The sequence below is a fragment of the Mastigoproctus giganteus genome, chromosome 8 (assembly GCF_048544385.1).
Source record: "Mastigoproctus giganteus isolate SK-2022 chromosome 8, ASM4854438v1, whole genome shotgun sequence".
NCBI classification, from domain to species: domain Eukaryota; kingdom Metazoa; phylum Arthropoda; class Arachnida; order Uropygi; family Thelyphonidae; genus Mastigoproctus; species Mastigoproctus giganteus.
Window position 1 is genome coordinate 23649645 of NC_143582.1, and position 72089 is coordinate 23721733.

Consider the following 72089-nt stretch of genomic DNA (forward strand, 5'->3'; position numbering starts at 1 on the left):
TTTTTGGCTGATGCTGTATAAGCTTGCTTTATTGCATCATTTGCCACTCTGTTAATGCCAATATGTGGCTTTCATCATGGCAGAATTTAAGTTGTTTTCATCAGTCCTTAGTTAATGCAGGCCATGAAATACTGTATATCTTAAACTGCTATAATTCCCTTTCTTCAAACTGAAATCCCTGCCCATACTATTAAATACCAAGGCCTCGCTTGTCATCATTCACCTTAGCACTCCATGATTATTCCTTGCTAAGGGTTCCTGTGATACCATCTAGAGTGCTGGTGATGATCAGATCCACAATATTTTTTACCTTAGTACATTATCATAACATTCTGGTGTGAATAACAATCATCTAGTTTAAGAAATGTCTCCCCATATTGGTAAGTTTCTCTCCCAGTTACTCTAGTCACTGCAGATTGGAATTTCCCTTAACACTTATGCTGCCACCTAAATGTAAGACAAGTCATTTAATGTGCTGTAGTTTTTGGAACGTTGAAAGAAAATCAACATTCCAAATTTCCCAGCATTCTGAAAAGTTGTACATAATGGCTAAATATTAAGTTTGGAATTCATTGCTAAAAGTGAACATTTATTTTTGTGCTGAGCAGTAAATCAGAACAAATCTTAATTTTATAACAAGTTTATTCATGTATGAAAACTAACATCAACACCAGCAAAAAACAAATAAAACTTTCCACTAAGTCTGTAAACAATCACCCATCTTTACTGTAAAGCATTCAATCAGTGTGCCAATACTGAGTAGTTAATTTCATGTGCTTTTACAGCACTCATTGGTTGACCGCTTCAAAATCACTGCTTATATGTGTTACAGTATGCCACTTGTACATTTTGAACACATTTGTGGCAGCGAACATGTTAACAAGGCACTCACAGTTTCTCACCTTTATGAAGAAGTGCATGTGATTATTACAGTCCTATTGTCACGCTCTACCACATTTCATTTCTTCTTGTCTTCTGTGCCGTTACTAAGGTTAATATGGTGAAATAAAGTAATTAGTAAATAACTGGTAAAAGCATATTTAGCTCCATAATGGGAATACATTTAATCTGAATGGGATACTCAAAAGATACACAACTTTGGAATCCATATACAGACTAACATTGTGGTTTTCACTTAAGTTTTTGGGACCTTGCTTTCCAGATTTTGGCAAACCGCTTTGACTAACTACCATTTTAACTTTGATTATACTTTGCAAATTGTGAGTCAGATGCTTGATCATTTGCTGAATCTGACCTTGTTTGGTAAATGTTTGTTATGCACCTACAGGAAACTTTGCCAAAGCTGTTCATCATTGGTCTTGAAACCTCTGTCAGTCGATCCCTTTCCTGGCCTTCCTTTTCAGTTAATCATTCACATGGCAGATAACTAAATGTTATTTGCCATGTGAATTTTTTTTTTTGCATCAAAAACCAAAATCTGCAGGTGACCACATGACCATTCCTACCAGTAGAAAGCGCAGATTCACAGCTGGCAAATTTAACATGGTCAAATCATCTCCATGTATGGGGTGAAAGGGGTTTTAGAGGTTTTTATGTAGTTAAATTTTGTTCCTTTATGAAGGTATCGTCACCTTGAGTCAGAATTAGAACACAGTCTCTCAACTTCCTACTGCAAGGCAAATCTGGCATTTTACCATTGCCGTTTTCAGGTAGATTAAGTTAATTTGTACAATACATAATCAGAGAACCTCTACATTTTTATTCAGTGTACATCTGCCTGCCTTTTTTTTTTTTTTTTAATAAAAACCCCAAACATAAAAGGTATTAGAACCTGTAGTACTTAGTACTGTGCATGGGTTGAAGGTTGAGAAGATGGAAGAAGATAACTTGTTGATGTTAGACTTTATTTTCTGTAGATTGTAATTTTTGGGAAATACATGCAAAGGGAAGTTGTGGCACATGTTTGGACCAGTTTTAAAGATGGGGGGGGGGGGATTATAGAAGCCAATTCAGAAGAACTACCGATGGAAGTATCTATAGAAAAGGCATGCAGCAGAAACCTCATTTTTATGAGACAGAAAGTGAAGAGAATTTGTAAGAGATGGGTCATTAATTAACCTAACCACTTTCTTTTGAATGGAGTCCAGAAGCCTGAGAGAGGTTATGGGGCACTGCCCAGATGTGCCAGTTGCTTTTATTGGGTTTTAAGCACAGCAGTGATTTAGACCACATTGTATATTATGTCCATACAAGCATGTGTTTTCACAGGCCAATTTACAACTGCAGCCCAGACTGAAGAGAGCTTATTTATGCATTGACCAGTTAGTATATATAAATTATAAGACAGTATTAAAAACATTTAATGTAAAGTTTAGTTCAATTACTTTAATCTGATTTAGTTAAGTTTAGTTAAATTTAATTTAATCATCAAACATTTAACGTAGCTAATGATCAGTACCAAGCAGCACTCCTCCAGGATGACTTGAACAGGCTGCAAGAATGGTCAGAAAATTGGCAGCTGTGTTTTAATGCAGTAAAATGCAAGGCCTTACACTTTGTGGAATAGTAACCCCAAAATAAATTACACACTTGGTGGGGCTGAATTAAAAACAGTAGAGGAAAAAATGGACCTGGGAGTTGTAATACGGGCAGATATAAAGTTTTCTGAGCAGTATAAACAGACAGTCAGGAAAGCCCATGGTGTCCTATCAACGATTTATCAAACATTATCCTGTAGAGATATGGGGGGTCATAGTTGCACTGTATAAGGTAAATTGTAAGGCCACATTTGGAATACTGTGTTCAAGTATGGAGACCTCATCTGAAAAAGGTGTCTCCGTAGCCAGGTGGGCAGGAGCAGCAGTGCATAGCACACGCTTCTTGATTAGACTGGGGTTCGAGCCCGTGACCACCAAATACGGAGGATGCGGAAAGGTCAGGGAACGACCACCGCATATCCCGTAGCAATATGGCCTTAGTTGCTAATGCTCCTAAAAACAAACAAACATCATATCATCTGAAAAAAACACACTAAGCTTCTCGAAAGGGTCCAGTGACAGACAACTCAAATGATGAGATCAGCAAAAGGACAACTGTATGAGGAAAGACTCCTCGTGATTATGTGGGCTACAGTGCTTGGCAACGGGGCACCTCAGAGGTGACCTAATTGAAGTTTATAAGGCTCCAAGAGGAGTTAGTAAAATGAAAAAAGATGGAATTTTCACTGTTATAGAGAAGTCCAAAATTTGTAGGCATAAATTCAAATTACAGGGGAAGAGGTTTATTCTAGATTGTAGGAAGTTTTCTTTTAGTCAGTGAGTTGTTGATCACTGGAACAGGTTGCCTTCACAGTTAGTTGAAGCTGACAGTTTTAATAAATTCAGAGATCAACTGGATGGTTACCTATGTGAGGAGGGAAGCAAATAATTTTTGTTTTCCTTTTCTACTCAATTTTTTTTTTTTTTTTTTTCTGCCAGTGCAGCAAAAGCCTCTGGCTTTCTTGGCTGTATGACTATTACTGTTACTATTACATATTTTGTACAAAAATATCTTGCAAAATGATATAATCTTTCTTTTCCCATAGACCATGGGCATTCAATCTTTTTTGTCCAGGGGCCGAAGCAAATAAACTGTCAAAGGTTGAAAGCCACATTGATTGGATATTATGATGTGGTTACAAAGGAGCTGGATGCAAAAAATAATTTTAATATCATATACTTGAATTTTAGGAAAGCTTTTGATACTGTTGCGCATGGAAGACTTGTACAAATTGGAGCACAATGGTTTTAAGGGTAAGTTGCTACAATGGATAAATCTACATCCTTTCTAAAATGAGGCCTCCAGATCTATACTGCATGCAGATCTGGAGGCCTCATTTTAGAAAGGATGTAGATTTGCTTGAACGTGTACAGAGAAAGGCAACAAGATTGGTGAGGGGAATGAAGAGATCCTCTTGCCAAGAGAGGCTTAGGTTCTGCAAATTGCAGCGGCTGGAGACTAGGCACCTGCGAGGTGATCTGATTGAGGTGTATAAGTCCTTGAATGGGTTGAGCATGCTGAATTCTGATGGGATTCTTCCACTTGTTCAGATTACGAACTTAAGGGGGCATAGATTGAAATTGAGGAAGGACAGATGTAGAATAGATGAGTGGAAATTTGCCTTTAGCCAGCGGGTGGTTAATTGCTGGAACAAACTTCCATCTGTTGTGGAAGTTGATAGGTTAAATAAATTTAAGGAGGAACTGGACAAACATTTAGAGGGGATTGTTTTGTTTTTTTTTTTGACTGATGCTGCATTTTTTAAAATAGAATGTAATTGTCATTATCTACATTTGTATGTATTTTTTTTTTTTAACATTTAATAATTAAATACAAAAACCCACTAACTACTGTATTATATAATACTAATAATATTCGTATTATTTGGTTGTAATAATATTGCAAAATTCTGAGGAAGATACATAAAACATGCAAAAGCAATATAGAAAAATTGAATAAGTGTTGTTAAAAAGGTACTTTCAAAAGTCAGTGTGAAACTGACTTTTGTAATAGGCTAGTTTTAAACTCCAGGGAAGCATACCACTTGAAGGTTGCCTACATGGCCACAGGCTGCACAATGAGAAGGAGTGGACTACATGTGGCCCATGGACTAGACAATCCCTACCACAGATCCTTAACCTTTGCTATTTGCAGAGTTACAGTTTGTGGGCACCTTTGGGTAATATTATGACCCATGAATGTTGAGGGCTCGCTATATATTGTGTTGCATATTCTCGGTAGATGAATTAATAATAATTTACAGCTACATAATTACATGATTTGCTGGTTAATACTCTACTGGAATTTCCTTACAAATACACCCAAGGGGCTCACATCTGGTGAGTAGGGTCTTGAGCTGGATATCATCATTCTTCTCTTTTTTGGTGATTCCTTCCCCCCCCTCTCGCTCTCAGGGTAACTCAGAAATTTTTTCTTTTTTTGGCTGGTGCAGCATAAGCTTCAGGGTTCCTTGCACCATGTGACTAATAATAATAATATTTACAGTTCATTGCTTGTAGGCATTACAAGCAATGAACTGTAAATGGAGAAATCTTTCAAATAGAAATATTTGAAGCTCTGGGCTATACCCATCCTCAATCTAAAGTAACTTTTCCAATAAATGCTTCCCAGAAATTATTCCATTCTGTTTATAGCAAGATTACTCCTTTTTACTATTTATTTGTTGTGTATGATTTTCTTAGATCATAAAGAATTTTCTGCATTTTCAATCATAAAGATTATTTCAGTTAAATGCTGGTTGGTTTTGTTACTTATAAATCGTTATTTCATGATAGGCTTTAATTATACATTGCATTTTTCTGTTTCTTGGTTTTTTGTCTTGTCTCTTTTGTTGGTAAGAATACATTTTCCTCGTTCATTTTATTGCTTCCTTATATACTTCACTCGTGTCCCCCCCCAAGTTGCCATGCCTTTCAGTATGCACATTAACATTACTGTTTGATACATTGACTGGATATATATCCACTCTGGGCTATACCCATCCTCAATCTCAGTAGCTTTTTGAATAAATGCTTCTCAGAGAAATGCTTCCATTCTATTTTATGATTGACTTTAATTATACATTGCATTTTTCTGTTTCTTTTTTGCCTTCCAATTTGATATTGCCCTCTTTTGCAGTTCTTCTCTACTGGAATGAATCTGTTAGTAACTTCCGAGATAAATCCCTTAAAAAAACTTCCATTAATGCACTTGTATCCCACAGCGCATATCTCTTTCAAGTAAGAGTCTAAGAAATACCATTTTGCTATAGTCCTCTCCTCTCAAAATTGAAGCCTTTACCCTTTCTTTTGATCACCAGAATTTCTTTGGACATGTTATCACATTATGGCAACTATCTGATATTGGTTCATGTACTCTTATATCCTTTATGCTGTACTGCAAATCCTAGGTAAGATTAAAATCAAGGATGTTTGAACTCTCTCTGACATGCTCTAAGTCTTTTAGCTTCCAAGAAGTATGATAACACCTCCATTATATCATCTTTACCACCAGTGCAAGGAAGCCTGAGGCTTATGCTGCATTAGCCAAAACAAATTCTGAGTTATCCTGGGGTAGGGAGGACAGAGAGAGAGAGAGAGAGACAGACAGTCAGTCAGTCAGTCAGAAGTAGAAGGAAATCATTAAAAAGGAGAAGAATGGTGATATCCAGCTCAGGACCCTGGTTGTGCCAAGCCCATACTCACCAGATGTGAGCTGAGGTTGTATTGTTTGTTGTGCATTCTGTGCCATGTGATTAAATACAACTGACAGGCATATTCTATCTTTCTTGATTTGGGGTGAAATTGTTCACTTTTACTTGTATAAAATAGCATATGATAAATTTTTCAAGATAAATATGTACAATGGAAGAAGACCTTTTTAAAATTCTTCACCAAATATAAGAAGAGATGGAGTAGAACACTGATAATGTTGGTTCTGATGTAGTAAAAACTTACTTGATAGTAATCTTTCTTATAGTGATATTACTCAAAATGAAAAAAAAATTATTATTTATACTTTTCGGTATTAATATTTAAAAAAAGCATGACATTACAATGTCTTGCCTTCAATTCAGAAATATTGAAAAGTGTATAAAGTATGTTGTGCACATACTGACTTAAAATTCTCAGATCTGCTTTGAGGATCTTGTAGGTAGCACATTGGTTATGATCACTTTCCTTCTACACTATGGGGAAAAGGCCTCAGTTCAAGGCACCTCCGTAGCCAGGTGGGCAGGAGCAGCAGTGCATAGCACACACTTCTTGATCAGACCGGGGTTCGAGCCCGTGACCACCAAATACGGAGGATGCGGAAAGGTCAGCGAATGACCACCGCATATCCCGGAGCAATATGGCATTAGTTGCTAATGCTGCTAAAAACCAAATAACAAACAACAAACAAGCCTCAGTTCAAATCCCACTGAGACTGCAGGTATTCTTATTGGGTTTTTTTTTTTTTTCACACTGTGGCTGAGTCTCAGGTGAGATTTGTGATTGGTATAATGTAAGTGTAAAATAGCAAGCTTATCTCTGTGCAAGAGCAAATTTACCTCTGTAAGATGTGGGATCTCCCAAGGATCAGTCCTTGGACCAGTTGTTTCTAATTTTCATAAACGGACGAATGGATAGAGGGAATGATGTGAAAATTTTCAGAGGATTGGAAGAGACATTAATGATCAGTGCCAAGCAGTACTCCTTCAGATAACAGGAATGGTCAGAAAAGTGGCAGCTATGTTTTAATGCAGAAAAATGCAAGGAATTCAACCCCAAAATAACTTATACACTTAGTGGGGTTCAATTAAAAATAGTAGGAGAAGAAAGGGATCAGGGGGTTATGATATGGAAGTTCTTCAAGCAGTTTAGGCAGGTGACCAGGAAAACCTATTGATGATTTATTGAACAATAGCCTCTACAGATAGGGGGTTGTGATCTCACTGTATAGAGCAATTGTAAGACCATATTTTGAGATAGTGTCCAATTGCAGAGACCTCATCTAAAAAAAAAAAGGCGGACTTTTTGAAAGGGTCTAAAGATGAGCAACTCTCATGGTGAGATTGGAAAAAGAACAACCATATGAGGAAAGATTTTGTGGGCTACAGAGTTTGGCAACCAGGTACCTTATAGGGACCTGAATGAAGATGGCATTTTCACTGTTCTAAAGAATTCCAGAACTAGGGGCCGTAAATTCAAATTACATGGGAAGAGGTTAAGGCTAGATTGTAGAAAGTTTTCCTTTAGCTAGCGAGTTGTTGATTACCAGAGGGATTTACCTCTGTATGTATTTGAAGCAGATAATTTGTAGAAATTCAAAGGACAACCAGATAGTTACCTACATGAGGAGGGAAGTGCATAATTTGTCTTATTTTCTTATCTACCTTTACATTTTTTTTTTTTTTTTTTTTTTTTTTTTTTTTTAAGGTGGTGTAGCACAAGTGTGGCTTCCTTTTACTACATGGCTAATAATACGATTTCAGAGTTCCTTCAGAACTGGTTTTTCATTCAGAAAAACAGGCAAACTGATCATAAGTGTGCAATTTATGCACAAAATATAGTGGAACCTCACAGCCTTAGTTTGTTTTAAAAATAAAAACACCCTACCTACAGATAACCCTTCTCCTAGAGTTCTGTTCTATTTTCACGGGCTTTCCAGTGCTAGCCACACAAACTGGAAATAGGCTGACCTATAAGCTATGTTAAAAACATAATTTTTTGAAAATGGCATGTGTATGATGGAAAAAATAGTCCAAACCAATTAACTGAAAAAAAAAAAAACACATGCTTATTCCAATGAAAGGTAATTTGCACAATAATTGTAAAAATTGAAATTTCAACACTCCACTGAATTCTTCAAATTCAAAGGCAGTTTAGAAAAGCAATGAAAAATCACTATTTTGCCTGCTGGATCTTCCTCTCTCTCTCAAATTGGAAGAATCAGTTCTACAGTTTATTTTATTCTTGAATACTGGAATAGCAACAACAGCTTTTGAGGCCTGCTCCGACTGAACCCTTGTTTTAGCCTCATAGGCATAAAATTATATTTTGTTTCTACGCCAATTTAAGAATTATTTTCAGTTTCTCCACCCAGGCTGGTTGCTGTATAATATTCAGGTATTATATTCTTTAACTACAAGTTTATTTATTTATTCATGTTATTTTTTGTTTTAAGATTTTTTTTCACAAAAGGCATGAAAAATATTTTCATTCCAGCATTGTCTTTCGGATACCAGGAGAGTAAAGGTGACCGTCTTTCTTCTAGGTAATTTCCATTCCCACAGACAGGGGAGTTCCTAGGGAATATGGTGCCTGGGTGCAAATTGAAATAAAATTTTCTTCATATGTGCTTGTAAGTTTCAGGTTTTCAGGGGCCCCATGAACGTTGGCTCCTGGATGCATTGCACTCCTGGCACCCTCGGGATGGCTTGTTCCTGCCCACAGAGCACTAAACAGCCGACAAAAATGCAAATGTCCACATTGCATCTACCAGATGCCACACGAGCATCTGTGTATCATTATTGTATTCCATATAATACCTCTATTGTATAGTGTGTCTCTGATACTGTACTTTTTTCTTTCTTTTTTGATGATTACTCCAGATAACAGCAGTCCCAGGATTACAAAGCTGGGATCACACAGTAAATAATGTACTGCTTCTCATGATAACAAGCTCGCTGGTAACTCATCAGAAAGTGAGTTATTGTAGAATGTACACTGCAAGAAATAAAAAGTAGGGCAGACTTTTCTTTGCATGGCTGATTTTGTGAAATCATCATGTAGTATCATGTTAGTCGATTGGTAATGCAACTTCATTCTGGCAGCTTCCTTGGTGGGATCAACAATTTGCCTTTTCTCTTTTTCTTTCGTCACTTTCTGAAGCTTCCGAAGCTCGAGATTCTGGTCAATTCAGTAGTTAATTTGACAATTTCACAAACTCACTTCTCGGGATAGAGTACTACTAATTTGCTCAACTTTCATTAAAATTTTCTTCATTTGACCACGTTACTGTTTTCCTTCAATAATAACAAGGCACAATTCTGTAATTTCTCTCTAAACTAAAAATAACCTCTGATAAAAAACGTGGTGCCCTTGGTAACATTATAATCTAGTTTGACTGTATACTGATCCCTCATAGCCTTAATTACCTTTCCACTTAGCTCACACCAAACAACCAGCATTTTTGAGGGCACTATTTTTCATTGCATATTTGTGTGTAAAAATAATTTATTGCAACATGTTTAATTATATTCATTTAATAGAAAGAAAACTCTGGACAAGGTATTAACAATAACCATTTTATTACTAGATTGCTTTTGTCACGTGTAAACTAAGAATAGTTTAAATCATGGCAGAAATGTGACAACAATTAGTTCTTGGGCTAGATGCAAATGTCAGTGGTCGGCAGACATTTATTTTCTCATACCATGGAACTATACTGTCCTAAAGAAACTAGAAATTTCAAAGAGACACAACAATAAATGGAAATATGTATGAAAAATTAACATGCAAAAGTGACAAAAACACAGTTCAACTTATAAGCAATGAAAAACACCTCTTTTTTTTTTTTTTTTTTGTCCTTTTTTTATTTATATGAAAATTAAAAAGCCACTTGTGTAAAGTTTAGATTTTAGGCATTAATATAAATACCGAGTATTTAACTGTATATTTTAGCAAGTTCAGTTTTGCTCTCTGTTTTTTAGCCACGTGAGTTGCCTAAATATTCTCGCAAGTTTAAAGTCTGAAATGTAAAGGAAACTTTCACGATATTTATAAACATCGTCAGATCTGATAATAGTTAATAAGCGAAAGTAATTTAATCGATAACAAATCCAAATTTCACTTATATTCAATTGCTAATATACAATAAAAACCCTTATTTGAAGTTATTTTAATGGTTTAAACTATTTTAATCGTTAAAATATATATCAATTGTGCATTTTTAATAAAATTACTCTTCTAGTTTGTACTTTTTAGCCAGACGGTGTTGTGCTTATACTTCTTAAGTCTAACTGAATTTCACTTTTAATCCTTATTAAAAATCTTTAAGCACTTTATTAAAGTGCATAAATAACTTCACAGTTGCCAAATAATATGCTTATTTTAGTAAGCATTAAAAGCTACCTTATAAGAACTTATTCTGTGATACTCGTAAGAGTAAATACAATATAATAATAGTTTATTAGATAACAAATTTGGTATTTGTTTGTTAATGTAAAGAAATGAAAAAAAAGAGTACACCATTTTTGGAATTGCTTGTAATAAATATTAACTATTGGTTAATAAACTTAGTATCAAAACAATACTTGTCTTTATTTAATAACTACTAAGCTTATATGAAGATAACGAAATTATCAGCACGTATGAATAAAAGAAATTAATATGGGAGTTCAACTTATGTACTTATAGGAAAGGTGTAATGAATGCCAGGTCAGAGGCCTGCGATTTTATTTTTAAAAATCAATGCAATTACTGTAACCAACAGTAACTTGGCCTTGGGTATTGAGTTTCCCAGAGATTGTCTCCAGCGTTTTCATCCCGCAAACAGATAAACTTACTAAATGGAGTTTATTGACAGTACTGCTCAGGTCCAGTGCTAGGGGTATTGCAAGTGAGACACTTGCCACAGGCACCGGTTAAAAATAAGCACTGCTAGATGCACTACTGCACATGTATGCATGTTAAGATATGATATGAATTCGGCACCGATACACGGTTTTACCTCGGGTACCAGAAACGTTAGTGCCAGCCCTGGTACTGCTGATGAAAAACCTTGATGGGTGGATGAAACCATGTGCCTCCAAAGATTAACTCAGTTGATCTCAACTGAGTTAATCTTAAAATGATCTCAACAGAATCTTGGATTAGATGTTCTTCTCCTAATAGCGATTTTATTTATTTTTAATGACTCCCACTTAAACTCCAGTCTTAATTTCTTTTATTTATATACATACTTTCATTTTGTGTAATATAAAAGTACCTAGTTTTGATACCAAACTTGCTAACTAGTAATTAATATTTATTTTAAAACTATTTCTCAAAAACAATCTTGCACATAAATGTTAAAATATTTTTAAATATTCTTTGTTTTCACTGCCGACAAAATCAATAGTGATTTTCTTTCCTCGAGTTCGTTCTTTCCATTTCTGGTACGAAATTTTGTACAATTGACTACTGTTGCGAAATCACAAATGTTTCTACTACTGTTTAAAACAGTTATGGAAATGGCCTGCATGAAGAAACAAATGAATAACTGGGCAGAGTTTTTGCTTTTAGTAAGGTCTCCAAACTGATGATTCTGATGGTCCGACGCCAGATGATGTGTTCAATCTTAAAACATCGAGACTGCTGTTAGATGATTGTACAAGGCTTGAATGAGAGGTTCCGCTGATGTGAGTATCTGAATGCAGCAGTCGAGAACTGAGATTTGAAATGTCATGGGGAATGGTTTCGTTGTTCATGATGGGAAGTAGATGATCACTGCATTGTTGCTGTTGTTGCTGGGATGCTAACGTAGCATCGACAGCAGATCTTAATTCACTGCCCAGAAGGTTGAGGGATGATGAAAGTGAAGACTGAGACACACTAGTGTAAAGTTGCGGGTAGAGAATAGATGGTGGAACAATGGGTGGTCCAAGATACATTCCTGGTCCAGAAGTACTTCCAGTATTATTACTGTAATATCCGTGAGAGCCAAGCAGTCCGTATCCTGCATGACTTGCTGATAAGGAAGATACACCTCCAGAAAGTAAAGACATGGTAGTTCTAGGAGGTTGCAGTATTCCAGTAATATTGGACATTTTGTTATCACTCAAATGATCTGTTAAGTGATGGTTAGAAGTGGTGACACCAGGAAGTCGACACACAGATGCATTTTCTGATTTTGTTTGTCCAAGGCTATCCAGCAGTGATCTTAATGCTAATGACGATGGTCCATGTTCACTGGCTGCATGAAGGGATCCAGATGCTACACCATGATCAGCTAGGATTAGAAAAAAAAAAGAAAATAAACTGGCTGAAATACTAAGAGAGTTAAATGTAGTTTTTACTGAGCAAACTATTTTTTAATCATTTATACACCTATATCTGCATTAAATTTTAACTAAAAATAAGCAGTTTATGCTAGTTTCTAAAATTAATTTTTTTATTTTTGATTATTTTTTTTTTGTACAGAATACTCCTGTTTTAAAATCGGGAACTCATTTTCTGATTTTAAAATAGCAGCAAGAGGAGGATAAACACCCTAAGACTAACCACAGCATATTAGGCATATCAATCGCTGCTACTTGCAACAATCAATCAGAAGGGTACCTCCTTGTATATATTAACCTAATTTTTTTTAGAAGGGAACATATTCTGATTACATTAGTTGTAAAAATGTATTAGTTCTCTGTGGCTTAGTCAGCATGATATATTGCCATCCGCCATTTATATGGAGAGGTTTGAGTTTGATTCCTGTCAACTGGAGAAATTTCTAAAGTCCTTTTCAATCAAGGCTGCAGTTAGGCGATGATAGACAGAATGAGTAGGGCTTTCTCTTGTGCGTTATTCTGGAATTTATAGCCCATGCAACATGCTAATAAGCTTGTGAACATTACTTTCATGCACAAATACATATACAGGGTGTTTCAATTAAAAGGCATTGGGATCTACCTTGCTCATTTTTAGGTTTTAGACCATTTGTTGTCTTGGCCTTTTTCATCCTATTTGAGCTGAAATATTTCAATCAGGTTTTATAATTGGACTAAGTATTATCATTCAGATTTTACAATTTCTAAATTTAAATTACCTAATCCATTTCTTTTTTCTTAATGGGAAAATTCTCCTTCATCAGTTTAGTCTAAAAACATCATTGGTGTACTTCTGAAATGAATGCAAGACAAGTTTATTTGAAGCAGGGAGAGAAACAATGGCTGCATGGAATGTTCACTCTCCAGTATGCATGTTTAGCTGCGCGGCTATGCGATTGCAGTTGTGCTGCATCTACTCTCACTACAGCCATTGCATTATTATTTTATTTATTAATTTTTCTTTACATAAAATCAGTTTTCGTGCATTTCAGAAGTACACCAATGATACTTGAGAAAAAAGCAATCAATTACGCAAAATTTAAATTTACTAATTGTAAAATCCAAACTAATATTTGGTCTTTAGTCCAATTGTAACAACAGAGTCCAAAATTTCAGCTCAAATATCATAAAAAAAGGTCCAACGATGAATAGATAAACCTAAAAATAAGTGAGATAGACCCCGGTGCCTTTTAATTGAAATCCCTTGTATATGAATATGAGTGACATTAAAGCAAAAATCTGAAATTTGAACTTGAACTTTTTAGAAATAAATAATTAACTAAATAGGAATAAAGCCTTTACATTTTGGATATACTAATTTTAAAAACATTTCCTTTAATCACAACATAGAAGAAATTTTCCACACAGGTTGGATTGCATTGTACACAGTTATTTTAATATATTTTGTAATGACCAATGAATGCATAACCAAATACATTTTGAAATAAAAAAAAAACTACAACTGTATTATAGAAGCTGAAAACAAAAAAAAGCCTTTCATCAGAGAATTTCTCATTTGGTTGGTGCACTATGGCCATAGTTGCCAATGTGCCTAATAAATCCCGAAACAAGCAATCTCATTTGGTTTCTTATAATTTACAGCTGAAAACAAATTTTAGTATTATAGTAAAAATACAAACAAAAACAAGAATAATCATTCTATTTTAATTTTTAAAATTTGTAAACTATTACACTCGTATGGTGTGCCCCATACAATCATTAAAAACAACTACATTATCCTGAAGTCGACCTAAAGTTACCAAATCGGTAGGCGCCTCCGTAGCCAGGTGGGAAGGAGCAGCAGTGCGTAGCACACGCTTCTTGATTAGACCGGGGTTCGAGCCCGTCACCACCAAATACGGAGGATGCGGAAAGGTCAGGGAATGACCACCGCATATCCTGGAGCAGTATGGCCTTAGTTGCTAATGCTCCTAAAAACCAAACAACAAACAAACAAACCAAATTGGTCATGAAAAACTTGAAGGCACTGCTGTGACTGGTTTTCGAGCTATTTGGCACTACCACCAGGCCAGCTCATGAATAAAGCAGCCATTTCTAAAGCGAGCATAAGCCCAGGAGGGGCAGAAGTATCCCGAGAAAGTTAAAGACAGGAAAAACAATGCCGAGTAGCATTATTTTCTCAAACTAAAATCTAAATATTTCCTTGCAAATTTATTTCTTGTCCAGTTTCTTTTGTGATAACCCCACAGTGGCTTACTTGAATTGGCTAGACATGATTTTCCTTTAACAAACTAACTTGTTCCATTTCCTATATAATTTTGTTCTTGCTCGATTGCTCCTACATACATCCTCGATCACAGACTACACAATTTTTTCTGCTGAAGAAGTTAAATGGTTAAGTCTATAGTTACTTATTTTGCCCTTAGGCCCATCTTTTTAAACTGGAGAGACAATAGTACATTGCCGATTTTTAGGGACTTCCCTACTTGCAATTATAAGGAATAAAGGTTTGACAACCAATCTTGCTGCTTCTTTTGGTATCACTGAATAAATCTCATCAACTCCTCATCTGATGCAACTTTCTCTTCATTTACTAAGTTTGCCAGTTCTTACTCATCCACTTTGATTTAGGTCAAAAGTGCTCTCTTTAAGGTGTATAAAAGGAGCCGCTAAGACTTATATTTTAGATTTACCAATTTTATAATTCAAATATACCAAAGACCACCACAATTCTGCTCACAAAAATTTTAACCATTCCTTTTACTCTTTGTTATAGCTTTTTCTTTAGTATCAGCATCTCCATATCAGTTATATTCCACTGTGGTAACTTCCTGCGAATGATTTCTCTACTTGAGAACTTTTATTATCAGACGAATCCTTAATAAAAACAAGATCATAATATTTCTATGATAGTACACTATCGAACATCCACAGAGAATATTTTATAATGCACTGTTAACCCTCTCCAGACCATAAACAAAATAAGTAGTTCCTTTCTTTCTCTCAAATCTTTTGTTTTAGTTATTTTATACTTCTGCAGTTGTGGACCTAACATATCTTTCACATTTTTCTGCCCCACATTAGGGAGATTAAAAATTAAAGGGAAGGACAAAAAAACAATTGCACGTGAACATGATTTTTGATGATCAGGGATGGAAAAAACATACAATGCTACAACAAAGGAAGTTGTTAGGTTATGTGGAGCCCATATATTTTCTGTTTGGAGAAAGAACTGAGGATTGTTTCTATTGACACAACAAGCCTCTATAAAAACATATCCTCAGGGGCTGACATCTGGCGAGTATGGGCTTGGCACACCCAGGGTCCTGAGCTGGATATCATCATTCTTCTCTTTCTTGGTGATTCCCTTCTACTTTTCTCTCTCTCTCTTTGGGTTAGTCAGAAATTTTTTTTTTTTTGGCTGGTGCAGCATAAGCCTCAGGCTTCCTTGTACCATATGGCTAATAATAATATTTCATAAAATATAATCCAAATGGTGAAGTATATCTGCTTACTATTACAAGGAATTTATCTGAAAATTATACCTTTATGGACCAGCAATGAAATAGTTTTCAGATAACAGTTGTTTTGGATGGCACAGTTGGTAGGATCGCCATCCTCCCCAAACTGAGTGGAAAAGATTATAGTTCGAATCCTGTCGATGACGTGGGGAATTTTTGTGGGTGTTTTTCACAACATAGCTTAGTTAGCCAGTCTCAGCCGAGGGTAGCATGGTTTTTCCTCCTGGAAACTCAGGTTTGTCATCCAGCAAACTGAAAATCAACCACAGAACACATACAATTTATAGACATTATATATGGGTCAATATGGCCTTAGTCGCTGATGTTGCTAAAACCCTACAACAACAACAATGGCTGTTTCTATCCAATATTTTATAATTATCTGGCGATCTCAACAAAATCACAAAATTTCAGCCTTCCTCAGGTACAAGAACTTTTCAGCTTTTGTTTTGAAAACAAAATTTTTTGTTTAAAAATATTTTTTTTAAATAACAGAGTATATAGAAGGCATGGTGTTTGTCAGGATTAGAATTTATATGCTTAACTATGTTTATCGATGACAGTTTGCAATGGCATTATTTCTTGATATTGAACGAAAATGGAATCTTGTTTGTCAATAGTCACTCTACTACATCACTGGTTAAAGATTAAGAGGACTTTTATGAGTTATTTCAAGAACACAGATAAGTTAGTTGGCCTCTAGTAAGATTATGTAGATTTTCTACTGAACTTTGGGGGTTTCTACCCCAAAATTTGAGTTTTTTATACTGCAAGATCATTTTTTTTTTTTTTTTTTTGGGACAGGAACTCATTTACAAGGGTATAATTGGTCTGGTCATGGCATAAGGTCTTTCCATTTCACTGCAACCAGCCTTTCAAAACATGCTAAGCCCCAATGGTATAGTGTCTGTAACTAATTTCCTCCTATACTGTTTAGGAGTGGCCTTATGGCATGGTTAGCTTAGGCAGTCTTGGGTGGCAGATACATGTTTTTTCCTCCAAGAACCAGTTTTGTCATTCCACAGCCAAAATCGACCAGTGATGGAATTAAAACACACCAAAACTGAATGATTCCAGGTGAGAGTCATTCCTAATTGGCACCATAGCTGAGAGTTACCCTTAAACAACACTTTGCTATGTTGATATCACAGGAAGTAGTTCAACTCACTCACCCTTAAATCTAATCCCAAAAGCAACCACAAAATACAAGCAATTTACAGAAATAACACATCATAGTTTTAGTTTCCTTGGTGGTTATTCTGCAGTGAAAACTGAGCGAAACTTCTGATAAAGACTGAATGTCTGTGTTATATCCATTTGATTATGGAGCGTGTTACAAGAAAAATTTTTGTAGTGTCAATAAAACTAAATTAGTGCATTAGCATCATTTCTATATGGAGCAAACTAACTGAATTGTGCAGTGGTATCATGACTGGTAAAATGACTACCAATCAGAGTATACAATAAAATTGTATACCTTAAAATAACTACCTGTACTAACATAAATATGTGTTTCATTAAACATCTCATTGGTACATGGGCCCTCATGTTTTGCACAGTTGGTAGGATCGCCATACTCCCCACAACAGGTGGAAAAGGCCTGAGTTCAAATCCCGTCAAAGATGGGAAGAATTGTTATGGGTCTTTTTGACAATGTGGCTAAGTTAGTCAGTCTCAGATAAGGGTAGCATGGTATTTTCCCCCGAAAACTTGGGTTTTTCAGTCAGCAAACAAAATATACCTCAGAGCAAACGCAATTTACAGACAATTTACACAGAGCAACATGGCCTTAGTCATTGATGCTCCTAAAACCCAACAACACAACATTGGTACATGCTGAAATACTGCTGTTTTTTTAGCAACTGACCAACGAGAGGGTTCATCAACCATGGCCACAGTAACCTGTAGCTAAGCGTGCCAGTCATAACTGACAGCCTTCCACACTGTGCAGAAAAGGCCTAAACTCAAATCCTGCCGAGATGGAAGGAATTTTTATTGGCTTTGACACAATATGATGAATTCAGTCAGCCATTAGAAAGGGTTGCATGGTGGTTTAGGTTAGCCTAATGCCAAAGCAATTAAGGCTATACTGCATCAGTTTGTGTAGGGGCTCACATCTGATGCGTATGGGCTTGGCACACCCAGGGTCCTGAGCTGTATGTCATCATTCTTCTCTCTCTCTCTCTCTCTCTCTTGGAGTAACTCAGAAATTTTTTTGGCTGGTGCAGCATAAGCCTCAGGCTTCCTTACACCATATATAATAATAATAATAATAAAAATCTGTTGTTGTTGAGTTTTTAGGCATAGCAGCTTAAGCCATCTCGTGCCATATACTGTATATTATATCTGTAAATTGTGTGTCCTATGGTTGATTTCTTGTTTGCTAGACAAAAAACTTGAGTTTCTAGGAGAAAAAAACCATGCTACCCTTGCCTGACACTGACTAACTCAGTAACAAAGAAAAAGACCTATAAAAATTCCATGTATCATTAATGGGATTGAGCTCAGGTCTTTTCCACCCAGTGTGGGGAAGACGGTGATTATACCAACTGTGCTACCCACAAGGGCATGTGTAATTGCATGCATTCTTTGGTCATTGTTTGCTGGATGAAAAACCTGACATTCTAGGAGAGAAAAAAAGCATACAGCCCTCACTTACAACCTACTAATCTAATTCAGCAAGGTGAGAAATGCCCATAAAAATTCCTCTTGTCATTGACACAATATGAACTCAAGCCTTTTAAACCCAGTGTGGATGGGCAGCCCAAAAACATGAAATATGTGCAGTTTACAGGCATTAAGATGTAGATGCCTTGTAGCCTTTGTTAATGCAGTGCAAATTCAAAACAATCTAGCCCTCTACAATTTTAAATTCGATTGATATGGCGGCCGAGGTGTTCTCATCTTTTTTAAAGATGAGAACACCTTGACTGCCATATCGATTCCTTTCAGTGATGTTTGTGGGGTGATACTGTGTGCCAACCTTTTGCCAGATCAGCTGATGTCCAGAATTGCTGCTGAAACTGAACCTACTGTCATCAGTAAAGAGTACTTTACCCCATTGCACTGCTGTCCAGTCCTTGTGTTCGATGCACCACTGTAAACAGTGTCTCCGATGGGCAGGTTTTAAAAGGACACAGCGTACTGGCTGTCGGACAAATAGTTCACCTTTGTGGAGTTGCCTGGCCACAGTAAACTGCGATATCCTGTGTTCCTATGCAGCTGGTTTGCAATGGATCCCACTGTCTGATGTTGGTCCCTCTTGGCCTGTAGGAGTATATAGCAGTCATCACTGGGTGTTATTTTTCATGGACGACCACCACTGGTCCTTCGAACAGCTGTACTTGTCATTCTGAAGGCCGACCACGCATATGAGATGATGCTATGGGTGATACCGAACTCTGCAGCCACACTCCTCACACTTTGACCTTCCTCGAGCTTCCCAATTATTCAACTTCAGGATAAAGTCATCCAGATGTTGCCATTTCATTGTCTGTAACACTGTATGAAACCAATTGAACATCTGTAACAATCGTGCTCACCATTCGGTAATTTGCACATATACTGCTGAACTGCTGCTTTTATCTGTTTATGTGAGCTCTCTCATCACGATTCAAATTTTTACATGTGTACCAGCGTTCTGCTGAATGGCTACAATTATGCAAATCGCCACAGGCTGTTTCTTTTGATTTTGTGGTCGTAACCTTTAGAAATAGTGTTGGTCCTTAAGTTTTGCACACCAGTGTAATATATATATATATAAAGATTACATGCAAAATAAATTATTCCCAAGAAGACTAGGAAAGAAAAATTAAATTTTTACATTTATAACAGATATATTTTTTACCTTTTGCAAATACATAAATTTATTAGTAGAACATACCAATACATTAATCCCCCTAGTGGTGTAGAATTTTAAATTTCACTTATCATGTCTAATAATTTTCATTTTTACAAACCAAGTTCAAGTCAACATAAACTTTAGAGAGGTTAATGCTTCTACTGCACAAAAATTTCAATTCTGAATGTTAAAAATCAGTAGAGGCACAAAAACATTTCCTTACTATTTCAGTACAGAGTGATGGCTCCATCTGGTGGCAACTATAATAAGGATATTAGTACTAAAAATATTAATTGATTAATAATATAAAAATGATGCATGATCTGGTTTTAATAATATTCATTATTAATTTTAAATATAATAAATTTTAAAATTTATTATATTTAAATAACTTAAAATTAATTTAAATATAATCACGAATCCTCCAAAGTGTCCCACTGCCTATGATTATATTAAATACATCTCTTAACAAAACAAAAACGTATTATAATTTATGGTCTTACCTGTTGGGATGGAGGATGAATTGATGCTTGTTTCATGAGCAGATATTGTGGCACTGTTCAGGGATCCTTCTAGTGCGTGACTGACACCAGGTGAGAAACTTGAACTTTGAAAATTTGCTGTGCTTGTTGGAAGATAGGGTGAGAAGTGACTATTATAGGGTGCCCAAGCTGGGTCTGGTGGGGATAAACCGAAAGCCTGAGTCAGATCTGAAATTGAGAAGAAAAAAATGCTTTAAAAAAATGTAAAATAATGTACAAATTATTGTAAGTTCAAAACTGCCAATAGGACATCATATGTATTTATGGTGATACCTAAAAGCTTTTAAAATCAGTAATTTCTGGGCTAACATTTCCTCAGTGAAATATTTTTGCATTTGACGCATGCGCGATTACTACAGCACGTATTAAATTAGGCCTAACTAGTACTTCGCAGTTTCTAAAAGTCATATAACGAAATTACAATTTTAATGTACAAAGTTAGTCGTAAAATGTGAAGAGTAAACGCAAAAGGGTAAAAAACGAACGAAAACTAACAGAAAAACGCAAAAGATTTCAGTGTGTTATCCACGTTGGCATTGCACTAGTTAAAAGTTGCTTTTATCGTTCAAGTCTCGACCAGTTATCCAACTCTGATAATTAGAGCTGTGCACAGTCCTCGGAAACAGCACTATTAAACGACAATGACCATAAGTGCGTCCGTCCCTCCTTCCCTGCACCACTAATAACTGCGTGTGCCGCTAATACCACCACGGTCACTGTACCCTGTACTTAGCAACGCTAACAAGCACTTAGCACGCAGCAGCGGATACTAGAGAGAGAGAGAGAGAGAGAGAGAGAGAGAGAAGAGGAGGCCTTAGAACATGGTGGCCTAGTCACCAGCGCAACACCCGCCCACTACATCGACAGGCTTTCCGATTGCATGACGGATGTCATTCGCGAGGTCACGCCACTTCAGCGAGGCCGGATCCCTAATTGATTCTGGCTGATGGGAGAGGAACATGCAACAACTACATTTCACTCGCCAGCTCTGGCGAAATGCAACAACCAAGAGAGAATTACTGAGGCACACACACACACACACACATGTGTCGCACTGGCCACACGTCCTATCGTTGGTGAAGAGAGAGAGTGTGTGATCGCCACAGAAGGAACGTAGTCATGGGGAAGTCAGGGCAGGGAATATCGGAGATTAAGTTGTCCAGCAGGCTATGATTATCCCTAAGTGACCGCTCTAAACTGATGCACGTATATCTGCGAGTACTGTTGTCAGCGGATTAATTTGGGTGGGTATCGATAAGAAAAGAAAGGGGGGAGGGGATTGGTGAACAGTGTAAGCAAAGGTTCCCAAAATTTTATTCAAGATTAACTATTGTTAGTACATTATACTTCGCTGTACGGTCTTAATACGCGCTGTAACACCACGCTATGGTCCCTTCAGAAAACGAAACTAATACTAACTTGAAGCTTTTGATTAAAACACTTAACTCCATGATAAAATAAAAGAACAACTTTCCCTCGTTTAGACTTTGAAGAGAAAGGACACTCCTTTCCACAGACTTGATAATGAATTCGAAAAGAGTCTATGCAGTTTGTTATCATATCTGCACAGCTGTGTATTCGTGAGCCGATTTGCATATCATGAGGGCTGAAAAACCGCGAATAATTTATCGGGACAACCCAATTTCTTCCCCTTGAAATCAGTTACTACAGCCTCACGTCAAATGTGCAAGATTACCTATTTGGTTAGAAGGTAGGGTGGTAAACAGTTGGGTTCAGGATATGCTGTTTCAGAATGATCACTTATACATATGGCTTGAAGGATGGCAACTGAAATTTAGTCCTCTTAAATGCATTAGGAGAAATAAATCTATGGGTGACGTACAAACTCAGAGACACGAAATTAATGGTTCAGGAAAGAAAATAAAACAGTGTAAGCAGGGCCACCAAGGCTCGCATGTGCTATTAATGTTCTATAGGAGCTTGGCTAGCAGGGAGAAAGATGCTATTATTTCCCATTATAGAACGATGGTGAAACCACATTTGGAATATTGTATTCAGGTCTGAAAGCCTCACCTAAAAAAAAAGAACATGGAATTTCTAGCAAGGATCCAAAGTTTGTTGTAAGGTTTTAGGCGCATCAGGACTTAGGCCATATTACACGTTATATAATATGTCCATAAATTGCGTGTGTTTGTTGTCGATTGCTGTTTTCTGGGCGAAATACCCGAGTTTCCAGGAGGGAAACCATGTTGCTCTCCCCTGAGACCGACTAACTCAGTCACGTTGTAAAAAAGGCGTATAAAAATTCCTCGCGTCATTGACGGAATTCGAACTGAAATCTTTTCCACTAGGTGCAGGGGAGGACAGCGAGTATCCCAACTGTGCTACCCAAGAGTGCAGCTGATGCTCCCTTGCATTATTTTGCCTGACTAATACTTGTCATGATTTTGCTATTAAAGGAGTTTATTGTTTTGTTCAATTTTACATTTCAGTAGAATTTTCAGATAACGATTTTGACACAAGAATTAAGACGTTTATTAAAAATCTCAGAATTAAATTTGGTAATGCATTTTCACTTGTATCTTAAGTATAAAGTTTTTGAATTTACGAGATATTCTGTTTGGGTATGCATAAAAGATATTTTTGTGAATAAGTTAGCGGACTTTTGAAATTCATCATGCAAATTGGAAAAAGAAAGGTGGTCGAAAAATAAATACTCTCCAAACGAAATTTTTACTATCAGTGTGTTTAGAAGTTCGAATAAGTACTCCTAATAGCAAAATCTGACAAATGTAATCTATATAATACAAGCTTTTTTTCTTTTTTTTGGTAGTTGATGGCGCATCGGCTTCTGTGGCCATAATACACCTCCCAAGGTTTTTGCAGTACTTTGATCCAAGCCCGAGGCGGGATTCGAACCCGCGATCTTTGGGTTGCTATGCAGGCACTTTACCCACCTGGCTAGCCCGGTCGGCAATACAAGCTATAAATTTTCAGTTTCTCAAAAATTTTAATTAGCTTTTCGTGATTTTAACGGGTTATAACAACAATTTTAACAATAATTAATAATAATATTGTCTTCAAAACGAATTTGCATAACATATGTATATATTCTTGGGGGGAAGGGGGACACTAATGGTACGGGGGTGCTGAAAATAGGCTTCTCCCAGGGCACCGCTTTATCTGAAGCCAGCATTGGTTTCCAGAGGCAACAAAATTTGGGGAAGAAGGGTTACATAACCAATATTGGGAACCTTTTCAAGTTTAAATGAGGAAGCACAATTTCTTTCTTGCATCCAGTAGCTTAAATGTTGACAGCCTTGGATGTAAGGACTGCTACCGTCCGCGAAAGCAGTCCCAGCATGGGTCGGGTCTAACCTTGTGGAATATAATCCATACCTCGCAATTCACCTTAAGGGAGCCTACCTTGCACCCGAATCCGTTCCTGGTTAAGCTATCATTTTGGTGAAAAAAGTAATAAAAACAACGGGAAAAAATGGTAATAATAAATTGTGGAAATTCTACATAGGTGCGACTATTATAGTAAAAACTGTCCATAATGATGTCCTGCAGCTAACGTTGGTGGTATTGATTCTCGTGGCCTTGTATTGAAACCCAGGTTCGAGTTTAATGCGATCCTTTCACTTTTTCATGCAGGAACATAAAGCCTACCTACTATAACCATAAGGTTTGATGTCTAGAGAGACAGATAATCCCATAAGTCAAAATAACATAATTTAAAATTGATAGAAAAGGCAGAAATTTTGGATATCGAACTTCAATTTGTTTCTCTTTATTTATGACTTTTCCTCTTTCTTCGTGTGGATTTGAATAATTTTAATTATTTAATAAAATTTTTTTTTTCTGTTCAAATAAAATTTATGAAAAAGTCATACGCTAAAGATGGCGTTTTATAAAGCGGTAAATTATTTTTTAAATGGCTTCGCAATGTGTGAAATACTAGTATGTCTTGCCGATTTATTTAATAAGTTTAGGCTTTATAGAAAAATAAATGTGTAATCAATTCAGAAGCAAACTGTACAAAGTACATCAATTATTTTAAATATGTATCAAAATGCGTTGCATAAATAAACAGAGCTACCGCTAGGTGCGCTGCTTTCTTGGATGATGAAAATGCCATTTTCATCATCGTTTATTATTATTATAAAATAATAATAATAATAAACGGTGCAAGGAAGCCTGAGGCTTATACGGCACCATCCAAAAAAAAAAAAAAATTCTGAATTACCCTGAGAGAGAGAGTCAGAAGTAGAAGGGAATCACCAAGAAAAAGAAAAATGATGATATCTAACTCAGGACCCTGGGTGTGCCAAGCCTATACTCACCAGATGTGAGCCCAGTATTCAGTGTATTTTATTTTAGTGAGTGAAAACAGACTCTACCAAAAGATATAGCAAAGGAAAAAATCTTTTAATTCGAGCAGGACTCTACCAAACGATATAGCGAAGGAAAAAATTTTCCTATTTTTAATTGGAGCAGGAACACCAAAAGATATAGCAAAAAAACAAAAAGATTCCTATTTTTTTTAAGTTCCAGGATGACTCTACCAAAAGATATCACAAAGAAAAGCCTTCCTATTTTTTTTCCACCCTCCCTTGTAATTTCACGTTTGCATTATATTTTCAGAGCACGCATAACTGCTGGCGACATAACGTGACAAGTGCTAGAATAATGCTCTTGCCAACCTAACTTAGTATTCTACATCAGTATAGCGTTTAAATGATTAAAAACCTTGCTTTTGGTGTAGATTCTCAAAAGAGCCATGTACGGATATGCGTTGTGAAACCACGCAGTAAAAGGTGTTCATTAATAAGCTATATATCTCTACCATGTATTCTACACTTGTAGAGGGCTGTCTGATAACGAGTCATAAATCAAACAAAATGATTCATTATTAAAAGTTGTGCATTTATTCAGTGCCCAAGTGGCCTTTGGGACACTAATCCTCGTTATAAGCCTATAATTACTAGAGGGGTTTAGAGTTTAGATAAATTGTAATAGCTTAGGATTCCAAACATAAATGATATTTGTTTTAACACAGTGAAATATTTATAGTAATGGCCAAAATAGTTGAAACACCAATAAATCAGTTCAATAAATCGCAAACAATTCTCCTATAAGCATTATAGAAACATAACTCCATAGGCTATATTCCAGCTTAGTTTCCCTGTTGTATATTTGTGTACAGGGAGGGAAATCCAACTCTTCTTTCTATTAGCGAAAGATGGACACTTTAAAGCCACGTCAACAAACAAAGCAGCAATTTTTCTTTATAACGAGGGTCACTTCCAGACAAGGTCATTATTTGTATGCAATGGCACTACAGTCTCAGTTCAGAACCAAATAGGAGGAAAGTGCTGGACAAGTGTAAATACTGAAGTGTTCGATGTGTACTATGGAGTGGAAGGGCGTTTTCTGGACGATGTGCTAGTTTTGTGGGATGAAAAACCAGAAATAATCCATAGCTATTTCAATGTCGTAGTTTAAATAAATGTCCAACCCCCTGGCAGTATCCCGATTCGTCCATGAGCAGTTTATTCTGTTTATAGCAATATAGAACACTTTATTTCTAATCATGTAAGGTTTCCCGTAGTTTTCTTTTTATACTGCTTTATTATTATTATTCTCTCTCTCTCTCTCTCTCTCTCTCTCTCTCTGTGAATAGAATAGAATTAGTGAGTCAACAGAAGCCACTTTGTCTGTCGTCGAGGTCGCAAGCTTGTTACTAATCAGCAGTTGTCGTGACTGGATTACTGATGTTCTTGTCATATGTTTCTCTGTGTGGTCATTTTAATGGTACAGGTTCATTTACCACTTATTACTGATCAAGTTTTAACAATAAGTTACAATTGTCTGAGGTCAGTGAGGATAACCGCTAATTTTTCGCAATCAAGTTTTAATTCTCATGGAAATCTTATAGAAATTTAAATAAAATTTGAAGGGTTTTCAACTAATCAAAGACGAACTGGGATGAATAGACTTAAAAAAAAAAAAAAAAAAGTTAACAGAAAAAAATCATGGTTATAAACAGGCAGTATATTAAAGGAAACTGGGATGAAAAACCAGGAATAATTATGGCATTATGTATTATTATTGTTAGCCATATGGTGCAAATAAGCCTGAGGCTTATGTGCACCAGCCCAAAAAATTCCCGAGTTACCCTGTGATAGAAAGGAATCACCAAGAAAGAGAAGAATGATGATATCCAGCTCAGGACCCTGGGTTTGCCAAGCCCATACTCACCAGATGTCAGTAGTAACAATTCCTTTTATTATAGCGATTGTAAAATTATTCTAGTCGGTAAAGTCGTTTAAAATAATAAGGGAATTCCCAGATTGGTGTAATGAATCTCAAATTAGGCATAGCCTATTAGCTTTGGCTGTCTAAAGTCCATCTCATCTAACTTCACCTTGGAAGTTGTAACCACATCACTACGTCAGTATGGCGTTGTATCCATCTGCCAAGTGATTTCCCCATTCAAGAAAACCCCTGCAAGAAAAGTGACACGACTCAAAGAAATACACATCTTTTTGATTAAGACCACTTTAAGTACTAAATGTGATATTATTTAAATCAGGAAAAGTGTCATTAAATGTAGTTCGACAGGGAGGTCGCAAGTGTCACTTTTCTTGCGGGTGTGCTTAATTTAAAATAACATTTTCGTGGTACTGTATCTCGATTTAAAATGTAAATGGTCTAAATGGCGTATTTCGATATTTAATTAAACAGTTTTTATTGTTTTAACTAAACTTCTACCATTTGAGGAAGAAGGGCGTGGCTTAACTCAATAGTCCAATCCAGCAGAAAACTTTAGTTTAAAAGCATTAGTAAAGTGATTACAAAAATAATGAAGTATTTTGCTAGATACGTGTTTTCATCATTAAGTCTGTATTTATAGTTAGTAAATAATCAAAATTATTTGTTGGTATATTTGGTTAATTCATGACTGTGTGTACACTGAAAGAGATAGACATGGGATAACCGGTTCCTGGGCAACGCGATGCTATCACCCCTCTCGCTAGTGGACGAACCCACCGATTTGCAAGTATATACTGTAGGTACACTGCATTCACGTAGACGGTAATTCGATGTCAGTATGGACAAACGTCGTGAGTTAACTGACTTTGAAAGAGGGATGTTAGTGGGTGCCTAACGCATGGGTCACTCTATCGCGGAGGTGGTACAGAAATTGCGCTATCCCCGTTCGATGGTATCAAGAGTGTATCGGGAATACGCCATTTCCGAAATAACATCTCATTGTGGACAGAGCTGTGGTAGGAGAAAGGTGGTGGATGAACGTGGCCTTCAACGTCTGCCTCGCATTGTTTCGGCCCACCGGAGAGCGACAGTGCACAAATCACCGCCGAGTTCAACGAGGGATGTGCCAGAAACGTCTCCACCAAGACCATCAGGCGATCATTAGCCGTTATAGGTTACGAGACCCACCAGTGTCCCTTTGCTAACACTACAACACAGGACTCTACGCCTCAACTGGGCAAAAGAACATTGGCACTATACCTTAGATGACTTGAGACGGGTCCGATGAGTCCCGTTTCCAGTTATTTCGAACGGATGGGAGGGTGCGTATTTGGAGGAAACCGCGCGAAGCTATGTGCCCGTCATGTCAACAAGAATCTGTTCAAGCAGGTGGATGGTCAGTAATGGTCTGGGGCGTGCTCAACTGGCACAAGTTGGGATCTCTGGTACGTCCAGACGCATCTCTGAATGGTCCAGGTTACGTGTCCATCCTTGCAGACCATCAGTATCCCTTCGTGGTCATCGTGCACCCACAGGGCAATGAATTCCCAGCAGGATAGTGCGCAACCCCACAGAACCGTGGTGACTAGAACATGGTTAGAAGAGCATTCCGCACATTTTACTAACATGGAATGACCTCCCCGTTCACCAGACATGAACCCTGTGGAGCATCTTTGGGATGCTATGGAAAGGTCCGTTCAAGCTTTGGATCCTCCACCCAAGGATCCAAATGGATCCAAGGATCCAATTATGGACAACAGTGCAACAAGCATGGATGGAAATACCTGTGGAATGCTTTGGTGAACTAGTAGACTCAATGCCTCGCCGTGTGACTGCCCTTATCCGGGCGTAAGGTGAGCCTACCAGTTACTAGATAGGTACCACATGATTTATGTCCACTCACTGTATGTTGTAAAATACGCGTATGTGTTATTAAAATATTACCTTATTTCAAAAATAATTATACATTTTTCTGGTAAATTTAAAATTCTACTAATACACTTAAAAGTATTAATTTTTTTAAAGTTCTTATAAAGTTCATTATAATTTACAAAGTACACCTCTCGATAATAAAGATAAATAAATAAAGTGAAATAACGTGGAACTGTTTTCATTGGACAACTTTAATAGGAAGAGTTACGTCACGCATGTGCTAAGACGTCATCAGTTCCTGTTCGACATATTTGGCAGTTTCTTCATTTTAAGGATTTTCTTTACAGCAAGGATAACGCTGTCCATGGTGATTTAACCAGATAATGCATTTTGGGAGATTTAAGCCATGTACTTCGTCGACAAACAGAAGAAGCGCATCACAGCAAGTGTTCACATGTACATTCATTAATCAGAGCTAACGGTGAAAAATTATTTCTCTCTCAACAACACAAAAAGAAGACTTCGTTGGTAACATTCAAGGAGAGAATCCAAAATACCTGCACACCACTCAGAGCTCTCCATCTAGTAGATATTTACAGTCCTTATCTTTGCATTTCACTCAAGTCCCAAGTCTAGTTTCGTAATCAAGCCAGTTAGCGAAAGCGGCACGACTTTACCACTGAGTATTGGATCCGAGTGAGTTGGAAACACGGGGTTAAGTGTGTCGATGACAAATCAAAGACCAGCTGAACACTACACTGTGTTTCTGCTACCACAACGGTACTTTGTAATACTTAGGTGAGGGCTGAGTTTCCTCTCCGAGGTCTCCACGTGGGGGGAATTCACATGCACCAACTATCAAGAAAAATGACGCAATAATAGATCACGTCCACAGGACCAAGGAATCATTATCGAAGGAAGGCCGTCGCTCTCATTTGGATGGTAATTAAGTAGAGTGATGAATGGAGAGAAGAAAATGACTCTCGCTTCACGCGATAAACGAAGGAAACTGTCAGAGGCCTCTCGCTCTTTCATCTTCATGAGCATCGTCCATCACCTATTGGGAGATAGGGCCAACTAGCTTGTCGGACGTTCTCGACTTCGGTGGTGATTAACTTTTTATACTGCATCCCCGAAAGTGGGCGGGTTAAAAGTCGAAGACTTGAGCAACATCGGAATATATATACCTTTGCCGAGAGCATTTTAAACAGCGAGAAGAAAGCGTGTTATGACGAAAGGAATGCAATAGAATTATTTAAATTGGTACATCTCGCGTCCTTTGTGTGGGATTAAACGTCATTTGGGTTGTCAATGTAAGGAAAGTGGGTGTCGGTACAGAGAGATGAAGTTTATGGCGTTACATCGGGGATCTGAGAGTAATAATGATTCTTTTCCCGTTATTGTTCACTTTTGTTTTAAACATATAAAATATTCTATAATGTTTTTGTAACTTTAATTATTTAAAAAACTTAAAAAAATGGCTATTTAAGGAATTTGGAAAATACGTACTTCCCTAGAGATTAAATTATGAATTTAACTAATTATCACTAATTATAAAATTTATAATATTTTTGTAACTTTAATTAGTATTATTAATTTTTGAAAAGTTTTGTTTTTTTTAGTAATTTTCTTTTAAAATTGCAGTTATTCATAAAACACCTAAATTGTTCACATACTCTGTTACCATTCCTTCCCCCCCCCCATGGTAAAACCAAAATGGCTATTTAAGGAATACGGATAATAAATATGTACCATCTGGTACTTCACGAGAGAGAGAGAATTTAACTAATTATTACTCCTAAATCCTGTAATAATAATTCTTTCACGATTTTATAACATCAAATATTTTATAATGTTTTTGCAACATTAATTCGTATTTTAATTTTAGAAAAATATAGTTTCTTAAATTTCAATTATTCAAAAAACACCTCTGAATTGTTCACGTAATGTGTTACCATTCCCACAGGTAAAACCAAAATGGCTATTTAAAATATGGAAAATAAATATGTACTATCTGGTATTTCCCGAGAAAGAATGTGAAATTATGAATTTAACTAATTATTACTCCTAAGAAACAGGGTCGAAGTTTTTAACTTCAAAGTTAAAAAATAATTAATTAATTAATTAAATTAGTCAATAATTTATATTTAATGTTCAAAGTTGGATTTTTTCTTTGCTTTGAAAGTAATGCAATATCAAGGCAACTAGTTGTGAAGGCAAAGTTTGAGCTGCTGTGAGTAAATTTTTGTACTTATTTAAATGGAGTAATTTTACTTTACTGCTTCTAAGCTAAAGGTAAATTAAAAAAATAAAAATAAGGGTAGCTGAAAGAATTCTTTTTTAAATAGTCATCATTTCTTTTAATATAATTTTGCTGTAAACGGCTACTCTTCCACTTCTAAAATCCTTGCAAATACACTTCCGTCACCATAGTGAAGAAAGTTAATAGAAAAACCATTATGCTTAATGGACAAAGAGCAGTAAACTTTTTAAACTTTAATTACGAAAAAGTTTGCTGCGCATTGTGCTACGGTGTGTGCATCTTCTGCTAGTAAAAAAAAGCCGGCGAAGTGTGATCATCATACCTTGACCTTGTTTGTTTTCCTTTGTCTTCATTAAAAAAAAGGAAGAAACTTTTTTTTTTTAAAAATTGTACAAATAGCGAAGCCATCTAAGTACTGTGGTAGCGAATCATTTTAACCGGTATACTGGTGGAACTAATTGTGTTCTACTTACGCCAAAATATTTGTAGAAATACGCGCATTCGTTGTTTTTTCTATTATTTTTGCATTTCACAGTAGGTTTATAGATTATTTTTTTTAACGAATTCAGTAAAATATGGTCATTTCGCGCATCACGTAACAATGAGCACGCGACACGTTTGAATTCCATGTACATTTCACAACGCTCGAGCTTATGAATAGAATGTAAATTTCATTTAATGAAATTTACATTCTATTCATAAGCTCGTGTAAATTTCATTTAATGAAATTTACATGATAAATAATTCGAATTATTTTTACAGTATCCCATGATGCTTCACGAACCTAAAACATGCTTCGAAAACCAACATGTATAGAATTCCACAGTTCCATTAACTCGCCATTATCAAATAACACCGGTCATTAAAAAATGGGGGAGGGGGACGGACGTAGTAATTCCGGGTATGAAATTTCCGGTGGTGGAAGGGAGGGGGGGGGGAATCATAACTTTGTCTTTTGAAGGCCGCATACTCACCTTGCCACTCCTAAGTTGCCTTACGGCGCAAGTTTCCGCTTAATTCCAATTGTTGGTTGGATGAGGTTACACAATGCTATTTAAAACGTAACGCATGCGCAGTGCTTATAAAGTGGTCGGTGTGATGGAAACCCCCTTATGGTTGTCCGCTTATTTATCGTTCACAGTTCTTGGAACGCGGTCACCTAATATGGTTTGAAAGCGGATGAACAAAGGCTGTGGAGTGCTTCCGACAAATCGCGTGTGGAACACTGATGATTGCAGGAAACAGCATGTTTCCATAACAAATTGCGTTCTAATTGTTGGGTGATAACTTCTGCAAGTACTCACGCAGGCCAACCGACGTTTGGTGAAAGTGACCATGCCCGAGCAGATGGCCGGCGAGCTGAACAGCTACTGTCGTTTGGTCATGAAAATCTGCTGGCAGATGTTCTTCATCGTGTCAGAGATACTTTCAAAGAATAAATAAAAATAGAGGGCGCTCAATGCAAATGAGTCTGTGGCTGTGATTCAACAGCAGGAAATAGCTAACGATATTTTAAAGGAATTATTGAGTAACAGATATCTGATTTTCGTCAGGAAGATCGACTTCATTCCATACATGTTAAATGTCATTAAAATTGCATCATTTTATTACAAATAGTGGCAAGAAAAAAAGGGAGCAATGTTTCTTCGAAAATCCTATATGTTAAAATGTGAAGGACAGAGGAAATACCAGACGAACAAAAAACAAAGACGAAATGAGTTTGATTTTGGCCGGTTTTGGGCTTTAAATAATAATTTGGCCCAAATTAAATATATATTTTGAAATGTTTAAAAACTTTGAGGAGATTAAATAATCTATAAGCTATTTCTAAAATTTTTCCACTATATCCTAAAATCGAAATATTTTTTGTGACTTTTGAAGACACCATGAAATTATATTTATAATAAAAGGGCTACTTTTTTTTATTAAGGGGTTGATATCGTTTGGAGGGTGTAAAATTTTTCCAGACGTTCTTCTTTCATCGAAATTTCTTCCACCAGACAAGTTATAAAATAATTTTTTAAAAGCAATTGTATATATTGCTTTTTTATAATTTTTAATATAAATAATTTTAATACGTATAAAATTACGAAGTAATAATTTTTTTTTTCAGATCAAGTATGTAATTTAAAAAAAAGTAAGTTATAGTAATCAAGAGAAGAGAGTTAAGCAGTTTTGTAATGATTTAAATTTATTTTTAATGAATTATGCGTATTTGGTGCATTTGCGTAATTTTAATTAGGAATTATTTCATTAAAAATTTTATCTTTTTCAGTGAAGTACGAATTGAATTAGAATGTGATAATTTGTATACAAAATATCCATAATATTTGTTAATTAAAAATTGAGCAAAATTTTAAAAATTATTAATCCGTAGTTATAAATTTATTAAGACGCCTTTTTGCTTTTCTAAGATAATAGTTATAACTTTTTGTAGGGATAGTTTTAAAAGCTTACAAATTTTTTGTAAATACGTTATTCATTTATAATTGATTTTTTCGTTTTTATTAAATGAATTACAACATAAAAAGTACCTGCTGTAGAACCAGGTGGCGCTTGCATCCTTCGAGGTAAATCCAAGGCCCATTGTTCTGCTGTTTTCCTCCTCAAATGCTCCCATTCGCGTAGTGGGTCAGTTAGGCGAGGGTCAAGAAAAGGTGACCTTTGACCAAATGCCGAAGCGAATGCACGTAAGTGTTGCTGTTGACCTGCAGTTAAGACAGTTTTTATTTTTTCAAGTTTCATAGGAATAAGAACGATATTAGAAAATCTCAAAAATTAAATGCAACTTAAACAATTTAGAACACCCTCTAGTGTCGAGATTCGAAAACAAATCAATATCTTTCCAGCAAATTATACGATTTTTAATCTCGTACCTAGAGCTCCCCCCCCCAGCTACAGTCCACGAGGTGTTTATAAATGCTTAGCAATCCATTGGCGCATACTTCAGAGCCAACACAGCCACTGGTGAGATAACTTGCCACACTTGACGCTAGAAACTAACGCGACACATTATTAGTAATGAAGGAAGGGGGGAGGGGAACCGTATGACAAACAGCGATGAAGCTGCGACGAAAGGCAGAGGTCACCATGAACATCTGTTACAGGACTGAGTCACTAGTTTATGGAGTCTCTGATGCCAAGCGAGCATAACAGCCATTCTTAACGAACCGAGACCGCTAGTGCATTTGAACTTACAAGGACACTTCCAAAAATAAGCTGCTGGTGATTATTATCTCACCAAGTTTGATAATTAATTCGGATACTGTAGCTTACATGGCGTAGCCTTCCCCTTGGCTGCTTTATGTTGTGCATATTTCTCTCACCCTATTTTCTCTTAGTGGTAGCTAAAATTGCTATTTCTTAAGAGAACGCATGTTTTAGTCTATCGAGGGCGTTTGTTTTCCGTGTAAGGGTTCTTTGTGTGGCTGTTAGAAGGGGATATGTGGCGTGCTTAGTGGTAGCCCTGCTTAGACTAATGATATGTCTATAATGGCGGCTCTCTCACTACAATTTCCTGTTTTGTATCGGTTAGCCACTTGGACAAGTATAGTGTTTCTTCTGACTCGGTCAGATCCCATTGCACTTACTTCAAAGAACAGAAAGATGTTTTATGTAAGCTGTTTCTAGATAAGATGTTTTAAATAGACATTTGTTTACTCGCTGCGAAATTTCAAACCAGATTTGAGAGTTGCAAAACGAGTTAAAGATCAGATTAATAAAAAAAAAGGTTTTAAATAGCGAGTCTGAACGGTTGGGATAATCACACGAATACGTAAAGCTCTGTAGATAGGAGCGCCCTCTAGAAACGTTAATTCCCTTTATAAAATATGTATATATTATTATTTAATATTTATGCATATATATTATATAATAATATAATTATTATTATTTAACAATATATTGAGTTAAATTAACCAATGTAAAAATAAGTTTTAAGAACTCGCTATTTAAAAAACGTTTTAAACAGACAATCTGATCGCTTGGGATAATCACAGGAAACTTTGTAGAAATGAGCGCCCTCTGGCAATGTTAATTCTGTTTATGAAATGCAATATGTATAAATATTATTATTTAACTCAATATTATATATTATAAAAGTCTGTGGCTTTTGCATAAAATGTACAAAGTTTGGATAATAAATAATTTAATATATTTTTTAAACTATTATTATTTTATTTGTTCTTTAATTAATAGTTTTAATTATATTATATAATAATTATTTAATAAAAATTAATGGAAAGCAAAAACGTTTCTGATATTTAGGACCAAGTGACACTGAAATATCCGGTCTTTGTGTGTTATCCAGACACGTTAAAATGAATTTTGTCATAAGGTTTTGATTTAAGTTTTTGAATTTGTTCCTTAAGATCTGATGACTTAAGTTTCCTCGAACGTGTAAAACAACTCAAAAAAAGAATGAATGGGGAAGCCAGGACGATTGTCTAGCACGGTTTTTAAGTAACCGGTTCTAACCCTTTTAGAGACAGTGTGCGCCGTATTTGGGTAGGGACGTTGTTTTGTGCCATGCCTTGACTACATCCTGGTTAAAAATGCGAATAGTTTATTTATTTTTTTTTTTCGATGGTAGAAGTTATACGGAACAGTCCAAAATTTTAAATAAATTCCAAACAATTTAAATAGATTATTATATACAGTATATCTGAACCTACGACAATGATGTTGGGGAGTGCTTGTTCTTCATACACTGCTCAACAAAATTAACGAAACACGTAGTAAACCTGGTGTAACTCGTGCAGCAAGAAAATATTTGGTATGGTTGTGTACCATAGAATAAAACTAGAAACTTCGGACAGGTATAATAGGCATTTATAGGAGTTGTATAAGAATTACCAAAAAAAAGTTTAAGAATCGGCATTACAGAAGTATTTATTTATTTTTTTTTTTTATTTATATATGTAAACCCCAAACACGAGAGGTATTAGAACCTATAGTACTTAGTACCGTTCTTGGGTTGGAGGTTGAGAAGACGAAAGCAGATGTTTGTTGACATTGGACTTGAACTTCTGTAGACTGTAATTTTCTGGAAATACGTATGAAGGAAGGTTGTTCCAGAAAACGGCAGTTGAATGAATAAACGAGGAAGATGAAAAGTTGGTTCTGTGGGTTTGAAGTTGGACAGTAAATGAATGTTGGCTGGTGGCGGCACGTGTTCGGACTGTTTTGAAAGAGAGAGCGGGAATTATAGAAGCCCATTCAGAAGAACAGTGCCCATGGAAGTATCTGTAGAAGAGGCATGCAGCAGAAACAGTACGTCTATGAGAAAGCGAGAGGAGAGACTCTGTTAGAGATGAATCATTAATTAACCTAACTGCCCTTTTCTGAATGGAATCAAGAAGCCTGAGAGAGGTTTTGGGGGCACCACCCCAGATGTGGGAACAATATTCCATGGTAGGGCGGATTTGCGATTTGTACAGAGTGAACAACTGTTTGGAAGAAAAGGAAACGCGAGAGCGAAAGAGAAAACCAAGTTTTTTATATGCAGAAGAAGCAATATTTGTAATGTGCTTGTGCCAAGAGAGATTAGAAGTCAGGGTAATCCCCAAAAGAGATATATCATTTTGCCTAGAAATTGGAGTGTTTCTCAAAATGGAAAGTGGAATGCAATGTGCTATCATCGGCAAAACTATGGATAGGATTTTCAGTCAATGGAAGAAGGCCATTAATATACAAGAGGAAAAGAGTTGGGGGAAAGAACTGAACCTTGGGAGACACCGGCATTAGTGGAGAAGTCAGAAGACAGAGAGCCATCTACCATCACCCTCAGTGAGCGATCAGAGAGAAAACTGGATAACCAATTACTAAAAACAGTTGGCAAACCATAAGATGGAAGCTTGTTTAGAAGACCTTTATGCCAAACACGACCAAAAGCCTTTGAGATGTCAAGAGCAACTACTTGTGTTTCACCGAACCTTTCCATTGAATTAGTCCATAAATGGGTAACATAAGCCAGAATATCACCAGTGGATCGACACTGACGGAATCCATACTGGCGATCGTTGATCAGATGGAAGGTTTCTAGGTAGTTTAAGAATTGGCGGTTAATTGATTTCTCCATTACTTTAAAAAGAGTAGAAGTAATTGCAATGGGACGATAATTGGATGGGATGGATTTGTCACCCTTTTTAGGAACTGGCTGGATATGAGCAAATTTCCAAGCAGAAGGAAAAACTCCTTTGGAATAAGAAAGCGAAAAGAGGTGGCAAAGAATAGGAGTAAGTTCAGGAGCACATGTTTTGAGAACAAGTGGAGAAATGCCATCGGGACCTGGAGCTTTCTTAGCATCAAGATTCATCAAAATCCTTCTGACATTCTTTTGACGGAAGACCACAGGAGGCATTGAATGGAGCGTGTTGGGAATGGTGGGAGGTGTTTTACCAAGATCATTAATATATGAGTTGGAAGAAAAATGGGATGCTAGCAGATCAGCTTTATCCTTGGCTGAAGTGACAACAGAACCATCTGGTTTGGACAGAGATGGGCAAAAGTTGTGGCCAATAGCTTCGGCAAGAGACCAGAATGCTCAGCTACCATTAGGGCAAGAAGGAAGTTTTTTACTCTTAGCCTGTTCGAACTCTAGTTTGGACTGATTAATAACTGCTTTACAATTGTTGCGTGATTTGGTGTAAGCAGAAAATGAAACTGAAGAATTAGAAACAAGCCAATTACGATATGCAACAATCTTCTCTTGAACAGCCTTAGCACATTTATTGGAAAACCAAAGTTTAGATAAAGGACGAGATTTTAAAGTGGAGTGTGGGATAGAGGATTCCATTCCTGCAAGAATAATTTCAATGACACGATCTGAGCAAACGCTGACATCAGAAGTTTTGAAACAGTAATCCGACCATGGAAAAGAAGAAAAGTCTCGCAGGTCATCCCATTTTGCATTCTTGTAATGCCAAACAACACGAGGTTGGGAATAGCCATGAGATAAAGATTACATTGGAGAAGAGAAAATCACCAAGTTGTGATCTGAAGTGCCTAAAGGACCTCTCACTTCGACCGTGTACTTAGAAGGGTTGTTTGTGAGAAAAAGATCAAGCGTGTTGGCTGTATGATTAGAATTGTCCGATATTCTTGTAGGTAAATGAACAATCTGTGCTAGGTCACTAGTAACTGCAAAAGCCTCAGCATCTCGACCTGCTGGGTCGGTGTGACTAGAAAACGGAAGCCAGCTGGAGTTGTGAACATTAAAATCACCAAGGAAAATTACCTCACTGTTAGGAAGGTTGGACTGGAGAAAGTCAAAGTGATTAGTGGAGTTGGGAGAATGGTAGAGACAACAGATGAATTTGACACAGTGAGGTAGAGAGATTTTAAGCCAGAGAAGATCAAAGAGAGGAGATTCCGAATTGCCAAGTCTCTGACAGGGAATATATGCACAAGTACCACCTTTGAGGCGAAAGGAATCATACAGCGAATAATTTGGGCAACTGAGATGAGCAGTAGTTGAATCAACCGATAACTGAGATTTTATCAGAAAAAGTACATGTGGTTTGGCAGACTGCAAGTGGAAATGGACATCGTTGAGATTAGAATTGAGACTACGTATATTTGTGAAATGAATTAGGAAGTGCTTGGGAGGTTTAGATCTTTTCGCAGATAAGCTTGCTCTATTAGTTTGACTATTCATGGTGTATTCAATAGTAAGAAAGAGTGGGTGGGACATGCTGTATGAAGTAATGAAATTTTTGGATATGGCGTACACATGGTAAAAATATACCCAGATCCTTGACATAACGTGGCCTCGACAATGCTCCCCACATACGCACTACTCGGACCCCCTCCAGTCGCTATCTGGCAGAGTAGAGGAAGCCTCCTAGAGAGTTACGAATAGGTTCGGTTCGGTGTACTAACTAGCGGCCGGCCTGCGAACGCCGTTTTAGAGCTGTACCCTCGAAATGTAAGGAATATTGGATCTCGCCACGATGTTCATCATAACCTCAAAAGTCATCAGTCATACTGCATGATGGAAGAGTTGACCGGAACTTAGCTCTAGAGACTAAACATGGGTTCCACCACTTCAAGCCTCCAATAAGCAAAGTGGTGGTTTTGCACCGGTTGATGAGAGTCATCTACCACCTAGTACTGCCTGGTAACATAGAGGGGACGGCATTCCTCCATGTGATGTGGGCACCACACCTCGACCCCTGCTTGCATTGGTTCACACCTGGGTGGTCACCCACCATGTACTTGTGCACGGGGGTTATACCCAGGATTACTAACAGTCTATACAAGTTCTCGAAAATATCGTCACATGACTTCAGTACGGCGTATGATCCCCTCCAACAGCTAAACAGGCCTCACAGCAGTGAAGCATGCTCAATATAAAGGTGTCTATAAGATTCTTTGGCAACAAATTTCATTCTTCTTCCTTAGCTCGCTGAGTCGGCTGTCAGGTGATATGTGACGCCCAAAGGCATCCCACGCATGCTCGATCGGATTTAAGTCTGATGATCGTGCTGGCCATGGTAGTCGTCGGATATCTTCAGTTTCAAGATGTTGCTCCACCACTTGAGCTCTATGTGCGGTTGTCGTGCATGAAAAGAAAATCTGGGCCAACCACACCTCTAAAGTTGAAGGATCTGTTCTCGGTACCTTTGCGCAGTTACAGTATCGCTATGAAAAAATAAAAGAGGTGTGAACCTTGATCATTATTCCGTCCCACACGAGCACACCACTTTCACTGTAAGTGTCACTTTCTCTGATATTGGAGGGATGGTACCAAAAAAAAAAAAAAAAAAAAAAACTATTATATATTAGGCCACCCGAATATTTAAATTCATCTGTCGTGCATTGTGTATTATGTCTGTAAATTGCGTGTGTTCTGTGGTCGATTTGCCTGTTTTGCTGGACGAAAATCCCGCAGTTTCTGTGGGAGAAAACCTTGCTATCTACGCCTGAGACCGACTAACTCAGCCACGGAGTGAAAAAAACCCACTAAAGTTCCTCGCGTCATCGACGGGATTCGAACTCGGGCCTTTTCCACCCTGTGTGGTTGGACGGTGACGATACAACTGTGCTACCCACGCAGACGGAGGGATGGTACCGCATTCCTCGTTATCTCCAGATGAAATAATGTCTAGAATCTGTCTGTAGGCTAAAACGAGACTCATCAGAGAACAGAACTGTACGCCATTTGTCAGACTTAAGTTACGTGTTCATCGCCCTAGTTTCGACGAGCTCTACAGTGCTTTGGGGCTAATGGGATGCAAACCACCCGTCTAAATAATTAAAGAGACATGTTTGGAAATTCTAAACGAATTCTGTTGTGTGTAAAAGGACATTATTGGCCCATTTAAATAGATTTTTCATCATGACCATGCGCCAGGTCACAATGACACTTCTATAAGACTTTTTGGCAACAAAAAAAAAAGGAGCTCGTGCAATTCGATAATTCGCTTTGGTAGGCATCGTGCGACTTCGTATCTTTCCTAATTTTAAAAACTCAATGAACGGAAAAAGATTTCCCAAGAGAGAAAGAATGAATTGGTGATACCAATATACTAATCGATGAAAATTTTGAAGTCTGACTTTCTACAAGAAGGTCAAAAAGAGACATCCTAACGTAGGACAGCGACAAAGTACCATTATACTACAGTCAGCACATCACTTGTTAATCCCAGTGACTTAGATAATAACAGGACAAGGCTGTGTCGGTAATTTGTGTGACTTTTTCCGCAGGAACCACGGCAGGATATTAGCGATCATGCAGTTATTACTGGATGTCATGCGTTACGTCGTCCATTTTTTGGTGTCAGACAGCGGCAATGTCATTTATCAGATCCTATTGTTAGCTGCGAGTGTAGCAGGTGTAAACGTAAAATCCAAGCGTGGTCTCTGGGGAAGAGCTGTCCTATTCCTTTATGTCTGCCTGTTGTCATGGTTACTGTCACCTTGACTACCCCTTGTCTTCCTTTACCCACGCCTGCGGTCATTTCGCTGACCGGACAGTTATTTGTTACTGTTTGACAGCTGTACATAATGATAGGAGAAGGAGTGGTATTAGCGGCTACCCAACTCCGGGGTTTGGGGTTAAATGAAAGGTCACAGGAAATAGACTGCTGGTTTTCTTTGGTGCGGACTGATGAGTCGAATGACCATTCATCTACGGAAGGGTCATTGTCGTGCTGTGTGTAAAGCGGACAGTAGGGAAGCAACTGTCTTCAATGCATCTCGCTTTGTACAGCGAAGCCTTAACTGGTTTCATGTAGATGGAAAAATCTCTGGTTTCCAAACGCGATAAATCAGCAAAAGATGGATTCTTCCATTAATTAATAAAATGCACGTATCTTATTAAAAGAACCGGGTTTTATAATTATACATCGGTTGTTCTTGTATCTGCTAAAAATCTGAAAATAGATAAAATTATTACAGGTGATTAAAAAGTTGATCTTTTTTGACTCGCCATCTGCAAAGCCAAAAGTCAGGGTGGAAGTTATCGGGAGGAAACATTCCCTAATTGTAACGTTAGACGCTTGATCCCCCGAAGAGGCTAAGTTTAAAACTATTGGGATAGACAAAATAAAGGCAGGGCAAGCCCCTCAAAGAAGTTTAATAAATCCTGTGGCAACTTAGTTCCCATTCTATCAAGTTCCTGTCCTACTTGGACAGGAACTAGATCTCAAGACAACCATTGTGAAAGAAATGTGTATATACATACAGGGCGAAACCCCAGGTGAATAATACTACTAGAGGGGCTCACACAGAAAAGGGTAAATCGGCAGTTGCACATAGCATGTTAAAGTTATAGACAAACTATAGCCACCGTGACAAAAGGAGATGCAAAGCAAAAATCGGATTTTAGCAAGGGGCTGAACTCGGACTACTTGTCAATAGTTCGAGGTTTGTTGCTAATGGCAGAACTAAAACCATTCTCTATAAAGTCTTTCACATTTTATTTGTAAAGACCAATGCTTTTGAAACTGGAAGTTTAAGATTTCTAAATCACCAACTATCCGTTCACATTTCTATATGGCTTGATATTCTAGAAATTCTAAATTTGAATCCAGATATAAATGAAAATATTAATTAATTAAATATTAATGTACATAATTTTAATCGGGTCAGTCTTTACATTTTCATTTAACACCAACTTTATACTTCTGAAACAGCATCATTTTGGGTTTGCTTAGAAGTCACTGAAAACCGGACTATGAACAGCAACTTTGGATCCTTTAAGAGTGTTCCTAAAACAGTGCTAATGAATCAAGCATGGGAACCCAAAAAAAATTTCTTGACTTTTCTGGATGTAAACGCTGATTTCAAGGGGGCTTTTATCCAATGATCAAATAGCCAAAGCAGTATTCCATATTGAAATAGCCAGACCAACATATTTCACGGAAATCGCTAAATCTCTTTTTCATTTGCATCGAATGGCATCAAGGAGATATACGTAGGAGAAGGCGATTTAAAGAGGCTCATCACAAAGGCAGACTATTGCATATTACCCACAATAGACCTGCACCACCATAGACACGAAGCAAGGTAGGCGAAAGGGATAAGGTGAATCTTTGCAATCAATATCTTCCTCCCCTGCCGAAGGAGCACGTTATACGCTGTATCGATGGGGTAGCCACTGATAGATCGGCTGGCGTGACATGAAAATTTAATCTTGGCGGTTCGCCGCAGTTCCGTAGTCTGCGTTCGTGTTAGGGGGCCACTACCGCCTAACATTCATGTGCGTGCGGCATGTGTGTACGTATGTTCGTTCGTGCGTGCTGTGGCCTCTTTCTATGGGTCGGATGACGTCGCCGCCTCGCGACATAAACACTACCCCGGGGTGGAGTAGCGAATAATGGGGTTCGTCTTCAACCCAAGTTTCGAAGCGAAGCCAATGAATATTTCATGGCTTCATGGAGCTTCATTATGGCCGGCTGTAGCCCACAGGGGTCTTTCGGAGTAAATATCCGTATTGCGTGCCGCTGTATCGACTGCCGTAGTTGCAGCAGCAGCAGCAGCAGCATCTACTGGCGCTCTCAGAGCCTTGTAGTAGGTCAATCTGTGATGCTCTGTCATCTACCCGCCTTTTGCAGCGGTTCTGCTTTCTCGTGCACTGTCTACATGCGGTCAGTTCCCACGACATCGTATTAGCCAGGGACCCTGTGTTGAAACTTTAAACAGTCGTCTGATCTGCAGCAGTGCCTGGATGAAAGAGAAATCGAAAACATATACATAGTGGACAATGTGCTTAGAGTTTAGTCCACGTAGCCTTCCTTAATACCGTTTTCCAAGCAAATAAATGTCTAATTTCCTAGAATGCACCTTTCCCATCATTTTCCAACTCAGCTGATTACATTTTTCGATTTCAAGTTCGAGATTTCAAGTTCTAAATGCTGCCCATTATTATGGGCAGCATTTAGAACTTGAAATATCTCAAAGAAGTTTTAAAAGTAAATGACCAAGCGATTGGTTGATTATAATACGGGCCCTTCGTTTAGCCAGACCCTATCCTTCACTTAAACCCAAATAAATACAAAATTGTTTAATTTATAATATAAAACACTATATTAAGAATGTTTCTAGTATTAATCGACGTTTATTTCTTTTATGCGAAAACTTTTCGCTTTGTTAGTATTCCAGGTGGCGCTACGAGCATTTCCCTACCAAAAGAGTCTTCTTCGCTGTCAATCGGATAATTTAATTTTAAAATAACTGCTTAGTGGATTTAGTTGGTTAGCTGCTCACCAGAGGCCGCTTCGAATATGTACAGGATACTAACAGCTGCCGGAAAACATTAAATTCTGGTTTGTTGTGCAGGTCACAGAAGCAATGATGCACGATACCATCCATAATTCAAGAAGGCAGGAGCACGCAGTGGTTAAATAATTAAAATGGCTCCTTTGCCTAGAGGATATCCAATGATTCATCATAGCTTGCTTCCGTGTGGCTGGCTTTGATTTCTCTCTGGGATGGCAAGATTGACGTACCTTGTAGGCTGACCACAATGTGCACGGTAACTTGTTTATTTACAATAAAAAGGGCACCCTGTGCTGCACAATACAACCAAATAGCGTGATAGTATGGTTGAGAGCTTAATAAACACTTGAAAGAATTTCCCAGTTGGTTGCCATGCGCAGTTATACTTTGGCCTTGCTTTTTGCAATGATTTTTATTATCAGCAAATACTGTTTCCTGGATTATTAAGGAAATTTTCTAATTAGATTTTGTTCTGTTAATCTTAAAAAGATTAACAGAACAAAAATTAACAGAACAAAAATGCATTTTAAACGGACTTTAATGTCCGGAAATTGAGTGTGTTCTGTAGTCGATTTGCCTGTTTGATGGAAGAAAAATCCAAGTTTTCGGGAGGAAAACCATTCTACCATCGCCTGAGACCAACTAACTCAGCCATGTTTTAAACGGCAGATTGACCTTATAAAGACGGTGTTTGTTTAAAAGAAGCACAATATCAAGGCAACTTGTAGTAAAGTATAATCAGTTCTCTGTGAGCATTAAAACCCTAGCAAGACGATTGAAAAACACCAAACAGATAAAATAAAACTCAACCAGCTTGTCGAATGTCCTCATACTAATATTGGGCATTACCAATATCATCGTCTGTGATCAACTAACTGAGCTACGTGTTACTATGGTAACACGGGGGCATATATTCGACAACTGCTATTTATTGTATTTCGTTGCCATTTTTGAAACTTCAGTAAAGTATTATAACGGTTACAACGAGCAACGGATTTAACAAAAAATTTTTCTTGACGCCCCCTAGATGTCATTATAACCATGTTTGATTGTATTCGATTTGAGGAGTCAAGATCAACTTTTTCTCCTTTGGCTTTTGAACAGATGAGAAAGCAGCAAAAGAGGACAGGGAGAAAAAGGATCATCATACAAAAAAGTAATCAATGAAAGTAGTCCTCTGGATTTGACAATAAAACAACTGCATAAATATATTTTGTGGTCCTCAGCTTCGGCCTCAAATATAAAAGTGGTCTATTCCGTGACTAACTGTCCCTGGTGGCCCTAAGCCACCAGGGAACAGCGAGCACCTCGAAGGCAGCCCCACCAACGAAAAGGCCGGCAGGTTCTATTCGTACTAGTGGCGAAAAACCACAGAAATCTCTCATCCACTGGAGTCAGTGGATGCCAACAGTATCCTGTACCATTGTGAGCCCAACCCAGGGTACGAGCATAACAAAGCGCCTCTAGTAAAACTAGAGGCCAGCAAAACCCTGTCCCAGAAGGGACTAGCGTTAAAAAATAAATAAATAAAATAAAAATATATTTTTTGAAGTAATATTAACTATAATAGTAGATCTTCAAAGAAGCTTCCCGAGAACAGACGAAAATCGAAGTTAAGATTATACACAAACAGTTGTGAAAATCCCAATCAGGGAAGTTCTGGGAGTCTAAGAGTCGTTCAAAGTCGAAATCGAGGGAGATCAGGATGGTAAATCAAATCCAGGTAAATCTTGAAGTTTTCACTCCTCGACAAATTAAGATTTGGATCATAGATTAAATCTTCAAGGTGGTCAAAAGATTTATCCATTAGAAGCTGTGACTTGTGATGATATTAAGACATGATTATGCACGAAGATTGATGAAAAGTGGCTTGTCTTAAGAGGTCCTGTTTCCTTTTATTGAATACTTCAAATACGTTTGCAGAGCAGTAAACGATGATGGATTGTCAACTAAGGCTTCATTGCCTTGTACTAAATTTTTTATGGAATTTTTCAGTTTAGATCTCGAGTATATTACAATAATATAGTATGTGCATCCATGTTTCTTCAGCACCGCAGTTCCAGAGCGTGGAGTTATAAAAACCAAAGTTTAAAGTTAATGGAGCCATGTCTTGTCAATAAGAACGTTGTAGTCAAGCTGAGAGAGAGACAACCACCTACTAACATTATTACTTGTATTAAAAGTAACTTCTGGTAAGAACTGGCGAGTAACGTTGCCAGTAGAGCTTATGTCCAAGGGATTTGCCACATATTTGTTATCTCTTTCGACATACGATGTTTTTCTCTTTAGGCTTTCGTGGTGAGATCAAAGGAAATCCTTAATATCTCGGTTAGGATTCTACGTTTCGGTCTGTAGCAAAGTCCCTTTTATATAAGGTGTAAGTACAGAGGTAAAACACCTGCTAACACCTATAGGACTGCAGAATACACCGTCCTGTACACCCGCAGCATTGAAAGAAGCTTCTGGAAATTAACGTTTGTAGCTCTGGAAAACCAAACACCTGAAGCAAAGGTAGTAATTGGGATGAAAACTGCGTTATAATATAAAAGAAGCGTTTTCCTGTTGAAACCTTGGAAAGACCTTAGATTTGCAGCCATCGAATTTCAAACAACTGTGGAAGTAACTGAATTAAAATGGACCAGCACGCTTTCGACACCTAATCGAGTCCATGACATGATAAATCCAGACTGTTCTGAGGGCTGAAGTGGGACCTACTCGCTAGACAGGTGTACCCAATAAAGTTGTCACTCAGTGTGTAAAAGTAATACGCATTTTTTCCAAGTTATATTTGTTTGTTCGTGTATCTTCTGTTATCATAATTATATATTAGATCAATATTTGTATTGAGTTAATAAAATAACATTGTTTTTAAAAATTAATATCCAGAAATTCAGCAATGAACTCTTAAAGACTGATGGTTTATAAATGTTTTTAAAATATTATTTTTAAAGGTATAAGGCAATCAAATTGTGTAAATATAAACTTACGTGTTTTGCTTCGAGGTTCTCTTGGTCCATCTACAGTTATCTTGATGGCTTTGCTGTAAGTGGTAACCTGAGGTGGACTTGTGCTGATTGTGATGGTCAAAGTGAAGCTTTTTCCTGCAAAGAGTATTGAACAGATTAATTAAAAGTTAAGCTTTAATTAGCTCTTTTAAAAAAATAAATCTCTATTTTACTATCTTGAAATATATCCATTGCTGTTTACTTTTGTTTTAGATACAATGCCATAAGTGGTATCCCTGCTTTCCATCAGATCTGGACTATTTAGTTAATTTTTAAAAACGCAGATGAATAAGTCTCGTTGAGTTCTGAAAGAGTTTTTCAAGAACTGCCAAGGCTTTTTTACTCTGGTTGATGATGAAATTTTCCAGGAGTAAAACATATCAAAACATCTCAAATTGAGTGATAGGAGCTGTGTTAGTTACAGCAAGAGGGAAAAAACATGCAATTCCAAGAAGTGCCAAAGAAAACAGGCTCTGGTATTAAACAGTATGGCGATTTGTTAGGTTGGAGGTGCAGTTTGACCTACTTTAACCTGAATAGCTGTTTACGGAAGTGAACACGGAAAAGAGTTGGTGGAGAATCAGTCTTGGTACCAGCCAGGGGAATTCACCATACTCTATGATATTGGTATATCAGAATACAGTCCCCACTACCCCAAGAGATGTACATGCTTTACTAATTACTTTTACTTTCATATCGTTCTAAATGACCCCTAAAGAAGCGATGCCATCTAACGTCCGGGTTTAGCATCTTTCACTTTTACCCAACAACTTTCGAAAACTTTCAAGCTTGATTCTAATTATCTCAGGGCCGGTGGAGGGGGAGGAGAAAAGGGAAAAAAAGGGGGATGTACATTAGGACCGTATACAAAGGGCAGCAGAAAGTGATCCTCTCTCTACCGCCCTTTTCTTGTCACCGTTCTTCGTTAATGACAGCCACGTTCTCCATCTTTCGTCGTGTTTAAATGATTCAAGTGGCAACCGGTTTGTATGCTAAAGAACCCTTGACGCAAGGCTTTTAGTGTTAGGCTCGGTGCTAATGGCAAAAACGTTCATGGAAAAAGAATAAAAAAAGAGCTTCAGATTCACACCTCAAGACAGAGGAGAACTTTGCAATCATCCATTGCTTGCTCAGACGAAGATTTCGTCATTTGTTTTCATTTCACAGGCAGTAGAAATGATGCGTTGTAAGGAGGAACCTCTCCCCCCCTTCACCCCGTCTGTCGGCTTGAACTAGTCGACCAGAAAGAGAGGCCACAGTCGCTGCTTTTGCATGCATGAGTTCATCTCAAAAGCCAAGGCGGAGGGCCATTAATGCAAACGCTTTTTGTCCTCTACCGAAAAGTTGGTAAAAATTGCTAACCAAACTAATGTGACAGTCAGCTAGGCAACAGCCAGCCGTGGCGGGGAAAAGGCAACGCTCGGCTGATCGGGAACCTCACTAGGGTGATGGTGAGAGCCGCCTGCTCAGTCAGCGAACCGGACACAATTCGGGACACACACACAACTAATATGACTCTTAAAACTGTAAGGGTTGCTTTCGCTGGATGTTAATGTCCCGGATGGAAGCCTGTTTTCTTCGTGCAGCAGTTTTTTTTTTAAAGTCTTGTTAGACCTCCTGACGAATGTTGAACGTAATGTCCCCCCTTTCCTCTACCACCACCCACATAATTCTCTTATAGTATCCTGCTACGGAACTGGTACATAACATCCCTTGTTTGAACTAAAACTACGCAAATCTGTCATTAGTTCGCATTAGTTACGCCAGGAGGCTTGAAAAAATTCGCTCTGCCGATTAAAACATTCAAAAATTAAATTTTATGTAGAAAATACGTTTTTTAGTATTTATTTAATGAGTTAGTTACGCATAGTTGCGAAAGGGGGCGCTTCGATGCAATTTTGAAAATATTACATAAACATAGCCATACAATCCATAAAAATCGCTTTGAGAATTGTCGCGTAATCTGCGTGAAAATAGACATTTATGTATACTACCCTTCAAAAAGTTAACAAGACTGACCTTGGTTTTGCAAAAGTTATCTCGTGGACTCGCCAAGTAGTCGCCTTTATTCAACAGCGCGTGATATAATGGACGTATTTTAGCCAAGGGGGTAAGAGACCAATTGAACTATATCGTTAATAAGGCCACTTTCATTTTCTTTGCTGGTTAAATAATAATTATACACTAGCTTGTTTGTTTCTGCAGTTGAATTCATCAGCAGCACATGACGCATGTAATTATGGTCTTAAATTTTCTTTTTAGGATCATGACTCATCGAGTCAACGTTCTCACAAGAAATCTTTTAAGAAAATCGCCCAAAGTTTATGAACGCTTATCTTTGTATTTTATTATCTCGTTTACTTTCATATGAAGTACCAATCGCTTTTAACAACACTCACACTCTGAAAATACTTCTAACATTTCATCCAGACAAATGTTATCTTAAAAAGTAAAAAAAAAAAAAAAACAAATGTAAAAATGATGAGTTTTGAATAAATTTCAACATTTCTGATTGGTTATAATGTCAGTCCACCTGCTCACGAGTTTGCTATTTAGAAATCTATTTCATTATTCGAATTCGTGAAAGGTTTATGAACAATGACGTCATGACGTGTTTAGAAATGATCTATTTCATTATTCGAACTCGTTTATGATCAGTTATGACGTAATGACGTACTCACGAGTTTGCTATTTATGAATGTCTATTTCATTATTCGAACTCGTTTGGTTTGTTAATGACGTCATTCCACGTGCACACGAGTTTGCTATTTAGAAATGATCTATTCATTATTCAAACTCGCGGTTTGAATACATAATTAGGTTGCTTCACTTTAAAAATATTAGTTATGGCGCAGTTTACATATTTACGATTGCGGTTTAATTTGAATAAAAATATTTACCGTTTAAAATATGATTTTGTGATAATTATTATGAAATAAATAATTTATAAATAATAATAAATACACGAAAGAAATGCTGATTGTTATTTATTTTATTATTAACTGTTTGTCATTAATTACTATGGCGATAATTATTATTAAAAATATATTTTAAAATTGTTTCCAAAATTTTGAGTTATTCCCTATCAATCAAGTATTCGTTTTAAATAAATTTAAACATCTTGTTAACACTCCCGTTGTATTTGACAAGAGGGAGGCCCTACCCTATTGCCTCAGTGCACAAACGCCTCCGAGTTGATGTAAAAACGATTGTAATTAATTCCGGTGAGTCAGTCAGCGATTCCTTCCGCTTACTCACACGTGGGATTCATATAGCCCTTCTTTTAAACCAGAGTTCTTGAAAAAGGATGCAAGATGCTCCCAAACAGGAAGTAAGGAGACTGCTAGTCTGAACATACGGGTCATCACTACACCTGTTTCTATCTACGGGTTCTGTCGCTCGCACTCCAACAGCGATGTGTGGTCGGGCTGACAGTGCAAAGCGGCTCCAGGTCGGTCTAGAGGCAACGAAGTTTAACCGTATTGTCATGTGTAGGGAATTTGTGCGTTCCACAGTGCACGAGACACGACCGAGGGAAGGAGAAAGGGGTAAGCACGAAAGAATGTGTGCTAGTGACAAGCATTAAATACCATCTGGAAGAGAATGTATGCATAGAAAAAGGTTTGAGACAGCTCAGAAATGCAAGGAAAATAATGAATAAGGAACTGCTTGTTTTAAACAAGAATTCATGGTTAAAAAACATGCCAAAATGAAGTTAAAAAACAACAAAACATCTAAAAACACAAGTAGTAGTAATTTATTTAATGAATGGATGTGTTTGTAATTTTCGCTGCGAAAAAAAAAAAAAGGTTTTTATATATGTGATTATTGAGAAGTTGATTAGTGGCGCCACCTGTTGAGAGATTATGTGTTGGTTTTAGTAGCCAAGGTCGGTAATTCGGTGGGTGAAAATTCTAACATTCGTTGTGGTTAGATGAGGCTATGGTAATTTACATTAGTGTAAAAATAACTTAAGCTTTGAGAGTCGATGCACTGCGCCCAAAAACAGCGCGTGCGTTCTGAAGGTCGGTTTGTCTGTTTAACAGACTTAAAATTCTTTTCCTGAAAGTGAAATCACAAGGATGGGAGTAGTAAAAGAGACAGCTTAGAAATATTCTCGGAGAGAGAAAGAGTGAAAGAAAGACAGGTAGTGGTTAGACGAGAGTACACTGAATGTTTTAGATGTTTACACTTAGGAATCGAAACCGCTAAGTGCATACCAGAAAAGTGAAGTTGAATTAGGAATTAATCCATAGATTGATGAAAGAAATCCTGAAACATTAGCTTCCTTGAGCAGTGTTATAAATTTTCCACGTTAGATAATAAGCTGGAGGAAAAGAAAAACGTAGATCAGCTTTCTGAGGCTGGCATCATCCTTACAAAGCAGAAAGTTTGCGAAAAGTGTTTAATGGCGCACAATAGAAATATTAGGCTTACAGTTTTGGTGATAACGGCTGGCGACTGAGCTTTGGGGTGGTAATTATCGCTTGGATTTTTATTTACCACATTTAATTAGGGAATTAATTAGTCGATGACTCATCTTCCAGTTAATTGCACCTAATAACAATAAACCGAATGGGGGACACGAAGAAAGAAAGAATTGAAGCACAAATGTAGTAATTAGTAGTAATTATTTAGAAGAGGACAGAGTCGGCAGTTAGATTGTTTCAAAGACTTATCGTTAGTGAAAGAAAAAGTGGCTTTTTGCTGGTGTTATCATTTCATGTAATCCTCTTCGAGGTACTATCAGAAAGAGTACACTACGCACTTCGTTGTGGCTTCTCACTTGGCCAGGATCAAATCTCCAGCAGGTGTGCTTCTACTGCCACATACACGAGACTTCAGTAACTTCACCACCATAGCAGTTTCTGCTAATTATTTATTTATTTTAATCTGAACACAGATCTTTCTCTGCCTGTTCATTCACCACTCTCACTGTATTAATCTTTTTTCTCGATCTTTTAATATCTAGCTTGTCGCCAAACGATGCACTTTTCTCTACTGCCCGTTACTCTCGCTCGCTCTTTCTTACTGTCTTTATCCTTTTCTATCTATCTCTCTTATGTGCTGTTTTATTATTCTCTCCTTCTCTGCTTGTGTCTTGAAACACTAGTCGAAATTTGGGCTACCTCTAAGTTTTAGAGAAAGACAGAAAGAGCCATGCTATTTCAACTGCCTCGAGCCGACCCTATCACGGCGACAGAGCCTTCTGTTCTACAAGATAATCCCCATCTAGTCCCACAGATGCCATTGTACCTGGCATTTGTGGATTATGAAAAGGCATTTGACTCCATACAACATAAGGCAATGTTTCGGGCACTGGAAAGACAAGGCATAGATACCCCATATATTATGATTTTGAAGGAAATATATGAGAGTTCTACCTCCTTTATTAGACTAGACAAAGACAGTAGCAAATTTAAAATCGAGAAAGGAGTTCGACAAGGAGACACAATATCTCCGAAGCTGTTTGCTGCTGCCCTTGAGGAAGCTTTCAGAAGATTAGACTGGTCGCAGAAAGGAGTCAATGTGAACGGAGAGTACCTAAACCATTTACGATTTGCAGATGACATTGTGGTCATAAGCCACGATCCCAAAGAATTAGAGGAAAATCTTAATCAGTTATGCACAGTTAGTAAGGATTTTGGACTAAAGATGAATATGGCTAAAACAAAAGTAATGATGAACAAGTATGCCACGGAAAGGGAAATAATGATTGAAGGAGCAGTAATTGAAAAGGTGGAGTCATATACTTATCTGGCACCAGTCATTAGCTTAACTTAATAATGATAAATGCCTGGAAGACAAGAGAAGAATAAATTTTGGATGGATAACATTCAGGAAATATAGTCATATACTGAGGAGCAATATCCCAATATGTCCATGCAACGTAAAATAATGAACCAATGTATACTCCTCACCATGACTTATGGAAGTAAAAGTAAAGTGCAGCCATTATCAACCCACTGCAGGATGGAAGCCTCCTCAACAATTCATGCTGAGGGAAATGGACCATAATCTGCCACGCTGGTCCAGTGCAAATTGGCAGATCGACCGTATTCAGCAGTCAGGGGCTTGAACCCCGGTCTACTCAAAGAGCGTGTGCTACTGCACTCCCGCTCCTGACCACTCGGCTACGGAGAGCACCATGACTTATGGAAGTTTGGCACTCACCAAAAGAATGGAAAAGAAGCTGAAAAATACCACAATATGAAGAATGGAACGAATTATATTAGGAACCAGACTGTTGGATAAGAAGAGAAACACATGGATTAGGCAGCAAACTCAAGTAAAGGACATTCTTATCAAAACTAAAGAACTAAAATGGTCTTGGGCAGGACACATAGCTCGAAGACATGATGACAGATAGACTAAGAAAATAACGGAATGGTACCCAAGAGGAGCTAAAAGAAAACCTGGAAGACATCAACGGAGATGGACAGATGAAATTCACGAGTTCATGGTAGTAAATGGATGGCCATTGCACAAAACAGAAGAAACTGGAAAGTTGCTGGAGAGGCCTTCATCCTACAGTGGATTGAAAATGGCCGAAGATGATGATGAGTCCCAATTATTTATCTTCAGTGCTGCTCAGTTTAAATATTATAATCATGGATTCATTGATAGAAACTGATTTTGTTTTATATATCACCAGAAATGAGAAAACAGTGGCCAGGTTACTTCCAAACCGAATGTAACTTTGTTTAAAGCTTTTTGTGTATATCGTGATGAAAAAAGCATGACAACAAAGAGACGTGATAAAATATGCAAAAGAGCACGAAAACTAAGCAATCGAATAGTTACATTTATGTGCAGTAGACCAACAAGCATTTTAAGACGTTAAAAGGAGGAAATTTTTTAAAAATATTTCACATAATTTTGCCTTTCAAAATCATGGTGCCTCTTATGATCCGAAAAATACGGTACTTATATAATTTTGTCTCAATGAACTGTTATGCCTGCTTTCTTATACACATTACTCCGATAGAAATATATTCACCGATCACATTAATAACAGCTCAGACCTGATCCTAGCAATGATTTATATCCTTTTGTTTCGCAAGGCTTACTAGATTGAAATGGATGGCGTAAACCAGGAAGAGATTAGCTTGTTAATTTGAATGCTAGTCGTTAGTTACGAACCACCAGTGACATACATGCGGATTATACTCTGAATGTATGTCATGATTCGATACTTTTGTTATTTATCGGTGAACGCTGATTATATACGACCTTGGGTACAACAGCTGATTTGCATAATAATGACTTCCTTCCTTCTCATATATTACTGTGCATGCGTGTGATGCATGAGCAGTATAGGGAATGATCTGATGTGTATTATTGACCATGACTCGGAAACCTGGCTGCATAAAATGTTAATGGACAGTCAGTCTCTATGGTTACTCCGAAAGCTTGAGGGGGGCACAATTGAAGAAGTTGCTATGCCAATAGAAACGTAAATAATATACACGGATTTGTGACGAAGCATCGTGTCATAAATGATGCTTTGCCATAGGGAAAGCGTTTCACATTTTCCATATGGCAAAGAATAACAACAAGAGTTAATATAACTGGATAAAAAGAATAAATCGAGCACTCGCAATATCCAATATGGCTTCTGGGTTTCAGCCATATTGGATTGTGGGATGGAATTAGAAAAGCAACAACCCTGCTGTTAACAAGTAGACGTGACAAGGGTTAACAAGATTTCGAACTGAATACATTATGAGGATATTCACTTGAACTTTAGCGATGATGGAGCTGATCATGACTCGAAATAAGTTGAATGACTAAAGCGCCCTCTGACGGTACCAGAGATCAGCAATACGGTTCTTTTACCTTTAATTTTGCAGTAAATTCCTCTCCTTAAAAACTTTAAAAAAATCGTTTTGTTCGGTGCTTTGGCAGCCATTGTTAAAGTGCAGCGCATGTGCAGATGGTTGAGAAACTTTCGTACACTAAGTGACACCAAAATGAAGCCCTCAGTGACATGCGACTTCTCGTAGTCGCTTAAACGGCAATGTTCGGATGAACTGAGCCCCGTAATGTCTGGGGTTCTCGTGATGGTAATAAAACACCTGCCCTACAGAGCGTTTTTAATTCTCTGCTTCCTTGAACACGGGAATCATTAGCTTTATCAAGGAGAACAAACACAGACATAAATCTAACAGACACAATTAGGAGACACAATAATTACTGCAATTACTCCAGCAGATGCTGTATTGTGAATTCTGAATGAGTTCAGTCTATTAGTTGATCTGGAGAAGTACAGTTTCTCATACAAAGGATTTTTGCTTCCACTAGGTTTTATGAACTAGGAATTTTCTGCTTATTTTGCAAGGTTAGCCGAAGTCACTGGGCGCCATCTGGTGCAGGATTACATCTGGAAAAAAAGTTGTTACGAAATATCTTTTGTACGTGTTCCACGAGTTCTTTGTAGTGCGAAATGTTTAGGAAATTATTAGGCAATATTATCTTTTGTACATATTTCATGAGTTCTTTTTTTTAGCTCAATATTATCTTTTGTACATATTTCATGAGTTCTTTTTTTTTAGCTCAATATCTTTTGTACATATTTCATGAGTTCTTTTTTTAGTGCAATATTATCTTTTGTACATCATATTTCATGAGCTTTTTTTAGTTCAATATTATCTTTTGTACATCATATTTCATGAGTTCTTTTTTTTAGCTCAATATTATCTTTTGTACATATTTCATGAGTTCTTTTTTTGGTGCAATATTATCTTTTGTACATCATATTTCATGAGCTTTTTTTGGTGCAATATTATCTTTTGTACATCATATTTCATGAGCTTTTTTTAGTTCAATATTATCTTTTGTACATCATATTTCATGAGCTTTTTTTAGTTCAATATTATCTTTTGTACATCATATTTCATGAGTTCTTTTTTTAGTTCAATATTATCTTTTGTACATCATATTTCATGAGTTCTTTTTTTAGTTCAATATTATCTTTTGTACATCATATTTCATGAGTTCTTTTTTTAGTTCAATATTATCTTTTGTACATATTTCATGAGTTCTTTTTTAGTTCAATATTATCTTTTGTACATATTTCATGAGTTCTTTTTTAGTTCAATATTATCTTTTGTACATATTTCATGAGTTCTTTTTTAGTTCAATATTATCTTTTGTACATATTTCATGAGTTCTTTTTTAGTTCAATATTATCTTTTGTACATATTTCATGAGTTCTTTTTTAGTTCAATATTATCTTTTGTACATATTTCATGAGTTCTTTTTTAGTTCAATATTATCTTTTGTACATATTTCATGAGTTCTTTTTTAATTCAATATTATCTTTTGTACATATTTCATGAGTTCTTTTTAGTGCAAAATGTGCAGAAAAATTATTAGGCAATATTAGCTTATATACATATTTCATGAGTTGTTTACAGGGTGAAATGTACAGGAAAAATATTAGACAATATTATCTTTTGTGCATATTTCATGAGTTGCTTTATAGTGCGAGATGTACAGGAAAATTATTAGGCAATATTATCTTTTATACACGTTTCACGAGTTGCTTTATAACGAAAAATGTACAGGAAAATTATTAGGCAATATTATGTTTTGTACATATTTCATAAGTTGGTTTATAATGCGAAATGTACAGGAAAAATTAGGCAATATTATCTTTTTTACACATTTTTCAGTTGTTTATAGTGAGATGTACAGGAAAAATATTGGATAATATTATCTTTGTACACATTTCATGAGTTGCTTTAGTGTGAGATGTACAGGAAAAATATTGAATAATATTATCTTTGTACACATTTCATGAGTTGCTTTATAATGTACAGAAAATATTAGGAAACATTATCTTTTGTACATATTTCATGAGTTGCTTTATAGTGCGAGATGTACAGGAAAATTATTAGGCAATATTATATTTTTTACACATTTTTCAGTTGTTTATAGTGAGATGTACAGGAAAAATATTGGATAATATTATCTTTGTACACATTTCATGAGTTGCTTTATAGTGTGAGATGTACAGGAAAAATATTGGATAATATTATCTTTGTACACATTTCATGAGTTGCTTTATAATGTACAGAAAATATTAGGAAACATTATCTTTTGTACATATTTCATGAGTTGCTTTATAATGCGAGATGTACATAAAATGCAATGTTTTTGTAGGTACAGTATTTCATAAGTTGCTGTATAGTGTTTAATGGTACTACATACATACATACGAAATGTATATTTTGTATGTATGCAGTACCATATTAAAAATTAAAATAATAGTACTCCAAAAAAACTGATTGTATATAATATTTTTACTCTTAATGTACTGTTGGGTATATTGCTATAAAAATAATGGAAACACCATAAAATAGTATGTTCCAAAAAAAACACTGATTGTATAAATTTTCAATCTTAGTGTATACACTAGTCGTCAAAATATTTAAAAGGTTTATAAAGGAAATGCTCTTATAAGATAATTCCCACAATTAATGTATTCTGCTGCTTCTTTTATTTTGATATTAAAATATAGGAAAAATTATTTTTAATTATAATATTAATGTGTTGCGTTTTGTTTTATGGTAATAGCGTTCCTAAGGCTATGTTTCAATCGCCTTGGAGACAATTAGAATTATTAAAATATAATTGAAGAGAAACATAAAATTAATAAAGGTATAATAAAATGGCTAAATTCAAATAATTTTAGTAATTTGAAATTAAAACTGAATTCAGATTATCATTAAATAATTAACGTTGTTTTATATTGTGTAATTAGTAAAAAATAAATAGTAACACTATTAAATTAAATTTTATTCAAAACAGACTAAGCAAAATAATTATTAGGAAATGTTTTGGAAATTAAAAGTATTATGAAATCTCTAATAAATAATAAAAATATATTATAGAAATTGAAAATAAGGTTATAATTATAAGGTTAGATTACAATAAATGTTTTAATTAATGTTTAGCGTCTCATTATGGGTTACAATCGATCTTTGATGAGATCGTAATAGCTGAAAATTGATGTGGAGTTTATTGAAGGTTCAGATAAACTAGGATACATCGGCTACTTATGGAGGGAAGTTTGAATCGTAGCTGGGATGTTTTCTACCCACGTGGTCTTGCTTGGGTTGACCATAGAACTGCTGGCGAAGTTTATAGAGGGAAAACCAAAAGCTTGATCTTTGGGAATGTTTTGAATTTGGGTCATGGAAATGGGACGTGATTATATTCATTACAACTTCTTGGAGGATAGTGACAGATCATTGTTCCCCTAATGGAGAGTCTTCCCAGTAAATTGAACAGAAAGGATGAGACGCCATCTAAGAACTCAATAGAAAACAGACTTGAACTTACCTCTCCCGCTTCTACCGACAAATCGGAGATCATTGAACTTAGCCACTTGGTTCTTCATAGCGGTGGTAGCATTTCGGAGCTCGGCACAATAATTCTCGTCATTTCCCGCCCTTATCGTAACTGACGTCCCATCCATGACCTCACCAAGAGACACCACTTTGAAGGCAACAGGCAGGGTCTTGTTGGATCTCCAGTGTGACGGCAGCACCGAACACACAAAGTTTGGGCTACCCGTCCTCACCAACTCACCCGGGTGCTCGCTTAACACTTCGCTCAACGTCCGCTCGCCTGTCGGCAGGAAGTCCGTCATTGCGTCGATTGAAACGGCGGCGGACGAGCCGTTGAGATCTGCGGGCAAGTGCATGGGGTCGGATGGGGAAAGGAGGTAGACGTATACTTAATTCGCGAAGTCCTTGCAGTCCGTGTCAGAAGATGCTCTGCCACCAGCGACAGCCAATTGAGGCTTTGAGGAGTGGTTGTGGTTTACATAGAAAGTCGGATTGGCGCCTCGGTTCCGGCAGCCTACACACGTGAATGACGTACTTCGCGAAACAAAGCGTGCGATGCTCCAGGCACCACTTTACCGCTCTCGCCGATCAGTCGTGGTATCCTTCCGCGAAGTGAAGCGGTCTGGAGAGAGAGACAGAGAGAGAGAGAGAGAGAGAGAGAGCTCATTGAAGTTGATAACGAGTTGGAAAAGTTTTGAGAAACTAGTTTCTGAGAAGAGCGGCTTTAGGTCAGCGTGGACCACTTTTTTTGATTTGTTTTTTTGGACGCGCACATACGGATAGAAAACGTGGAAGGAGTCAGGTAAAGAGGATGTTGCGTCATCTCCAAAAGAAGATTCGCGAGAATCCAGTTTGGAACACCACCAATTGATGATTAATTACGTAATACAATGATATCAAAGGATGCTTCTTTAAAAGCGGAAGTGTCTCCATTTCACCTTGACATACCGGAAGTAGATGTATTTAACCTTGAAATACATGTGTGCGTGACGAATTAGAAATTTGTGTTAGCGTATACGCGCTTTCTTTTTCTTTCTTTTTTTTTTTTTGATTGCAAATTTCTCTCTTAAGGCGCTAATATTTTACCAGTTTCCTCCATAGAAAGTAACTCGATTCGGAAGACGATTTTTGGAACTTCAAAATGGGGAAGGCGTGTTCAAAACAAGTCCATCTGACAGAGATCTTTGTTCTTTGGGATTGTGGTCCATTCAGATGGACAGAGGCTCCATCCATAGAGTTTTTCCATCATACCCTCTCTAAAACACTGAGTGATCACTGAATTATGACACCTACCTAATACTTCGTAGGTCCTCCTTTTGCCCTCAGTACAGAAGCTATCCGACTTGGCATTGATTCAACAAGATGTCGGAAGAGTTCAGGAGGTAGGGCCAACCAAGCTGTGTGTAATGCGGTCAGCAATGGAGGTGATTGGTGTATCCAGACGCCTGATATGCCTTTCCATAGTGTCCCACGAGTGCTCTATGGGATTGATATCGGGGAAGTTCGGAGGCCAATCGATATGCTGGAAGTCAGAACTGTGTTCCTCAAACCATTCCTGCACAAGTGCCCGATGGCTCGGCGCATTGTCGCCTTGGAAGACACCATCGTCATTCGGGAAAAAGTGTAACATAGCGGGGAGTACACAGTCAGCAGGCAGTTGACGATAGTGGAGACCACTGATACGTTGTTCCACATGCACCAGGGGTCCAATGTTCGGGCCAGTGAAATATTCCCCACACCATACAACCGCCTCCACTGGCCTGCACTTTTGATATCATGCATGGTGGATGAAGAGCCTCATGTTGTTGACGCCAAATCCGTACACGCCATCCACGGTGTGGAGTAAATAACGTGACTCATCCGACCAGCACACCTTCTTCCAGTCTTGTAACGTCCAACTTGCATGCTCTTTGCACCAGGCGAGTCTTTTACGCCGATGAACCTTGGTTAGAAGAGAATGCCGTAGGGGTTGTCTGCTGGTATAGCCCATGCGTGCGACGCATGGTCATGCCAGATATTGTTCCTGGTTGGCCCATGTTGTATTGGGTAGTCAACTGTTCAACAGCGCTGCGCCTGTTCGCCTGAACGAGTCGTCGGACCCGGCGCTCACCTCTAATTACCCCTGGCTTGTAGCCGTGAAGGCAGTTGTATACAGCAATGCGCATTCTGTATATAATAAAGAGTTCTAATATCAACCTTTCGCTGACCTTTACAGTTTTGCCGTCGGGTCGTTGTTTTACCCTTTTGATGCCAGTCCTGGAACAATTTAACTACGGCGGCCCTCGAACACCCCCCCCCCACCAGTTCAGCCGTTTGGGAAATCGAGGCACCAGCTCGTCGAGCACCCACAATCTGTCCTTTATCAAAGTTTTCATAGGGTGGTCATAATTCAGTGATCACTCAGAGTATATCTCTGTCGAGATTTGTGTGATCGTGCCTCACATTTCATTGGTCCAAATTAAGAGGAAAAGTGGTGCATTTAAGTATTAAACTTAAAAGAAAAAAAAAAGCCTTGTCACTGGATGGTATTACTCTGATGCTCAAATAAACCATCTTAGAACTTCAAGATGCACTTCTGTATCACGACAATGGCCCTGTCCATCTTTCGCAGATTGCCGCGATTAAGATTATAAAAATGGATTTTGAATTACTGGGCCATTCATTCTAGTCACATTCAGGATGGTTTAACCTGACCAAATTTTCTGGAGTTAAAAACAGACAGTCCTTTCAGTAAGATAAACAAGTGTACACTTACATTTAGCAAATCGAACTGAAATTGTGCTCATATATCAAGCGATTGATTCAAATACAAATGACAACTTGTGCGCATGTCTTGTACACAAGCAAAATATGGGTACTGCATTTAAAATAGAATGATCTGACCGCACGATACTCGATCCGATTGAACACGGATACCAAATACTTGAGTAATATCTCATGGTCAAATGACACCCAGATAAACCAGCCACTAGTGGAAAAAGTTCCAAAAGTAGAAAAATATCTCGAAGATCGAACAAGATCGAACAAGGGGTAGCAACAGACATATCTGGTCTTAACTTCCAGACGATATAGGAAGATGCAATACAGAAACTCTCTCTCACTCTCTTCCAAATTTGCATCCTCTTCGACCTCATGATTTCCGCAAAGGATTTCGAAACGTAGCACCAACTTACTTCGTTGTTTATTGAGAGGTAGTAGGTTAGATTATGTTTTGTTAAACGCCAAAGCAACAAAGGCTATGAGGCGTTATATTGTGTCCATAATTGCGTATGTTATGCGGTCAATTTTTCTGTTTGTTGGATGAAAACCATGAAGCGCAATCCTTGTCTGAGCTCGACTAACTCGGCCACATTGCAAAAACGTCCATAAATATTCCTCGTGTCATTTGAGGATTCAAACTCAGTTGTTTTCCACGTAGTGTGGGGAGGGGAGGGGAGGGGACGGTGACTATAATCTACAACAGACATTAAAATAAACTCAAATTTAAAAACTTGGATTGTGTGGTATAAAATGAAAAACGTGGATATCTTCGAATATCTTTGCCAGTCAAAGCTAAGATATGGTTTTCATATGTCACAAAATAGAATTAAAATACTTTTAGAATTAGCCTTATTGTTAAAATATCCTCGGACTTAGCCTTAGAATCGAAACAAAAATTGGAATTAAAATATATCCTCAGAATTACATCTAGAATCAAACCAGAAATAGGAATTAAAATATCCTCAGAAGTAGACTTATAATTGAAATTCGAATTAATCCACATTTTAGGATGACTCTGGACCAAGCCTTGACAATCTAGAATTCGCTAAATGCTGAAAGCAGCTTGGGGGGTTTCTAAAGACTGTGGATGGGTCTATTCTATACGCAGTACATCTGTACTTCTGTGACCTTTCAGTTTCGTTCTCCATTAGGGGCTTTGTCTGTGGGTTAAGCATGTTATACACAGACGGGTTAGTATTACTCCTGTTTGCATTCCCCACAGAATTTCTTTACATTTTTTTGTTTCTTACTAATATATTTTGTTTATTAATCTTCAATTATCTTTAATTTTGTTTTGAGGAACTGACTTACTGCGAAGTCTTAAAATTAATCCATTACCACAAAACATCTGACGTATCCCACATCAATAATGAAAGGACACCACTATGAAAAATCTTCTTAATTGGCTAAAGATATCTACAGACAATAAATGGCTTCGTGCTTCAATAACAGATATCGAGGATGCTGGATTCATTAACCCCACAAGATTGATTTCGACAGAAGCTTAAGTGCTCTCCATCTTAACCATTTTGTAGACGAAACCCTTACCGGATGGGACAAAATTATCCTTAAATCCCTAATTTACTTCAACAGACCTTTACCCAACACTGAAGATAATTTTTTAAGTCGGTTATATTTCGTAGTGTAGAAGCAGTAGGTCCCTTAAGCTTTCCCGAGCTTGGATTACATTGGAATATTAAAATTGATCCACCACCATGAAAGGAGAGACAGCAGACAGGCCAGTATGAACTTATATTAAGTGGCTGTCAGGAAAGTTTGGAAGGTTAACAACAATTAATGAAAAATCTATTGAAAATCTACTTAGTAGACGTTAAGAGAAATTTAGATCTTAGACCTTGGATAATCAGGAATAAAAGAAAATTAACTGCTGAAAGATTAATGGTGTTAGTTCATACGATACGAGAGGGTTTCAAAAAATATTTGTATTCACCCATAAGCAGTCGTGAGAGAAAGATGAACTTTTTTTTTTTTTTTTGATACCTTAATCTCTATAGCAACCGCATAAATTTTGGTTTCGATCTGACAATTCATTTTTTTTCTTTGCAGCGCTGAATGAAGTAGAGTTTCGCAATGGATAAAGTGGAATACAGATCAGTGATTTTGTGCCTCTTTCTATAAGGGAAAACACCCAAAACAATCCACGAAGAAATGGTCGCTGTTTATGGAGAAGACTGTCCAGTGTACAGTGTTATTGCAGTTATTGCATATTGGTATAAACAATTCAAATGTGGAAGAACCTCGATGCACGATGAAGAAATTCCAGGACGCCCAGCAACTGCTGTAACAGAAGAGAGTGTTGCAACTATTGAGGAATTAATCCTGGAAGAGCGCCGTATTAGAACTAGCTGCAGAGCTCCAAATTAGTGCAGGGTCTGTAGAGAACATCATCCATCGGCAGTTGCATATGAGTAAAGTGTCTGCCCAGACTTCTGACCTTTTACCAGAAGAAGAAAAGGGCAAAATGTGCACAGGAAAAGCAAGAGTTTTTTTTTCTTTTCACGGCTTTTCATCATGGATGAAACTTGGATCCAGCACTATGATCCCAAAACAAAACAAATGCCAAAACAATGAAAGCATGCAGAAGCATCACCCCCTCCCCTCCAAAAAATGCAAAGGTGCACCCAAGTACTGGCAAGGTGATGCTGTTAATTTTTTGGGATCAGCATGGTATAATACTAACATACCTTCAAAATGGCTGTACTGTAACGACGAAATAATAAGTACAATCTCTTCATAAAGCTACGTGCTGCTTACTACCTTGTCCCCTCAGATTTCTTCCTCTTTCCTGCCCTGAAGTCCTTTCTTCGTGGAAAACACTGCTGCTGATGATGACGAGGTGATTTCTGCTGAAGAACTCATTCCAAATCTTGCAACCATTGCTAGTTCTGGTGGACTGATTGGATTAAATAGGATGAGCTGAACGTTGTAAACTGTTATTAATCGCAAATCATAAACTTCGCAAAGCGTAGGTTGAACAAGTGATTAAAATATCTTGAATCTTTTTCGGCTGGTAATTCTTACGGACGTTGTGTTTGAAGAATTCTTCCAGTTGGAGCATCAGTGGTTCTGAAGAAAGTCACGACGTCCACTTCCAGCTTCTATAACTTCTCGATACCATATATATATAAGATGTTTCAGAAATCTCCTGCCAAACTTCGGAATGAACAATGAAGAAAAAAAGTTCTTATGAAGATGTGTCTGAGAAGATCTACTAGGTTGAAGCCTCTTACAATTTTGCGTATCACAGAAGACTGTTGTACCATTAATGTGTATTCTGAGTTCCGTGAAACCAAGGAATTGGCTAAATGAAAAATTCCCTCAGCGGTGGATTGGTATAGTGAGGGGAGGTGACACCAGAAAATTGTATTTATGATTTGGACGTTCTTGAAGCATATAGGGTCGCGAAAAGAAGGAAATAGTGAAACGAAGAACCTGGGCTCAACACAGAACTGTTAAACGATCATAAGTTGTAAGAAAAGGTAAGAGTTCCCAATACCAAGGACCTCCACTTTTCATCAGGATAAGGTGCCTGTTTGAACGTAGCCGGAGTGATAAAGCAAGGTATTTGCACTATATACGTTTCAGTTGACTGTGGTTCCATTCTGGGTTCACTTCATCACAGGACCTAATATACTGCTTTAATCCAAGGTGCCAGAGAAGCTACGCCCTGCATTGCCTTAGAGAAACATACTTCTGTCATAGAGGAGACTGTTCAAGAGTGTCTTTATGCAATACAATTGAGAATTATTTTTTGTGGAAAAAGTTACTTTTAGAAACCCTCAAGGTCATGACTAATGGCACCAGGCAGTAGTCCGTTTTAAGGGAACTTCAATAGGAAAATTTTGAAACTGTCCTATCGAATTATCCATTCTTGGAGTCCTATTCTCTGAGAAGAAACATTATTAGCATTCAATGAAAAGTAATCGCAAGTAGGACAAAAATATTGCAGTGATTTTTTTTTTTTTTTTTTTTGAGATAGGTAGGGACGTTTCAGAATTCAGGGAGGCAACTAAAGCCATCAGGCGTCAGGATACCTGTTTATAACTTGCATGTTCTGTGGTAAGTCTTTTCTTGAGGAGTATTAAAAACCAGAGTTTCTGCTAAAAATTGGTTTTTAATCCCAAAAGTCCAATTCTCGGTCCAATTCCAGGTCAAATGCTCGCTTGACTACGACAGCTCTCCAAACCATCGGCCCTCGCGATTAGCGTACTGGATAGAGTTACTGCTCTCTTAGACTGTATTGAATAAATCTGGATTCCATTCTTATATATATGTGAAATCTTCCTTTACATCCACAGTCGTCTGAACTGAATCGAACTGAAAACGTGTGGGTTCATTCCGAACTAGATCATCCCCCACCCTTCTCATTCCAATTCGCCATTAACAATATTCTGTAATATCTTGGTAGGGTAGTGTATATGGTACTTGTTCCCAATACTGGGGTTTTTCTCCAGTTCTGACTTCCTTATAGCTCTAATAGCAATCAAAGGAATTTAGTTTGCAGCTGTAAATTTATATCCCAAATCGATGGTAAAAGTTTTTTTCCTCTTTAGAAATAATTTCAACCTTTCCGAAAATATACACCCCGTGATACAGATAATAAACCGATTCTGATACGGATTTACATGGACTCCTTACAACTTGTGGCAATTTCGAGTTCTTGTGGCTCTTCGTATATTGGATTGGTGTTAGAATTCCTGGCCGGACATTTAAGAGGTTCGCAGCTGTAACCCGAGATGTGAACATGTCCAGTCGACCTTACGCCGACCTCCTTAAAAGGAAAACAACAAAAGGAGGGAAACCAAGGTTGTTTTTAGGGCCACTTACGGCTTGTCCTTGGCTCCGCTGTGGTAATCAAGGCGATGATGGTGTACAACCGCCTGGTTTAGTGTCCACCGAAATACGAAACGGCTTCGGTTCCCTTCACTTTACAGTTTCAGTGTCCGCAAAATGTGCGCGCCGTAAACGCTTTGTCGTCAACGACATGCAGTATCTATCTGGGCAGCAGCTGTCTAAGATGTCCAGGGATGGAGCGGTACTTGGAGACTTGATTACAGGTCGGCAGTAATAGAGCTCTAGGAGACCAGAGTTATGGGGGTGTCTTAATACAGTGGCTCGACCTGGCCCACTTTAGGAGTGGAGAAGGTTGTAAAGTTGCACGTGCCTAGCAGATATTTCCTGTAGCGGTTTACAATATCGCCCACTGCGGAAAGCTGTTATTCGCACTACAGGCAGAGAAGTGGAGGGGAGATGACAGGGGGGGAGAGTAAATACACAATGCTTGGACGAAGAAGGAGTTAGCTCTGTCGAGCTAAAAGTTTTTAAGGTGCTCTTTGGACATAAGGAACAGTGGCTTATTAGCGTTATGACTGTTCGCGATGGTGGTTTGGCTCTGTGGACTTTATTTCGAGAAGTCGTCAAGTTTTATGGGTTCTTGCAGCTGAAATCTAGAGTCGAGATCTTTCTTAGCGTTTTTGATCTCTTCGTGGATGAAGTTTCTATAATTGTTGCTCGCTCAACGATGTTTGTGTCCACTAAAGATTGGAGTTTCTACTGGTTTGATGACAATTGTTAGTGGGTAGACATTACAAGGACAGTGTCTGAGTAGTGAAATGGTTTCTAAAGGAAGGAGTTCTTCTCTTTCCCTCCAGTACAAACACATTAAAGAGTGAGACAGTTATTGAGCGGCCAAGATTTTCAATTTTTAGGAGAATCAACAATGTTGGGGAAAGGAATATATCGAAAACTGAGACGTTCAAAATTAATTTATTTTAATTTGTTAACAGGAGAATTGCGAGATGGTTGGAATGCAGGATGGCAAATGTCTGCCATTCTTTGATTTTCATATGTTTGCAATATTTCGAGAAGGTTGTTGAAGGGAAAAGCTGAAGGTCGAAATTCATCACATTGCAAAATAGTGTCTTTTGTTTATCGACTCATGGTCGTACTTAAATCTGCTTCTGTTCTGCAATTTGGCGTTCAAAAGAAGCAGTTTCTTTAGTGGATTGCTGACATTAGCGTGTCAGACTGACAAAATGGGTTCTCCGATCAAATATCACCCCCGTGTCTGACCTCCACTAGGAAAGGATGATTCACTGTGGTGATTACGCTGCTCGGAATTCAGTTAAATGATATTGCAACTCTTAGCGGGTTGAATCTTTGTCATCACAATTTTTTTTTTTTTTTTGGACAAAGTCAGACTACGATTATGGCTTCTTTTTTTTGTAAATAATACGACACATTAATTCTTAGAATAGCTACTAGGGCGTCTAAATTTCTGTCTTCATGACTGCACGTGGGGTCATAGGTTATGCGTCTAGAACTGATGTGTTGGATCTATGACGCTCTAACGAAGGATTTAGATTCATATCAAAAAATATAAATGACTCTTGACAAATACCCAATAGCATGTGTTATCCATTTATATGATAACTGGCGCCACCTTTCTACGCTCACTGGCCAAAAAATTAGAAACATTTTGCAGTTGGCGTCAACGGATAATTAAACATACGGTATGCAAATCTAGTTGTGATGTGGTACGATCACAAGACCTTTGGTATCAGATAAATATTGCTCGCTTTCCTGGGGCTTCTTAGGTGATCGCTTTATGAGGAAAAAACAGGTGATCTTTCCTATTTTCAGAGGTGGTATTCTTGAAACACCTTTAGCAGCCACAATTGAGAAAACGAAGGAAATCACTGGTCGAAAGCAACCACATCAAAGGTTTTTCCGATGAGTAGAAGACGAAAGGAGAGACTCATTTTCAACCGAACTATAAGGCCCCATTACAGTCGAAGAATCTGGGATTTGGTAGTCGTGTGTCTATATAAAAACAACTTCTGTCTGTAAAAAATCGACTCTCGTGGTGCCACCAACGCCAGGGCTGGACTGTGGAACAATGGAAAAGATGATGTGGTCTGACAAGTCTCGATTTATACTTTTTTGCACCAATGATATGGTGAAAAGTGTAGCGTGAACCTCATGAAGCCATGCATTCAGACTCTCGTGTCTAACCACTCAAGTGGCTGGAGGTGGTATGTTCGGTTGGTCCAGACTGGGTCCACTCATACCGTTAGAAGGTCGCGTTACTTCCAATGAACATCTTTCTGTTGAAACGGACGAACTTCACCCTCCAATGCTTTATTTTTACCCAGATTACGATGGATTCCTTCCAACGACCACGCAGCTATCAACCATGCAGAAATTGTATCTGGGTGGTTCGATAAACATTCCCAAGATGGCCAAGATCTACCCTGGCCGTCTAATTCTCCAAATTTGAATTCAATTGACCAATGAGAATGTCTGTTGATAACAGAAGAGAATCATTTATTCTGAAGACCATTTTTCACATAGAAAAGAATTTATGCTCTGTTATTATTATTCGATTCATATTTGGATCGTTTAATTATGATCATCATTTGGATGATGATCATAATCCACATCCATGTACATGCGCCCCTCCTCTCCTCCAAAAAAAAAAAGAATCTCTGCACAAATCCGACCTCATGGCTGCCCAATCACCAGAACTCAGCATAGTGATGTCATGTGATGGATATTCTTGAGGTGGGATAGAGAAATCTTTCTCATTATTTGAAAATCGAACAGGCCTAAATGCAAAGCAATGCAACAAATTTTTTTTGAAAAATTTCCAGCATCCAGTTATGAAAAAATTCTAATTTATTTTTCATCATGGATCAATTTAAATTATTATTTTTTGATATATCAACAATCCTTTCAAGGTCCTGCAGTCGAAAGAAAATTAGCCTCTTCTTGGAGTCAACTTTCGCAGCAAAACTTGTTTTTTCTTCCTAGCGTTTCATTTACTCTATCTGTTCATTATTCATTGGTTAGTTTCTAATCTCAACTGTCTCCTTCATCGTCCACCCTCCTATTTTTCCCTTACAGGCGTGCTGCCTTGCACGTGTATATGTGTTAAATCAGCGAAAGACGGGAAACCTCCACTATCTGTGGCTAAGAATCTGGTGCTGAAACCATTGAGGGCTGTAAATATTTATAGTCTTCGAGTGACCTTGACTTCTTTTCTACAGACGCGTTCCTGGTAGGCCACCGACTCACGCTCTCTGACGTGTTCTGGAGGAAAAGTGTGACGCTATCCAACGTTGTGTGCGTGTGCGTAGTTTAGTCACAAAGTGACTTGTAGTCACCTAACGAATCTGTCAGAGGGAAGCCAGCAACGCACTTAGCTTCTTGGAAGATTGCAGCACGTGCCGATGAATAAAACTATTTTTTTTTACGCGCGATTTCCCGCTCTTCCTTCCTTTGTTACTCTTAGCAAACAAAATGATTCCTGATGTATTTGGAAATACATCAAATATGATGCAACCACATTTCGTAATGTTTCTATGTTTAAAATTCCTGGCACCTGGTGACACGTTTCTCCTACAAACTACCCAATGCTGCTTATAAATAAACTCCCAGCGGCCAAATTTAATTAATATTGAAATTAAACAAAATTCAAAATATCATTTTACGTTTTAAAGTCAATATTAGGCAAATTAAAAACACGTTCAAAAGCCAACTTATTTAATTTTTCTTTTTTTTCAAAATTACATTTGAAGAAGACTTCAGAAATAATATAACTCAAATCGTTCATTTTAAAATTTTAGAGGTGCGTTCGACCCAAATCCCAGATTTTGTTGCCATGGACAAGCACGCGCCAACTGCTATTCATCTTGACTCTCAACGCCCTCGTGGGTAGCACAGTTGGTAGGATCACCATCCTCCCCACACTGAGTGGAAAAGACCCGAGTTCGAGTCCCGTCGACGATGTGAGAAACTTTTATGGGCATTTTTCACAACGTGGCCGAGTTAATCGGTCTCAGGTGCATCAGCGACCAGACCAAGACCATGTTGCTCTATGTATATTATCTGTAAATTGCGTGTGTTCTATGGTCGATTTTCTGCTTTTCTGGACGAAAAAAACCAAGTTTCCAGGAGAAAAACCATGCTACCCTCGCCTGAGACCGACTAACTCGGCCACGTTGTGAAAAAGCCCCTGGCACGTTCAGTGATTGTGTCCCACTTTGGATCATTCCCATCACACCTTCACTACAGTGTCCCTCGAACAGCCGACAATGTCTGCGGTTGCTGATATGATAGCCCGCCTTTCTAAAGGCACTACACATGTCATCACTATTTATGCTGTGCCGGTTGGTGCAAAGTGTACGCGTATTATACTTGTATTTAAAAGAATGATTGACATAAAGAGTAATGCAATGCAATGTAATACTGTATTTTGTTATTTCTGAAAATAAATTACAAAAATAAATACTCATTTAAGAACATTGAGCGTCTTATCTAAAAGCTTCTGATTTTAAATATGTAATTATGAAAACAATTTTTTTTTTATTCTATCCTCTTAAAAAAGAAAAAAAAAAGGACGAACAGAATATAAAAATGAAGATAAATAACGCGAGGTTCCATAAACCAGAAAGGAAAATTTTAATTAAAGCTACTTTTATGATATCCCATGAATGATCAAAGGCCTTTTTATCCAATACTTTTAATTCTAATGGCGAAAAAAATAAAAATTTTCCAATGTGCTTCAACTCTATCATTGACAAAGTGTCATTTGAATGTTAAAAGTGTGTCTAGCACCGTATTTATTAAAAATTGTTTCTGCCCTTGTACGAGGCAATTATTAAGGAACACGAAAATTATAAGGCAACACTTTAATAGAGGACAAGACATTATTTATGCAAAGCTAGTTTTAATACCAAATTTACTTTTTTTTTCTTTTCTATTCGATATTTAATGATTTCTATTTAATCAACATAACCTCCCTTTTTCAGCGCGTTAGCATATATGCATAATGCGCCAATTGTCTTCATTATGTCCGTCTGTCCGTCCTCATGTAATAACTCGACTCTCAGTGGATGGATTTTCATAAAATTTTATATTTGGGCTTTTTATAAAGACTTGTAGAGTCTTCTTAAATTTCATTAAAATCTGTCCAATAGAAATTCGACATTTATTATTTATTTATTTATTTAGGCTTTTTTCACTCCATGGGTGAGATTGAGGGATTGGAAACAAAGATTAATTTCTACAGAATTATCTGTAGAAATTAAACCCATAAGGATATAAGGGGAAGGCTTGGGTGCCATTAAAATAATAATTTCTACCTTTAGAACATTTAATGCGAATGATTATTGGAATTAAAACTTTCCTTCATTTAAATCATAGCGCCCTCGTTCATAACGCCATGCCTTTCACACAAGCTCTATATCAAACTTAATTAATTAAAATAATAAACAAATCTATTTAATTAAATAACATGCATACACGCACAGTAAAAAAAAAAAAAAAAAAAAAGGTAAAGTACGTATTAAGGTGCAGTATATATTGTTATCATCAGAGTACAAATAAATATTTTGATGAGCATATCAAAATATAAATGAATTGATTAACTTCAGATAAACAGTTAACAGATAAAATAAACGATTTTTTTTTTTAGCCAGATATTTTCGAAAATTGGGCCCCTTCCGTGCCTTTTTTTTTTAGTTTGATAATAAGCAATTGGTTTCATAATAATTTTTAAAAAAATTACAGATGCATTATCCCTACGTTTTAAGTAAAAACTGTAAATGTATTGGTAAAAAAAAAAAAATCAAGATACGAAACTAAATAGAGCAGATATCTTCACGCGCTTTTGGCGTCTGCGAAGCATAGTGACACGCGCGCTACCATGGAAACCTGCAGACTCACGTTTGCTACAAGTCTCGCGTGCGGTGGTGGTTTTAATAACATTTCCTATGTAGCTAAACGTTTTTATGACACTGGTAACAGCGCCACGATTTGTGTTCCTAAAAAAAAAAAAAAAAATGAAAGTAATCGTAGCCACCATATTTTTTCTAAAGTTTCTAAAGGTTAAAAATACTTGCTGACGTATACATAATTTCATCGAAGGTTAATTGTTTGGAATTAAAGTGCTTCTTGAAAAGCTGGGAATTTTTTTTACGACTGAAAAACTTATAAAAAAAAATGGGACAAAACTTTTTACTTAAAGCGAACTTTTTAGGACAAAGTTTGTTACATAAGTTAGGTTTTTTAATTCGGCCCTTCAATTATTTAAATCTTGGTGTTAAAAGGGGTGTTTGGCAAGTAAAGTGCTTAACTTATTTTTTTGTTTAGTTTGTCGTGTCATATAATGCTAAGCCTCACTTATTTAATCTGTTCCATTTGTCTTCTTCATTACTTGACGAACCATTTGAATAACAGCACAATTATCATCGGTACTACTGAAGTTTCATTTATTTAAATAAAGTTAGATCACACAGTACGCTAACCCTGATGGACTGGAATCTAAAATGAGATGGATCCGATGTGGATTTATGTTAAGAGACGTGATTGTAAGAGTTGGTTAGTTTTGATGAAAAACCGGCTTTGATAATTACGAGGTCA

General features: G+C 37.3%; 1 protein-coding gene across 1 annotated transcript; it reads right to left on the reverse strand.

Annotated features, from left to right (window-relative positions):
• Positions 1-11573: 11573 nt before the first annotated feature.
• On the reverse strand, positions 11574-58366 carry LOC150081365 (uncharacterized). Its single transcript, XM_090379215.1, has 5 exons — positions 57877-58366; positions 46510-46623; positions 33334-33507; positions 20386-20592; positions 11574-12471 (listed from the first exon to the last, which is right to left on the reverse strand). Exons 1-5 carry the CDS (start codon positions 58238-58240, stop codon positions 11762-11764), a joined length of 1569 nt encoding a protein of 522 aa, XP_090235341.1. The 5' UTR covers positions 58241-58366; the 3' UTR covers positions 11574-11761.
• Between the last annotated feature and the right edge of the window lie 13723 nt (positions 58367-72089).

Bases quoted from the DNA above. Each gene is read 5' to 3' on its own strand.
- LOC150081365 (XM_090379215.1), bottom strand. From the start codon at position 58,240: ATGCACTTGCCCGCAGATCTCAACGGCTCGTCCGCCGCCGTTTCAATC. The intron at 46,624-57,876 runs GTAAGTTCAAGT...TACTCTTTGCAG, and splicing joins TGTCGGTAGAAGCGGGAGAG to GAAAAAGCTTCACTTTGACC. The intron at 20,593-33,333 runs GTACTTTTTATG...TCTCAATTTCAG, and splicing joins GCCACCTGGTTCTACAGCAG to ATCTGACTCAGGCTTTCGGT.